General features: G+C 38.2%; 3 protein-coding genes across 6 annotated transcripts; 1 reads left to right on the top strand and 2 right to left on the bottom strand.

The window, feature by feature from the left end:
• Nucleotides 1-13239: 13239 nt before the first annotated feature.
• Nucleotides 13240-27348, top strand: LOC127450864 (potassium voltage-gated channel subfamily A member 7-like). Its single transcript, XM_051715288.1, has 3 exons — nt 13240-13378; nt 13952-14669; nt 26403-27348. The coding sequence occupies exons 1-3, from the start codon at nt 13359-13361 to the stop codon at nt 27327-27329; spliced, it is 1665 nt and encodes a 554-aa protein (XP_051571248.1). The 5' UTR covers nt 13240-13358; the 3' UTR covers nt 27330-27348.
• A 1986-nt stretch (nt 27349-29334) lies between these two features.
• fgf21 (fibroblast growth factor 21) lies at nt 29335-34211 on the bottom strand. Of its 2 annotated transcripts, none has more exons than XM_051715289.1 (4): nt 33669-34211; nt 31641-31718; nt 31155-31258; nt 29335-29656 (listed from the first exon to the last, which is right to left on the bottom strand). In XM_051715289.1, the coding sequence occupies exons 1-4, from the start codon at nt 33823-33825 to the stop codon at nt 29336-29338; spliced, it is 660 nt and encodes a 219-aa protein (XP_051571249.1). In that variant the 5' UTR covers nt 33826-34211; the 3' UTR covers nt 29335. The 2 variants fall into 2 exon arrangements, with proteins under 2 accessions (XP_051571249.1, XP_051571250.1); XM_051715290.1 differs by having other exon boundaries at nt 29335-29653.
• A 1197-nt stretch (nt 34212-35408) lies between these two features.
• Nucleotides 35409-66602, bottom strand: LOC127450866 (excitatory amino acid transporter 2-like). Of its 3 annotated transcripts, none has more exons than XM_051715291.1 (12): nt 66524-66602; nt 59355-59526; nt 56030-56173; nt 55422-55574; nt 55007-55260; nt 50999-51104; nt 50758-50884; nt 48679-48912; nt 47682-47876; nt 41927-42061; nt 40882-41314; nt 35409-37726 (listed from the first exon to the last, which is right to left on the bottom strand). In XM_051715291.1, the coding sequence occupies exons 1-12, from the start codon at nt 66563-66565 to the stop codon at nt 37517-37519; spliced, it is 2205 nt and encodes a 734-aa protein (XP_051571251.1). In that variant the 5' UTR covers nt 66566-66602; the 3' UTR covers nt 35409-37516. The 3 variants fall into 3 exon arrangements, with proteins under 3 accessions (XP_051571251.1, XP_051571252.1, XP_051571253.1); XM_051715292.1 differs by lacking the exon at nt 66524-66602 and adding an exon at nt 65310-65356; XM_051715293.1 differs by lacking the exon at nt 59355-59526 and having other exon boundaries at nt 66524-66581.
• Nucleotides 66603-72089: the final 5487 nt, after the last annotated feature.

Raw genomic sequence — 72089 nt, 5'->3', positions numbered from 1 at the left:
TCTAGTAGGGTCAGAGACGAATAATAAAATATCATCTCCGTAAAGCAAAAGCTTATGCGCCACACCTCCCGTCATCATCCCTGGAAAATCCTCCTCCTTATCGTGGCTGCTAATGGTTCCAGGGCAAGACAGAACAATAATGGGGAAAGAGGGTAACCCTGTCGGGTGCCCCTATCCAGAGTAAAATAATCTGAAATTATTCCATTTGTTTGTACCGCCGCTACTGGGTGTCTATAAAGTAACTTTATCGATCTAATAAAAGTATTCCCGAACCCATACATTTCCAAAATCTTATAAAGATAATCTCAGGGGGCCTGGGTAGCTCAGTGAGTAAAGATGCTGACTACCACCTCTGTAGTCGTGAGTTCGAAGCAAGGGCGTGCTGAGTGACTCCAGCCAGGTCTCCTAAGCAACCAGTCCGGTTGCTAGGGAGGGTAGAGTCACATGGGGTAATTTCCTCATGGTCGCTATAATGTGGTTCACTCTCGGTGGGGTGTGTGGTGAGTTGTGCCTGAATGCCACGGAGAATAGCGTGAAGCCTCTACATGTGCTATATCTCCGCAGTACACAACAAGCCACTTGATAAGATGCATGGGTTGATGATCTCTGACGCGGAGGCAACTGAGATTCGTCCTCCGCCACCCGGATTGAGGCGAGTCACTATGCCACCACGAGGACCTAGAGCACATAGGGAATTGGGCATTCTGAATTGGGGAGAAAAAGGGAGAAAATAAATAAATAATAAAAAAAAGATAATCCCATTCCATCATATCAAACGCCTTTTCGGCGTCAAGTGAGATGGCAGCGACCGGAGTCTGATCATTCGCCACTGATCACATAATTAATGAAACGCCTAATGTTATCAGAAGAGCTACAGCCCCGAATAAACCCCACCTGATGTTTAAGAGATGTCATAACTTTACTTAATCGGTTAGCCAACATTTTTGACAGTATTTTAATATCTAGCTGGATCAGGGAAATTGGACAGTAACTCTTACACTCGCTTGGATCTTTGTCCTTTTTAAGAATCAGACTGATCCAGGCTTGTGTCATGCTTGGCAGAAGCTTTCCATTCTTTAATGATTCTGTATAAACTTCTAGCAAAAGTGAAGCAAGTTCTGTAGCATAAGATCTAAAAAAAAGCAGTCTGGCCCCAGAGACTTGCCTGTAGGCAAGGCCTTAATTACCTTGCCAAGCTCCTCCAAGGTTATCTCAGAATCAAGAGAATATTTTTGCTCAGTCGTCAGTTTAGGAAGTTCTAGTGTTTCCACAAAGTTTCTAATATCCTCATCAGTAGACGAAGACGTGGAACTATAGAGATCAAGATAGAATTCTTTAAAAGCATTATTAATATATATGGCTGAGGTAAATATTTCACCACTAGCAGATTTCACTGAGGAATGGTAGAAAAAGACTCTCTCTGTTTTATATATCTAGCCAGAAGTTTTCCTGCCTTGTCCCCTGACTCAAAGTATGACTGTCAAAATAGTATTATATCTGTATTTCAATTGGGTCAACTCCCTGAGGCCATTAGACGACATTCGGTGCTTCAGCTCTGCCTCGGCACTTTTAATATTCCCTTCCAATTCCACTAGTTCTTGTGCTTTGGATTTTTAGATGAATGGTACGTAACAATGGCTCACCATTGGGAAGTGGTTGTGCAAAATGTGTGGCTTTGAAGTGGGAAAGCCCTTTGTTGAAAAAGTGTGAGCGTCTCGTGGGAGCGCTGTACTCTTTTTGCAATCTTTGTACGTTCATACATGATATAATGCGCTGAGCGGTTGTGCATAATGTGTGGGCTTTGAAGTGGGAAAGCCCTTATAGAAAAAGTGTGAGCATCTCGTGCACGTGCAACTAGTGCTGTACTCTTTTTTGCAAACTTTATTGTATGTGATTAATGTGAGACACAAAAAACAACATTTTGAACAACAATATTCCTTTACCGACAAACAGCAGTGGGGAAGAGGGGAACAGCATTGTGTGTCAGGAACGCTTTTGCTGAGCGGGGGGTTTTTCCCATCAGCGTGGGGCTAGGCGGCTACCTTCGATTGGGCCACGGCTTGCGTGGCTTTACCAGTGACACAGCAGAAACATTTGGCGGCGCGGAGGCAGCTGGTGTAGGGTTTTTAGCTGGGCGCTGGCCCGAGACATAGCAGGAGTGAGCCGGTTGTGATGAAGTACTGCTCCGTTCTGTGTAAAATGTCTTATAACCTGAGTGTTGGTAGAAGGCTGGCGCTGACCATGGTGCTAGAGCAGCCAGACAGTTGCGAGTTACTGCGATGTGCATGAAAATTAAATTACTTCAGTGGTAAGCTGGAAATCAAGCGAGCTCACAGGGTTCCTCCTCAGCGATCCGCGGAGGGAGGCAGGCCCTGATCAATTCTGGCCAATTTTCTGAGATCATCCGATAAAGATCTTGTTACGTGAGGCAAGGAGTAAAGGAAAGCTTTCTTGGAAAAACCACAGCATTTTCTTGTTCCCAGACTTTGCGAAATCGACAAGAGAGAAACATGATCGATTCAAGGAATGCAGGAAACTTTTACATCAACAGAAGGTCGCTTTTGCACTGATATTCCCGGCCAAATTGAGAATAGATACTAAGGATGGCCGTAAAACATTCACATGCCCACAGCAATGATGTCCTTCATAAAGTCAATGGAGTGAGTAAGTCATCTGTCATTTGTTTGCACTCATGTTGCAGCCGAGTGGACTGGCTCACTGAACATTCGTTTGACTGTTTGACGAATCTGCACACTTCTTTTTTGTGCTGGTTCTGCCTAGCGGCTGGACTTTATTTTGTAGAGTAACACACCTTCAGGACAGATTTATGGATAAATCTACATGCTCTTTGTGTTTATTCGACCTATTGGCTGGAGTTTGTTTTATAGATTATCTTTTGCCGTGTAATTCTCTCTCACAAAATTTGTATAGAAATACCGGACTTCCGACAGCAAAGTTGTTGCGGGGGTTCTCGTAGGTGTGTATGGACTGTTTGAGTTCAGAGGGATGGACGCTAGTTGCCGCTGTCGTGTGCGGGGTTAATGCGCACATTTTTCTTTTTTCTGTTTGTTTGGTTCTGGGGGAAGTTCAGGTTCTGATGGTTGCACTAATGTTGGAATGTGGTCTTTATAATCTTGTTTTTGACACACTATCTATTTTTTCTTATATGTCAAAATGTCAAATGTTAATATGAGTGGATTGTCTCTCTCCACATGGAATGTGAATGGGTTGGGGCACCCCATAAAAAGAGTTATTTCTCTTCTTAAGCATAAGAAATATGATATAGTGTTTCTTCAAGAAATGCACCTTTCTCCATTTGAAGAACATTTTGGAAAGATATGGGGTGGGCATTTTTTTTATAGTGCTGGCTCAAGTAAGAGCAAGGGAGTCATTACACTGATAAGTAAACATCTACAATTCAAATGTCTCAAACAGAGTAAAGATAAATTAGGAAGAGTCATTATTGTTTTAGCTGAAATTCAGGGACAAAGTTTATTTTGGCTAATATTTATGCACCTAACATTGATGATCAGGGCTTTTTTATAGATCTTGAAGGGATGTTGCAAGCCGCTGGCACCCCTCATGATATAATATAGGGAGGAGACTTTAATCTTTTGATGGACTCAGTCCTTGATCTAAGTGAAGCAAAAGTATGCAAGCCCCCTAGAGCAACATTGATGCTTCACAGGATGTGTAAAAATCGTAAATGTTACGACCTCTTAATTTAGTCTAGGGTTAGAAGAGGTAACATTGAGATTGCAATAAATTGGAGTGATGGTGGTGGTAAAAGACAACGCTAAATGAAGTAATGCCAAAAAGTAAAGTGATTTATTATACATAAGTGAAAATAAGTGTAACAAGATATAATGATAATAATAATAAAGATGAATAATATGCAATAATATATACAAATATGTACAATTGGAATCAATATATTCTAAGTAATTAACCCAAGAGAAAAGGGACCCAAGTAACACCAAAGGAAAGAAAAGAACAAAACAAAACTCAGATCTAACTGATGATTAAACCTCTAACCTAACTAACATGAAATTAAACAGAGAAGAAATCAAGTCTTCAGCGACAAACGCCGTAACTTATCTACTCTAACTAACGAACACAAAACTTTCAGAGGATGGCGTTCACTTTCTTACCTGGGGTGTCTATACATCGAGTTACCTAAATGTTGTACTATGTATGTCACGTGACATCTTACCTGTCAACCATTCTCTTGGGGAGAGAACAACACGCCATTGAAATCAGAAAGCTAAAAAAAAAAAAGGAAAAGTAGTAATACGATATCCCAAACGAAATGGCAAACCAAAAAGTGATAGGGATTAAGATTGTCACAGAACAAACAATACTAGCGTTAAGCACGACACAAAAGAGCAACGAGACAGAGGAGCCAAGCTGACTCTCGTTCATTTTGGAGGCCTTTTAAATGCTGACGGGAAACTTGATTGGCAGCGGAGGAGTTGACGTCATACCACTTGATGAAGATTGACATCTTCCCGAACCAATAGGAGTTTAGAGAGGTTGAACCTAAGAAAATGACAGGTAGCGAGAGAGAGAGAGAAAAATACATAGGCACACCCACAGGAACGTAACACTCCCACCATTAAGAACAAACCTGTTTGTGAAAAACAAAAACATACATACATTTTTTTTTAAACTCTCGAAAGAGCGTCAGCCAATACATTATCAACACCCTTTCTGTGTTTGATTTCCAAATTATTGTTTTGGACTTCTAAAGCCCATCGCATCAAACGCTGGTTTTGGTTATTAATTCGAGATAGAAATACCAAAGGATTGTGATCTTTAAACAGGATGATGGGGAGATTACTAAAACCAAGATAAACTTCAAAGTGTTGTAGGACAAGTAACAGAGCAAGTGCTTCTTTTTCAATGGTAGAATAATTAAGCTGATGCTTATTGAATTTACTAGAATAATAAATAACAGGATGATCTATACCATTTTTATCCTCCTGAAGAAGAACCGCCCCAGCACCAATGGCGCTTGCATCTATCTCAAGCTTAAAAGTTTGTGTACAGTCGGGTGCACTGAGAACAGGTGCATTACACAAAAGTGTCTTCACATAGTCAAAAGCATACTGACACTCCACAGACCATTCAAAAAAAATGTGAAGGGCTAAGCAAAACAGTGAGAGGATTAACAACCGTCGAGAAATTTTTACAAAAACTTTGATAATAACCAGCCATCCCCAAGAATCTTTGCAACTCTCGTCGGGTGGTAGGAACTGAAAATTCTGCAATTGCTGTAACTTTAGCCTCCACCGGTCACACTTGGCCTTGTCCAACCTCTGTGTAAAGAAGTCCCTTATTTCATCTGTTGTTGATTGCTCAATTGGAAACATTTTAGTCTCAGATCACGCCCTGGTGTGTTTAGAGGTGTTGCCACATATGGAGAAAAATAAATCATATAGTTGGCACTTTAATGTAACCCTTTTGCAAAATCCTGAATTCCAACAAATGCTAAAGGCTGAAATCAATGTCTATATGTAGACCAACTGGTCCTCAGTATCCTCTGTGTGCGTGGCTTGGGAGGCACTTAAGGTGGTTCTTAGGGGCCGGATCATACAGTATGCCTCATTCATGCATTATATCAGATTATGAACATACCAAATTGCCCTCAGTCCCGTTACGCGGACACGTGGCGAGCTCTTACTGGCATTCCGACTGGGTGCTAAAAACGATCAGACATGGTTATATGATCCAATTTGCACGTCAGCCGCCCCGTTTCAACTGTGTTCTGTCTTCCACGGTGTAACACTTCTCAATGGAAGGAGGAGGCAAGAAGCAAGGTTTCCTGGTTCAGGTAGGCATTTTATTCTCTTCTGTGCAGCAGATACACTCTTTCAGGGTTTTCACTCAGTTCAATAATTCACTCTCAAAAATAAACAAACTTCTTCACAAACACTCAATAGCTTCAACGTGTAATGGAAACAGTCTGACAATGCTGCACACTTGTTTCTCTCTCTCCCCGACTGCTGGCGGTGTGGCTCTTTTAAGCCGCTCTCCCCGTGCTCACTGAAATTAGAGACAGGTGTTAGACATAATTTAGCTCAGGTGTAAGCGCCCTTACCACTTTCTCTCTCTCCGGAGAGATGCTTGACCACTCCCCCGCTGCCACACACGGTTCTGTCCAAAGACGCGCCGGTGTTACAAGCCGAAATACACAGTCTTCTCGCCAAGAATGCAATAGAGGTTGTTTCATATGAATTAATAAGCCTGCTGTCCCACTTCATGAATGCGTAGCAAGTCCTCACGGGCATGTCAGAGCTGGCGTTTACAATGATCGAGCACAATCTGTGGTCCGACGGCACATACAGCGGGCACAAAGACTTGCTGCATTGCCATTTGGAAAATCTGGTCTAATGTCAACTGGGCAAAAGCACACTTTTCCCCAGCCAGTAAATCTCCTTTTTAGGAGTTCATGCATGCGCACCTCATGAATGAGCATGTACAAACCATTCTTCAGTGTCTGTTTCAGTTAAAACTGAAAAAACATTACCACTGAAGTAATTTCATTTTCATGCGCATCGCAGTGACTCGCAACTGTCTGGCTGCTCTTGCGCCATGGACAGAACCAGCCTTCTACCAACAGGGAGTTATGCTGAGTCAGGTTTTCAGAAGGAAAGTTCAGAAGGGAATGGTGTGTGATGGATGCCCGACTTTCGACACCTGGACAGGTGCGAAATGGCCGTGACATGTCAACTGCCTAGAGCTACTGGCTGTCTTTCTAGCATTGAGAGCTTTTCATTCCGATATTGTTAATCACCTCATTCTGATTTGTTCGGCCAACACAACAGTAGTGGCGTATATACATGTATGTCGCCATGACGAGCTGGCCCAAGTATGGCCGGCGAAACGCAAATATGCATTTCCCCCGGTGCGCCTCCTTCATTCTGTCATCAGCAAAGCCCGAGTGGATATGGAAATAGTTCTGTTAATTGCACCTGTGATGAAGAGGAGGACGTAGCTGGGCCGTGAGGGTGCACTGATCAGCGGGAGAGTGAGATAAAGGGGAGCCGGAGATGCCAGTTCAAGAGAGAGAGAGAGAGAAAGAGACGCACACGGCCGTTTTATGTTTTAACATTTGTTTTATGTTGTTTAAAGTTCATTTATGTTATTAAAAGTTACGTTTACTGTCCTTGCCAATCCTTTACCCATTACATTGGTGCCAAAACCTGGGAAGAAGGAAGGATGCGCTGTTGTAGAGTCCTCGCCGCTGCCGTCTTCCAGGGGAGGATCCGCGGCATCCGCCGGGGGGGTGGGGTGGGGGGGGGGTCGGAGGAGTCGCTGCCGGGAGCCGGAGGAACCGCTGCCATCCGCCAGGAAGGGGAGGAGCCGTTCCGTCCACCAGGGGTCAGAGGACTTGCTGCCATCTGCCTGGGGAGGAGTGGCTGTCATCCGCCAGAGGGTGGAGGAGTGGATGAGGACCAGGCGACTGCGTATCCGCGGACCAGCGAGCAAGTTTTTCATGTTTTTGGAACGTATTTACTAATTGGTACTTTTCACACTGTGAAGACCCAGCGAACTGCCCCATACCTGAAATTCGTACATTTCTTAAGAGCGATCGGACGCAGGGCTCACTCCGTCTATGCTCAAAATTTACGTGGCAATTATATCTGCATATCACACACTGAAACCGGCACCTCAATAGGAAAACATGATTTAATCATAATTCCTAGGGGGCAGGGCAGTTAAATCCCCCTCGCCTGGCTACAGCCCCGACTTGGGACCTAACTTGGTTCTAAAAGTGCTTGCGGGGCCTCCCTTCAAGCCTCTGGACTATATTGAATTGCGTGTGCTTTCTCTTAAGACTGCATTACTGCTGGCTTTGGCCTCAGGGTGCGTATTGCCCAATTGGTGTTAAAGTACATCCAACTAGAGGCGTGGCCTCTTCATGGGCATGGACGAACAGTGTATCTTTACAAGACATATGTTTTGCAGCAGGATGGTCTTCTCAAAGCACATTCGCAAGGTTTTACAACTTCTCTCAAAACAAGTCCTCTCTGTCTAGAGCGTTTGCTATTTTATTGGCCAAATATATACTTATGCCCCTCTTTTTAAGTACGGACTCCCTGTCACTTTACACAACCACCTGCATTCAGACCGTTGTGTTCCCAAAGTTACAGGCACTTCATTATGAATAGACTTCCTTTCCAACTGGGTTTGTGAAGGGGTTAATCCATACTAAATGACCATAGTTCATATATATATATATATATATATATATATATATATATATATATATATATATATATATATTTATTCTATGTGTTCCCCTCCTGGCTGACCATGAGGGTCATTCACTTGCGGCATACTCATGTCGGTTGCCGTCCCGCAGGACTGTGGCGTCATGTTTCCTCTCTGGAAGGTTATGTCATGTAGTGTGGCGTGATGGGACTCTGTTCCCCATATGCATCAGCTTAGTGATGCAATGTCAAGTGTGCTGAGTCGTAAGGGTACGTCTCGTTTACATACGTAATGTCGCTTCCCTGAGACGAGGGGAATGAGACATTGTGTAAGCTGGCCGCACTACAAGACTCAGAGCTCTTTGAGGTGCGAATGATGCGCTCTTTGTCTCTCAGTCAGAACATTCTGAGGAATGGTGTTTGCACACCTGCTATTATAGTGGACAGCTTCTCGCCTAAAAGGGCGGGGCTCAAACACCATAGCCAATATTAGAATTGGCATTATTGTAGAAAGGTTTCAACTAGGTCATGTAGAAGGACACTCCCAATATGCATCAGCTTAGTGACGCAATGTCTTGTTCCCCTCGTCTCAGGAAACCGAGGTTATGTACGTAACTGAGATGTTTTCAATAACATTTTATTGTCAGAATTACTTATTTGTTTTTGAATAATTCAATGTGTTTTCTTGTTTGTTTTATCATCTTCATTGTATTAAGTCTGTGTTATTAATTCTAGGCTTATTTGCCATGCTTTATTAAAGAATGAAGAATGAGTTAAAGAATTGAAAATAATGTTGTTGTTTTTTTATTAACATTTTTATTGTGTTGGCAGAGCCACAAATTGTCAGAATCTGTGGCAATGTATTGCTCACACCAAGGCTGAAATGGTACAAATATTTCTATGTTGTGTGTGTGTGTTTAATTATTCATCTTATGTGGTTCAAAAAGTTAATTAGTAGACAAGTTAATGCAGATGAAGTGTCATGAATTCTAGGCTAGGACTGCATTTTGTGAAGTCATATTTTTTTTGCAAGGCTTTATTAAAGAATGATGAACGAGTTAAATAATTGAATATATTTTAAAACCTTTTTACTGTGTTTTTCCATACATCAGTGTAAGTTTCTCGGTGTTAAGCCCTCTTTTCTGTTGTTTTTGTCTGTGTGTGTGTGTGTGTGTCTATTCAATAGAAAAAAAAAATCACACTTGGCGTAGTCTAAACAGAACTGTGAATGAGATGACCAATGAAAATGTTCCTGAGGGTTTAGTCACGACTGCAGGGCGTGGTTTGCGCTTAAGTGGTTTAGGGCAAAAAATCACGCCTTTCACTTCAAAATTCTTCTTCTTTTGTTTTTGGCTATTCACATTCTTCGTGCATATCGCCACCTACTGGTCGAGGCTGGTCAAAGGTGGAGATTTATAGTAAAACAAATATTTCAATATTGATCTGTTTTTCACCCCCACCTATCATATCACTTCAGAAGACGTGGATTAAACCACTGGAGGTCATATGGATTTATTTTATGCTGTCTTTATATGCCTTTTGGAGCTTTAAAGTTTTGGTCACCATTCACTTGCACTGAATGGACCAACAGAGCTGAAATATTTTTCTAAAAACCTTTGTTTGTGTCCAGCAGAAAAAAGAAACTAATACACATCATATGTTTCTTATTTTAATAAGAACAGCTCCCACTTTTTAGTTCTTGAAGAACATGTGGTTCATGAATCACAATTAATTATTTGATCTATTGGCATTCCTAGTTTCTGTTAATAAGGTTTGAAAACGAGCAGCTTTGTCATCATTACAGTAGAAGTTCCACATGAAATATCTTCATGAGCCTACATGGGGGGACTTTGAATAATGTTTTGGCCAATGGGCTGCCTTAGAGTCAAAAAGGTTGAGAAGCACTGACCTAAATGATGACAGAATTTTCACTTTTGGGTAAACATATCCCTTTAACGTTGAAATAACCTTGACAAATTATTTTAAAAGCCCTTGGTTAAAAACAATGACTTGAATCACCAAATAGGAAATGTAGTTTTGGCAACATAAAGAGAAAATGTTAAGTAAACAAAAAAGCCGACTTATGCCACCCAGCGTTGTTAACCAAACAGTCTATTTGTCCAAACCTCTCAATCATTACATTTATTAATCGCTTAAAAGGGAAGAGAGAAAGGAGAGACTTCCTGGCTGATGTCTTGAGATGCTGCTTCAATATATCCACATAATTTTCCTTCCTCATGATGCCATCTATTTTGTGAAGTGCACCAGTCCCTCCTGCAGCAAAGCACCACAACATGATGCTGCCACCTCCATGCTTCACGGTTGGGATGGTTTTCTTCGGCTTGCAAGAAGGTTTCATTAGACCAGAGGACATTTCTCCAAAAAGTAAGATCTTTGTCCCCATGTGCACTTGCAAACTGTAGTCTGGCTATTTTATGGCAGTTTTGGAGCATTGGATTCTTCCTTGCTGAGCAGCCTTTCAGGTTATGTCGATATAGGACTCCTTTTACTGTGGATATAGATACTTTTCTACCTGTTTCCTATACTTTTTTCCACATGGTTCTTTGCTGTTGTTCTGGGATTGATTTGCACTTCTCGCACCAAATTACGTTCATCTTTAGGAGACAGAATGTGTCTCCTTCCTAAGTAGTATGATGTATGTGTGGTTCCTAGCTACTTTAATGGGGAAAGACTGAAATCTCCACAACTGCTGGTCAAGATTATGATCAAAGAACATATTTCAAATCAGCAGTAAAATCTGATAACACTGGTATACTAAATTGTGCTTCTTTACCTCAGATTACCCCCCCCCCCCCCCAAAAAAAAAACAAAAAAACACTGACACCGGCTTGTCGGGCTGATGCGGATGCACATTCTTGAGTTGACTGACAGGCGATGTCTGTATCTAAAAGGTGATTGGGTCTTTTACTTGTAAGACAGGACTTCTTTTCTACATCTCTTGACCGTTGGGCATTCCAATTTTCCCCATTAATTTTAATAGAAGAGGCCCGTCTCTGATAAATAGTCTCTGCTTACTTTTAGAACAAGACTGATAAGACAATACTGAATGTTTTTCTGCAGTACATGTATGTAGTTTATGTACTATGTACAGTGTACAGTACATGTATCAAGCAACTGTCAGATTCCTTGAGGGATGTATGCTGAATATGAAAGATGTGATGGCATAAAATAAAATACAACATTAAGTAGTAATTTTTTTCCCATTAAAATTTTTTACTTCTAAAGAAATGAATTGTAATTTTGAAACATATGTGTAATATCGTGAGCACTCACATGGGATGAGGACTCCAGTCATTTCAGTAACCTTATAAATGCTGATTTAGTCTACATTATACTTTTATTTTGTGATTATTTGAATGTTTGTCACAAAAAAATAAAGATATTGTGATGCTGAAAAGACTACTTGAGCAGCTGATTCATTATGGCAACCACTTCAGTCCCTCTCTGCTGGTAAACAGCAGCGTGAATGCAGATCGCACTGGTTTGATCGTACGCGTCTGAGCCAGCCTAGTGTAATCAAACCGGTTTGATTTTCGTGTGAAAGAGTTAATATGAAAAATGTCATTCATAAGTGGTTGCTATGTTTCAGTTCTAATTATTAAAGTTTTATCTTAAAAAATGCTTGATTGAAAGATGTTTCTTATAAGTTCAGTTGATATGCTTTCTTTCAAATACCATATATTCTAATAATTCTTTAAAAGTGTCATATTGTAAAGATGGCAGATGATTTAGAATGTGTCTCCCCCACTTTTCAGATCATTCCTATGCCCCTGGGTAAAAATGTTAGTACAAGACAACATATTAAAAAAATTTGCACCTTTAAAGGATAATGAAGAATAATTGTTAGATTTCTTTATACTGTTTTATGACATAACATTTATTTTTATGGTAGCACTTTACAAGAAGGTTCCATTCGTTAACAATAGTTAATGCATTAGATATCATGAACAAACAAATAATTTTTACAGCATTTATTAATCTTTGTTAATGTTAGTTAATAAATATACAATTGTTCATTGTTAGTTCATAGTGCATTAACTAATGTTAACAAATGCAACTTTTGAATTTCAAAAATGTATTAGTATTGCAAAGTGTTACCGTTTTTACATTCACTTAAAATAAGTAATAATTCACCATGTTCCCACCCTCATGCCATCCCAGGTGTGTATGACTTTATTTTTTCTGCTGAACTCAAACAAAATTTTTTAGAAGAATATCTCTGGAATAGGTCCTCACAATGTAAGTGAATGGGTACCAACATTTTGAAGCTCCAAAAAGCACATTAAGGCAGCATGAAAGAAATCCATATGACTGCAGTGGTTTGCAGACTGCATTTTTGTTTTTTGGGTGAACAAGTTCTTCAAGGGAAGAATCAAATATGTTAAATAAAAATATGCCTACATATAAAGTGTTTTGCAGTGTGACATAATATTCTTTATCTAAAACTATTCTTTTTTTAAAATTATTATTCTTGATTTATTTTAATGACCTTATATTAATTGAGAGACAACATATGAATAATATTAAACTTTAAGTAATTTGTCACTCTGCAGGACTTGCAAAAAGCTAAAAGTTGATTAAAATGGTGACTAGTCACAGCCCTTAAATTATACACTTTCTCTTGTAGTAATACATGTATTACTGCATATACATGTACAAAGGAATGTGGAAAGTGTACATATACCTAAAGTACCAATAGGTGAATATTTCTTCTTGTGGACTGAATTCTTTGGACTTTCCTGAATTTAAAATACCTGACACAAATCTTGAGGTATGACAAAACTGTGTAAGCGTTAAAGTGGTGCTGGTGTGAAGATGTTTGGGGCAGTGAGCTGGTGAGGGAATGAAGGGGTCTGGATTGAATTTCAACATGACAGCATTCCCCAGAACCACAGCGAGCATGAGAGGAGAGAGTGCAGTGACCTACAAACAGGTTTAAGTATCATTTCTGCACTGACGGAGTGTATGATTCTGGGTACAGGAGAAAGCACCCCCTGTTGGACACATACCCTTTTCATAGGGTAGACAGACTGGCAGAAGGGGGGACAGCAGATACACAACGCATGGTGTTGTGGAGGTAGTGAAGGAACACATACAGCGTGGGACAATTATTCTGAACCTATGATTGCAAGTGGCAGAGGGTAAGTAGATGGACTCAAAACATACTCCTGTTCTCATAACATTTTATTTCAGAGTGAGTGTGGACATGTTGTTGGGGAGATTTGTTATAAACAATGTTCTGGATAGAGCTCAACCACTGTGTCCACTACAATGCACTTACAGAGAACTATGACACTGAAGAACATTTTCCAGAACCTTAATTAAGGCTTGTTTCATACTTTAGATTAACCTCAACGTTAATCATGTAGTCTCATTCTTGAGGTGAGAATCTAAGCAATAATTGATCTGTCCTCTGGACTCAACTTATGGTGAGGAGAGAGTACAGTACAGTACATGAAATGTTTGTATACATTTTCATGGGATGGCTTGAGAGGTTCCTGCAGAAGAATTAATGTATGGACAGTGTCTTCAGTTATGTAATTGGAACTGCATAGGTAATAGTGTGGTAGAGCAGCTTATTTATCTATTCACCTTCTAAATCACCACTTGTGTGGATAATTTTCATCAGTAGGTATACTTTTTGTCCTCTTCCCCTTTTTGTTTCTTTTATCGCTGAGTTTATACTAAACTTAAATTATTGTGTTTCTCCCCAGTATACCAGATGGTAAAAGAGTAAGTGAGAGGTCCCATCTGCAGTCCAGAAAACCAAAGAAAGAAGACGAGATGGACAACCTCGGCAAAGTGGACGAGATCAGCGAGAGTGATAAGAAGCTGAAGGACCAGCGCAACAAAGCTGAAAAGGGTGACAAAGAGAAGGGTGAAACGAAGAGGGAGAATCAAAAATCTGGTTCATTGTTGAGAGGAGGTTGGGCACTGTCCGAACGTTTGGCCATCAATGTGTCAGGTATGCGCTATGAGACACAGATTCGCACCCTGGCCCAGTTCCCTGATTCTCTGCTTGGAGACCCACAGCGTCGCCTACGTTACTTTGACCCCCTCCGCAACGAGATCTTCCTTGACCGCAATCGGTTCTGCTTCGATGCCATCCTGTACTTCTACCAGTCTGGAGGTCGGTTACGGCGGCCGGCCAACGTGCCTCTGGACGTCTTCATGGATGAATTGCATTTCTATGAGCTGGGAGAAGATATCATGGCTCGCTTCAAGGAGGATGAGGGCTTCCCTAAGGAGGAACCTCGGCCCCTGCCTGACAATGAGATCCAACGCAAGCTGTGGATTCTCTTTGAACACCCGGAATCCTCTGGAGGTGCCCGTATCATTGCCATCATCAGTGTGATGGTGATTGTGGTCTCCATCCTCATCTTCTGTTTGGAGACACTGCCTGACTTCAGAGCAGAGAAGGAGCTGAGAGAGGTGAGAGAAGGAGAACAAGAAGAGTAGATTGATCAGATGCGTGACTGACAGTAAATAGCTATAAAAATATTATAAAAGTTTATAAAATACAACTTGTCTAGAAGAGGATGGGGGAAAGAAAGATGAAGGCTTAGTGTTGAAGTGTAGATGTGAGAGCAGAGTGAATAGAATGGTGAACAAGCTAGGATGACAGCTGGTGAAAATGGTCTCACTCTGGCACATGTGGAACACTAGCTATTTTATATTACTATTCACAACACACTCACTGTTGTCTAAATAACATACTATTGTATTGATCTGCAAACTGCCTATCAAATCAGCATACTGTATATTGTGCTGAATATTGCATGACTTTTTAAACACTATTATAGTACACACACGTACACACACATTGTGCAACGACAAACAGACATTTAGTGAAGTACATCACACATCATTTACTCACCATCATGTTGTTCCAAACCTTTATGACTTCTTAGAATGTTATGCTGCCTTGACGTGCTATGGGAATGATCCTACTTCCCACTTTTTAAGTCGTAATTACGAGGACATCAGGTTCAAGTGTTTTGTTATTGGAAACATGGAGGATGCCAGGTTCATTCTTGCATATGTTTTGGGGAACTCTTATTTTGACACCATAATTCATGTTAATCAGCTTGATGACGACAATGGATTTTGGTCAAATGCGTGCTATTTTCTCTGTGTACATTTTTTACAATATTCATCAAACTGTTATTGATATACAGGTGCATCTCAATAAATTAGAATGTCGTGGAAAAGTTCATTTATTTCAGTAATTCAACTCAAATTGTGAAACTCGTGTATTAAATAAATTCAATGCACACAGACTGAAGTAGTTTAAGTCTTTGGTTCTTTTAATTGTGATGATTTTGGCTCACATTTAACAAAAACACACCAATTCACTATCTCAAAAAATTAGAATATGGTGACATGCCAATCAGCTAATCAGCTCAAAACACCTGCAAAGGTTTCCTGAGCCTTCAAAATGGTCTCTCAGTTTGGTTCACTAGGCTACACAATCATGGGGAAGACTGCTGATCTGACAGTTGTCCAGAAGACAATCATTGACACAATTCACAAGGAGGGTAAGCCACAAACATTCATTGCCAAAGAAGCTGGCTGTTCACAGAGTGCTGTATCCAAGCATGTTAACAGAAAGTTGAGTGGAAGGAAAAAGTGTGGAAGAAAAAGATGCACAACCAACCGAGAGAACCGCAGCCTTATGATTGTCAAGTAAAATCGATTCAAGAATTTGGGTGAACTTCACAAGGAATGGACTGAGGCTGGGGTCAAGGCATCAAGAGCCACCACACACAGACATGTCAAGGAATTTGGCTACAGTTGTCGTATTCCTCTTGTTAAGCCACTCCTGAACCAAAGACAATGTCAGAGGCTTCTTACCTGGGCTAAGGAGAAGAAGAACTGGACTGTTGCCCAGTGTTCCAAAGTCCTCTTTTCAGATGAGAGCAAGTTTTGTATTTCATTTGGAAACCAAGGTCCTAGAGTCTGGAGGAAGGGTGGAGAAGCTCATAGCCCAAGTTGCTTGAAGTCCAGTGTTAAGTTTCCACAGTCTGTGATGATTTGGGGTGCAGTGTCATCTGCTGGTGTTGGTCCATTGTGTTTTTTGAAAACCAAAGTCACTGCACCCGTTTACCAAGAAATTTTGGAGCACTTCATGCTTCCTTCTGCTGACCAGCTTTTTAAAGATGCTGATTTCATTTTCCAGCAGGATTTGGCACCTGCCCACACTGCCAAAAGCACCAAAAGTTGGTTAAATGACCATGGTCTTGGTGTGCTTGACTGGCCAGCAAACTCACCAGACCAGAACCCCATAGAGAATCTATGGGGTATTGTCAAGAGGAAAATGAGAAACAAGAGACTAAAAAATGCAGATGAGCTGAAGGCCACTGTCAAAGAAACCTGGGCTTCCATACCACCTCAGCAGTGCCACAAACTGATCACCTCCATGCCACGCCGAATTGAGGCAGTAATTAAAGCAAAATGAGCCCCTACCAAGTATTGAGTACATATACAGTAAATTAACATACTTTCCGGAAGGCCAACAATTCACTAAAAATGTTTTTTTATTGGTCTTATGTTGTATTCTAATTTTTTGAGATAGTGAATTGGTGTGTTTTTGTTAAATGTGAGCCAAAATCATCACAATTAAAAGAACCAAAGACTTAAACTACTTCAGTCTGTGTGCATTGAATTTATTTAATACACGAGTTTCACAATTTGAGTTGAATTACTGAAATAAATGAACTTTTCCACGACATTCTAATTTATTGAGATGCACCTGTATTATCATAATTATGATAGTATGTGAAGGCAGTATGGGTGTAACGATACACTTAGCTCAAGAGACGAGACGATACACAATACTGGGTTCATGAGAACGAGACGAGATGACATTTTAACACTATATACACTACCGGTCAAAAGTTTTGAAACACTTACTCATTCTTTATAATAATTTTTTTCTTCACATTTTAGAATAATAGTAAAGTCAACAAAACTACGGAATAACATAAATGGAACTATGGGAATTATGTTGTGACTAAACAAAATCCAAAATAAATCAAAACTGTGTTATATTTTAGCATCTTCAAAGTAGTCACCCTTTGCCTAGAATTTGCAGAAATGTAGTCTTGACATTTTCTCAACTAACTTCTTGAGGTATCACCCTGGGATGCTTTTTAAACAGTATTGAAGGAGTTCTCATCTATGTTGGGCACTTATTGGCTGCTTTTCTTTATTATTTGGTCCAAGTCATCAATTTCAAAAACTTATAATACATTTTAGTTTTGTAATTAAATAAATTAATATGGTGGCACAATTATATTTTTGTCTACAAAACTAATTTCAAACATTTAATCATACGCCTTCAGATCAAAAGATTTTTAAGATCATGAGAAACATTTCAGGCAAGTGTTTCAAAACTGCTGACCGGTAGTGGATATGACTGGAAAAATAGTCTTTTATTCGACTGAAAGTCACAAAATGCAAAACAATGCAGGTGCATTTTGAAAAGTTTTAACTAATCATCTTGTAATGAATGTCACTTCAGTTCTACTTTCTGAGTATGAATTATCATATGCAGTAAAAGACAGAACAATATGCAAGCACTGTAAAAGGTTTTGCCACAAACTCAACTGACTGGCTTCTCTCCTGTATGATTTCACGAGTCTCTTCAGACCTGGTTTAGAGCTGCGGTGGTTCTGTAGGTGTCTTTGCATTGTGCTTATATTAGCATAGTGTACGGCACTATTTTCTTACAGTGCTTACACATTACTACGTTTCATTTTTTAAATGTTTTTTTTTATTGGGAATTCAAAAAAGGTTAACAATTGTATAAATGTAAGTGCATATACATAAAAGGCATTGACAATAGATAAAAAATAAGAAAAAGAAAGACAAAAAAACAAAAAAAATGAAACGAAACAGCCTTGATGACGTATGCGGCCGATAAATGCGACCTCCGGAGGACGCAGTCTTCCAAACGAGACACAGCCTTTGTTCGTGTCTTGTCTGTCACTCTGTTGCTGTTTATTGATTCCACCGGGTACCTAAAATGCTGCTACACAAACGATTTAAAAGTGGCGGGGACATCTTCTATGCTAATTTCACCCTCACACACGGTCATGCTGATATCGTGAGACAGCTTTTCACCTCAACGAGAAATATCGTCACATTAATATCGCGATATCTCGTCACACCCCTAGAAGGCAGCATTAGCCTCAGTCACCATTTACTTTCACTGCATCTTTTTCCAGTTCTGTGATATAAAATCGCAACTGCATGATATAAACTCACAATTCTGTGATATAAAGTCGCAATCCCGCCACGGAATAAAAAAATAAAGGTAATTCTGACATTACTGAGTTTACAGTCAGAATTGTGGTATAAAGTCGAAATCACAATTTCGAGTCACAATTGACATATTTAAACAACGATTTAAAGTTGCAATTCCGAGATATCAAGTCGCAGTTCCACCACGGAATATAAAAATAAAATAGGTAATTCTGACATTATGGGCTCCGTTTCTGTGATGTGCTAGGCACAGCACAATGCACAACAACCATGCACAATACAGTTTATAATTTTCGTGAGAACACTAATTCTAAGGACAATTATTGAGCCAGAGCAAAATGCAGGTGGGTGGGAGTGTTTGCGCTGTCTGTGGGTGTATACGCTCAAACTGTGGGTGTATTGTATGTTAATGAAGTGGCACTATGCACAATTTGCTATTTTCCTTAGAAATAGGCAGTGGCGATTTCTCAGGGCCAGCAAAGCCTTCTCTGCTGGCCTAACATGCCAAATAAATAAATATTTTTCATCCTTTCATTCTCAATCACCTTTTTGCCTATGTATTTTTAATCGCTTTCCACTCTACATTAATCTACAAACAAATAGAGAAAAACGAAAAGTCTGTCCAGTCAGAATTTATTCCTTGATGCTTACAAGAGAAGTGTGACAACTGTTTCACAAATCAAATGCCCGAAGCAGCGCGTGAGTCTGAGCTCCACCCCCTCAGGCCTTCAGAATTTCTACAGAATCCCTCAACAGTGCAAATGAATGAGCAACTAAAGTCAGATTGTCAGATTCATCAGCCAATCAGATTGATTTATTTGTTCTTGGTGGGTGTGATCTTTAGGATATGTCCCGGTCGAGGCCTTCTAGCTGGCCTTGAGTGACGCAATCACGCTTTAAGTGATGTACGTAAAAAAGAGCGAAAGATTGAGCTGTCTGACGAGTCAGCTGTCACTGCTGTCATCACCATTGAGAAAGAGATCCTTATGAATTTAAAAACACGAGATGTTCTGCATGACCGTGTGATTGCTTAATTTATTAAACAGGAAAGGAGGACTGATTTTCACTTCAGGTAAATTGGTAAGTGCTTTTCGCATTGTTATAGCAACATCAGGAGTTTTCTAAGTGTAAATTAGGCTGCTGGCGCATTCAGTGTTGGATCAAGTTTTGAAAAGTAGTGCTGAGTTCCATTCAACTCGGAAAGTCGGATTTTACAACTTCCTACAAGGAAAAGTGCAATGAAATGCATCTTTAAGTCAGAATTACAATTTATAGGCTTGTGCAGAAATTCTCAACTCCGATTTTGCAGAGATGCAGGGGCATGATGTCATACAAACATGTCGACACTCAGGGAGATATGCAAAGTAAGTGATAAACATTCACTTTATTAAGTAATATCGATAAATGAGTTTGTTTCCACATTACATGATATTAAAGCTTGTTTAACAAATGCCTGCAGAAACAGGTGTAAAAACATTATAATCTCTTTTGAAAATCATACACCTGAAGCACAAATGCTAGCGCTGCAGCACTGTTTATCAGTTGGGTTGCTAGGAGACATCTCTAATGAGAGTCAAACCCCTGCTAAGCTAACGGGAGCGTTGCAGTTCCGAATATCGGGGAATGGAATGCATTTATGGTCGGAGATATCAAGTAGGAATATCCCACATCCAACTTGAATGGAACGCAGCATAACCATGTACCCTGACGAAATTAAATTTATTGCAAGAAACATTTAAATCGCAAATATTATTAGATAGATTTTTCCAGGTATTATAGACCTCCTTGGTAGATTCATATGAAAAATTATGATTTTTGAATGTCTGTTCGGGAGACGTTCATTTCACAAAACAGTCATGCTGCAGTTAAAATTAGGCTTGCTTGAGCATTAAGTGTCATTTCAAGTTTTGGCTTTCGTGCGTGGATGTGTTTCTAAAATGTCCATTGGTATTATTAGTTAGCTGCGACATAATGTATGATGCCCAAAGGCATAGGGTGTCTTATTCATTGTGAAACTGTGTTTTCTTAATGGCATGAATCACACTGAAGGCCTAGACTTTAAATGCACAGCCCGCCACTGGAAATAGGTAATTAATACATGGTTAAGACATTTCAGGAGCACCTCTATTCTCAGCAAAAAGTCTAAACTCAGTTTCTGTATTTACAGTTTGGAGATTTCACCAGCAGGTGGTAATAAAATTCACGTCCAAACTCTGAAAATATAGAGGAACATCAAATTATGTTTTATGGAATAAAAAATGTAAGAGATTTGTTAAACCTTCAAGAGGTCATGGTTTATTTTTCAATTTTTATTATTATTATTATTATTATTATTATTGTGTTTATATTAACAATTGTTTTTATGATCTAATTTGTATTTGTATTTTTCCACCTGTTGTCGTAGAGTGATTTTTAAGTCACTGCAAAAGGGGCCGGTGGAAGAGGTTGCAGAGGGTAAAATGTTTGGATTTGGGGAGGTGGTTATATGCTTTTTTTTTTTTTGACCACTTCATTATTTTAATAATATTTACATTTAGTTTGAAATATAATTTGAATTTAGAAATACTTTTTTCTGTGGGTGTGTTACAATAAATTAATTACATTTTTAAAGTAAATTCGACTGGTTGAAGTGAAGTGAGTGCAAAAACAAACAAACAAAAAAAGGATCCCTCGACCCACAGTCTAACCTGGAAGGCCAACACAATCACTGGTAATATTAGCCATGATTTTTGTGTCAGTAGGTCAATTTGATTTATAATATTTGCATTCTCTATAATTTAACGGAGCCTACATTCACGCCCTGACGAGGAACACATTTTCCATGGAGTATAAAGGAGCATGTCACTGGAAATATGCCAAACATTCAACAAGGGCGCAGTTAATGGACAAAAGAACCTTGAAGAAGTCCATATTTCCATATTTCTATTCTTCTAATTCATTGCATAGAGTCCATTTACACTACCAACTTCTTATGAATGTGCTGTCTTTGTTCATATCACTGGTGCTTGACAGCTGCATTTAGCGCTCTTAAAATAGGGCTCTAAATCTCACAATTGCGACTTTATATATTATAATTGCGACTTCTTCTCGCAATTGCAAAAAATAAAGTCACATTTGTGAGATATAAAGTCAGAATTACCTTTTTTAATTTTTTTACTCCTTGGCAGAATCCAGCTTCACAAGGCAGCAGGATACTGACACAAGGCAAAGTAAAGACAAAATTGCTCAGAAAAAGTTAGAGTAAGCTTAGAGTCTAGGATGTCACAAAAAAGAGTAAGAGAGAAAGCACTGTTAAATGGTCAGGGAGAAGGAGAGAGTGTATGGGTGGGGGGGGGGGGGGGGGGTGCAACAGAAAAACAGACAAGTGAGACGTCTGTGGAGGGATACACCTAACTTACACAGCTAGAAAAAGGGAAGGAAATGAGAAATGACAAGTGACAGCAGCATAAAGAACGTCTGTGCCTGATCAAGTGAGAGCAAAAAGAGGGACACAGGGTGGGTCGGGGGCATGGAGGGAACATCAGAAAAGAGTATCAAATTAGTTTCCCAGCAGCCATCCAATTCCATCGGCACAAGCCTGTAACCCCAACACACTGCCAAAGCAGCCCAGTTATTCTGCATGGATCAGAGCTGGTGAGGCAGAGAGAGAGAGAGAGAGAGAGAGAGAGAGAGAGAGAGAGAGAGAGAGAGAGAGAGAGAGAGAGAGAGAGAGAGAGAGAGAGAGAGAGAGAGAGAGAGAGAGAGAGAGAGAGAGAGAGAGAGAGAGAGAGATAGGGATGGCCAAGGGGTACACTCTCAAGTTTCACCTTAGAGATCTAAAGTGTTATTTTTAGAGTAAGGACAGCTCCTCAGAGTACATTAACACAGAAACGGGAGCTTGTACCAATAAACAGAACAACTCCATTGCTTTAATAGGCATGGAAACACACATTTCCACACGTTTTTTGCTGTCTTAGGGGCTGTTCACACCGAAATCGTCCTTATGCTTAAAAAAGCTAGAAGCAGCGCAATGAATCAGTTAGAATTCAGGTATCTTGAGAAGCGTTTAAAAAAAAGTATCTTCACTTGACCAGCTGTCTTATTGTGCAAGACGTTGAGAAATCATGTTTATGTAAAAAAAAAAAACCCCTGTGTGGACTGACGCAAAAACACTGTCAAAACAAAATGTGCAGCACTATGATGGGGAACACTTAACAGCCAGCTAGCCAGACAGACATAAAAGATCACCCACACATCCATACACACTAATTTCTCATATGTCAATGCAGATCTCCTGTCTTACTCTTCTTAAGTCTGTTTTCCAAGCAAACACAAATGCAGTGTTATGCTAATTTTAGTTTGTGTTATTAGGCTGGAAAATTTTAAATTAAGCTTGCACAATTTCAAGGACACATATTTCAATGTAAAAATGTCCCTACTCTTTTTACTTTTATGCTCACTCATGTGTTATATCATTGTGCTGTACACTTGTTGGAGATAATTTATTGAGAAGTGACAATGATTGAGTTGTAAAGGCCATGCTCTGTAACTCTGACATCAGAATGGCCACTTTGACTTAGAAGAGGCCAAGTGGGTGTGAAATGAGCAATGAAATTGTTTCAGTCGGACACTCGCATGTTGGGCCACAACAGAGACATAGATCAACAAACAAATATATGTAATTTGATGCATACGCATACTCACTAATACACAATAAAAATATTAAGGCTGTAATATTAGGCTGTAAACATAAACAAAATATGTCAAATATAGCAAAAACTTGACCTAACTCATGTAAGGTCATAAATTGCAGAAGAGGAAACCGATCAACACGGGTAGATTTTTGCCCATTACGTCAATTTCACATTGAATGTAAACACCTTTACAGGTGTTCTTTCCAGCTTATCCAATGTGCGCATGTGTTGTGCGAATTCCTCTTCACGGTTTTCCTTTAAAAGCATAGAATAACATGATTATTTCAAATGTCATGTAAACGTGGATTTCTTGCTTTGTCTGATTTTTTAAATAAGCAAATTTTTGAAGGTCACATGACACCATGTGAGGATCAGAAGTGTGAATGGCAAGCTCTGCGCACTTTGCTAGTTTGAATACCTTTTATGACACAAACTGGTGAGATTCGATACACTCTGTTCCATAACTGTTCTAGGAGGACAATATGTCAAAGATTTCAAAATCCTCGGGCTCTGGAGATATTAAAAGACACGTGCTCAAGCTGACGCTCCTGAGCAGGCCCAGAGCCTGGGAGTCAATTTAGTCGGGAAGTGCGGGAAATGCGGCAAGAGATGTTGAACATGTCGGCAATGCTGACGAAGGTCATTGTTGACTTGGAAGACCTTGCTGTGTCGATCGATCACTGCCATGGAGGCGAAATTTACTGATGTGGTCACAAGAGTGTGGGATGTCGAGAAACAGATCGATTTTCTGGAGTCATCAGAGAGGGAATTATCTGCTAATCTGCTAGTGACCAAGGTGAATTTGGAGGGTGTCTGGGAGAAGTTGGAGGGCATGGAAAACCGTAGCTGGCAGAATAATGTCTGTATCGTGGGAGTCCCGGAGGGAGTGGAGGGACAGGATATGGTGGAATTCCTGGATGGGCTCTTTCTGAGTCTGCTCGACATAGCAGGCCATAAGCTGGAAATCGAGCAAGCTCACAGAGTTCCGACTCGGCGATCCGCTGAGGGAGACAGGCCCCGATCAATTTTGGCCAAATTTCTGAGATCATCCGATAAAGATCTTGTGTTATGTGAGGCGAGGAGTAAAGGAAGGCTTTCTTGGAAGAACCACAGCATTTTCTTTTTCCCAGACTTTGCAAACTCGACAAGAGAGAAAGTGATCGGTTCAAGGAATGCAAGAAACATTTACATCAACGGAAGGTCGCTTTTGCAATGATATTCCTGGCCAAATTGAGAATAGATGCTAAGGATGGCCGTAAAACATTCACATGCCGACAGCAAGCGATGTCCTTCATAAACTCAGAGTAAGCTGGAGTAAGTAAGTCATCTTGTGGTACTCATGTTGCAGCCGAATGGACCAGCACACTGAACATTTGCTTGACTGTTTGAAGATTCTGCGCGCTCTTTTTGTGCTGGTTCTGCCTAGCGGCTGGAGTTTATTTTGTAGAATAATACACCTTTAGGACAGTTTTATGGATGAAGCTACATGCTCTTTGTGTTTATTCTGCCTATTTGCTGGAGTTTGTTTTATAGATTATCTTTTGCTGTGTAATTCTTTTTATAGAAACACCAGGCTTGAGCAATCCGATGGCAAGGCTGTTGCGGGGGCTCTTGTAGGCGTGCATGGACTGTTTGAGTTTGGAGGGATGGACGCCAGTTGGCACTGTCGTGTGCGGGATTAATGCGCACATTTTTCTTTTTTCTGTTTGTTTGGTTCTGGGGAATGTTCGAGGTTTGACTGTGGCACTGATGTTTGAATGTGGTCTTTATAATCCTGTTTTTGACACACAGTCTATTTTTTCTTACATGTCAAAATGTCAAATGTTAACATGAGTGGATTGTCTCTCTCCATGTGGAATGTAATCGGTTGGGGCAACCCATAAAAAGAAGGAAGGTTATTTCTCTTCTTAAACATAAGAAATATGATGTAGTATTTCTTCAAGAAACGCACCTTTCCCCGCAGGAAGCTGAAAAAGTTGGAAAGATATGGGGTGGGCAATTTTTTTTATAGTGCTGGCTCGATTAAGAGCAGGGGAATCATTACACTGATAGGTAAACATCTACAATTCAAATGTGTCAAATAGAGTAAAGATAAATTAGGAGGAACCATTATTGATTTAGCTGAAATTCAGGGACAAAGTCTTATTTTGGTGAATATTTATGCACCTAACATTGATGATCAGGGCTTTTTTATAGATCTTGAAGGGATGTTGCATGCCGCTGGCTCCCCTCATGATATAATATTGGGAGGAGACTTTAATCTTTTGATAGGATGGATTAAAAATAAGCAAATTTTTGGGAGTGGTCAGTATATTGGTGTGCATGTAAACTTGTTCAATGACTTCTAAATGCAGGTCAGTGGCATAATATGGGGTATTTTGCCCCAAAGACATTAATGTTATGTATGTTACAGTTAACAATTTTTTTTGCTTGTTGTTGATTTTTTTTTTTTTATTAAAAAAATTAAATAAAAGTTATACAAACATACCAAATATGATGTCAGTACAGCTTAACAGATACTGAACCTGCACTGTAAGAAATGTTCATAATTTTAACAGAATTTGTTTTTTAAATAAAAATTCTGCAGTAAAAAAAAAATTTAATTGGTCAACTGGATAACCTTACCTTGTACAGTGAAAAAAAATATATTCTATTACAAATGTATTACAAAACAATATATCTAATTTATGGTAAAATATTGTAAAAAAAGACAAAAGTATGATTTATCTTACAGTTTCTTGTTTCTTCTTTTTTTTTATATCAGGGTGTTTTATTTTGTTTAGTTAATGTTTATTGCATTATTTTACTGTCACGTGTGCTTGTTTGAGTGACACTGTTCACTGTCATTTTTATTGGTTATCATGTGGCCTTTTGCCATACCACCTGTGTTACTATGGTGATTAAAAGTACATTTAAATGTGCAAAGCAGATTTTTGTATTTACAGTAGGTTGGTATAATAACATTATATAATTTCATGATATACGCGGTAGTGAACTGTAAAACATACAGGCACCATGAAAAATATTTTCAGGCAACCAGATTTATTTAATTTTTTTTACCGTTTTTCATCTTGAATTTAACAGGATGTTTTTTAACAGTGTTATTATTCTATTATTAAATATATCATATACTGTGTGCAATGCCCTTTTCCCCAGTCTCATCCATTGTTCTCTTCTCTTCATTCTTCCCTTGACCCCCTCTCTTCCCCATCTATTTCTTTTCCAGCAACATGCATACCAGCCTCATCTCAATGTCGTAAACATCACCTTGCACGTCCCACCCCTGTCCTCTCCCTTCCAAGATCCGTTCTTCCTGGTGGAGACCTTGTGCATCTGCTGGTTTTCATTTGAACTAGTGATGCGTTTCGCCTGCTGTCCCAGTAAGATGATATTCTTCAAGGATGTAATGAACATCATAGACTTCTTTGCCATCATTCCCTACTTTATCACACTCGGCACTGAGCTGGCCAAGTCTAAGGGAGCCACGCCGTCCATGTCCCTGGCCATCATCAGGGTTATCCGTCTGGTTCGAGTGTTCAGGATCTTCAAGCTGTCTCGTCACTCCAAAGGCCTTCAGATCTTGGGCCAGACACTGAAAGCCAGCTTGAGAGAACTGGCCCTTCTCATCTTCTTTCTTTTCATTGGAGTCATTCTGTTCTCCAGTGCCGTGTACTTCGCTGAGGTGGACCACCCGGGCACGGCCTTCACTAGTATCCCAGAATCCTTCTGGTGGGCTGTGGTCTCCATGACGACAGTGGGGTACGGCGACATGTATCCAATGACGGTGGTTGGAAAACTGGTGGGCTCCATGTGTGCTATCGCTGGTGTGCTCACCATCTCACTCCCTGTTCCTGTCATTGTTTCTAACTTCAGCTACTTCTACCATCGAGAGATGGAGTGTGAGGATAACCAAGAGTACACTCACGTCAACACTGATCTGTGGGAGGAGGAAGAGGGCGAGGGAGAAGGTGAAGAGGGTGAGGAAGGGCCAGGGGAATATGGAAACTACGTTCCTCTTGAGGGAGGCACGGCCTACAGGGGGATCTGTGCTCCTCTTAATGGGACTCTTCTTGCTGGGCTTTGTGCTGGGCAACCTGGAGAGCAAAGCGGAGGGAACCTTTACCTACGGGAGCCACTGGTCACCCAAGTCTGAGACACTGGAGATCAGAGAGAGAAAAAGACAGAGAGGTGGCCCAATGTTCGCTGGACACTGCCTCGCTGTGAATCTGAATATACGGGAAATGGAAAATAAGAATTCAGGAAAGGATGCATGAAAGAGAAACTGATACAGAGGCTTGCATGCAACTTAAAAGGCACATTTACAAAGCCAGAGGAGGATATTTTACAGAAGGAAGAGTATACGGTACTGTAAAAACAAAAATCATTGACCAGCATTAAAACAGATTTGACATCCATAAACCATTTTCTTAATGTTGTGCTTACAAAACTTTTTTTTGTATATGTTGAAGGGATAGTTCACCCAAAAATGAAAATTCACTTATTATTCATTCACCCTCATGACATCCCAGATGAGTATGACTTTGTTTCTTCTGCAGAGCACAAATTATGATTTTTAGAAAAATATCTCAGCTCTGTTAGTCCATTCAATGCAAGTGAATGGTGATCAGACCTTTGTAGCTCCAAAAATCACACAAAGGAAACATTAAAATAATCCAGACGATTACAGTGTTTTAATCCATATCTTCAGAAGCAATATAATAAGTGTGGGAGAGAATCAGATCAATATTTAAGTTCTTTTTTACTCTAAATCTCCACTTTCACTTTCAGATGTGAAAGTGAAACTAAACAGGCGCCACATGTGACTTTCAGATGTAAAAGTGAAAGTGGAGATTTAGAGTAAAAAACAAAATACTTACATTTTGGTCTGTTTCTCACCCACACCTATTGGCCCCCATTCACTTCCATTGTAAGTACCACACTGTAATCCAGATTTTTGCTTTTTAAAGAAAAGGAGAGACAAGTCTAAATAATTTTTTGTGATAATCAACATTATGCCACAAATGTTGTCAAATGAGCTTAACTTCTATTGAACCCGGAATATTCCTTTAATAAATGCAGTAAAAATAAATTGTTCATGGTTAGTTTATGATACCTAATGTATTGTAATGCAATCTCAGCTAACAGTTTTTAATACCAGAACATTCTGGGATTGTTAGTTTATGGTTATAAAAAATAAAACCTAAAAAAGAACATTCCTAGAACATAGGAATTGGTTCCCAAAAAATAACCAAACAGAAACTATATGCTAACGTTATAGAAACGTTCTGTGTTTGCAAGGTAGCACCTTATTGTAAAATGTTACCACTTTTATTTTGATATCACCACATTAAATCATTGAATGTATTTATTTATGAAACTATTTTTCTTTGTGCAGAGAGTGGCATTTGTTGTCTTAAATGCTAGAATGTGTTTGAAAAAATAGCTGAGCTGAAAGCTGACCTGTGTTGTGAAATAAGCGTTTGCACCTACGCTTAAAATTCTTACTGGAGTTCTTGGTATAGTATATAAAGGACTTAGTCATAGTAAGAAAACTGTGTGGTGTCATTTAAATGTCACATATTTTGTCACCCAGTCGCCACCATGAATGTGCCGGGGATTTGTGTGTCAGACGGACAGATGAAGTCTTAAGCATCATTAATCTGGAATTGTTTACTATTGAGTTTTGATTACATGCTGCTGCATTGTAATTGTTGTTCTCAGTGACACTGTTCAAATACTGTGAATGAGAGATTCCTGTGTGTTTGTCTGTGTGTGTGTGCATGCTTTCAAGTGTAATAGGTTACATTGGATGTGAAGTTTTTCTATGAAATGTAACTGTGAAGCTTATTTGTGTACTTTTATTTATTAAACATTTTCAACACTCAAAAATCATCCTGAAGTGACTCAGTAAACAATGAAAAAAAGAACAAAATAAACTTCTAACAAAAGTATGAAGGTGGAATCTTTGCCAGCAGATATCCGTCATGTCATTTTTTCAAGAAATAATTACATTAAATAATTTTTAGACAGTAGTAAATAAATAAATATGCTCAAATAAATACAGTCTGAGGGAACAAATAACTCAGTAACAATAGTATGTCAACCTTGCTGTCCAGTGATGTTGTAAAGTATGTCTCCATTACTAATGTTCTCCAGTCCTCATTTCTTAGTATGTAGACTAGGGCTGAAAACAGTTTGTATGTGTGACTGATGTCCCATTCCAAGTGGGTCGTCAGAGTCCAAGTTTATGTCCTGAATATGCTGTTTCACCTCGTGCATCTGGCTGTCCTCTTCTCTCGCCGACACTGTAAACTGAGTGTTCAGAATGGGGAGGAACCGAGAAAATGGGGTGCTATGTCTCTTCCCTGACTGCTTTGAGAGGAGTGACACAGGTAATCCATTGTGTGGAGAAAGGAAAAGAGAATATCCATCTGCCAGGAGCAGTTCTTGAAAGGTGCAGTCCTCTTCAATGTAATACTGCTAGAAGAGAAAAGAAAACTCAGTACCAAATGTGTCTCCAGTGCAAATTATATTAGGCTCATTCACAATGTGTACAAGTGGATAATATCTGCTTATTAGTGTTAATATAACGGCAAATTCACGGATCATTGTTTGTATCTTGAAACCAGGTTTTATGTGGTTTTTAAGTGCATGGTGTTGCAAAACATGTCCGAGCAATTCCACATTTTATAAACAAAAATGTAATGTAAAATTATCAAAACACACATTGAGATGTATTTCACTACTTCATTTACGAGTAGAAAAAAAAAAAAAAAAAAAAGAATAATAGACTACGTAACACTTTACAATAAGAGTTTTATTCATTAACATTTGTTAATGCATTAGGTAACATAAACTAACCATGAACAATGTTTTTAGTAAATGTTAATTTATCAAAATACTTGTGCATTGTGTGTTCGTGTTAGTTCTTATTGCATTAACTTATGTGAACATACACAACTTTTAATGAAAAAAAAATGAACAAACCAAGATCATAAATGCTGTAAAAGTATTGTTCATTGTTAGTTTATGTTAATTATTGCATACACTAATGTTAACTAACACAACCTTATTGTAAAGTGTTAAAGAAAAAAAATATTTAAAACTTTTTTAATATTAACAAATCATGAAAACTGTTTGCTGGCAGCAATTTAATTTAGTAAATTTTATAAAGAATTTAATTACAAGTTAACTACTATAATTTAAATTTCACCAATATTATAATTACAGTTCCTTTTTTTTTTTTTTTTTTTTTTTTTTTCAAGGTTAGAGCATGTCAGTAAGAGGAAGGGGTATTTGTTGTTTGTTTGAAGAGGTTATACAAATTGCCTGGAACCTTGAAAGCTTGTGATGTGTGTCCAAAATTCTCTATCTTTCTTTATTATACTGGTAAATCGCTATTTAATGTTTCCATTGCCTTCTGACAATTTAGCTAAAATGGCCACTAAATGTGGCCTGTAAAGGAATAGTTTAACCAAAATAAAAAATTATTTCATCCATTACTTACCCTCATGCCATTCCAGATGTGTATGACTTATGTGCTTTTTGGAGCTTCAAAGTTTTGGTCACCATTCACTTGCATTGTATGGACCTACAGAGCTGAAATATTCTTCTAAAAACCTAATTTGTGTTCTGCATAAGAAAGTAAGTCATACACATCTGGAATGGCATGAGGGTGAGTAAATGATGAGAGAATTTTCATTTTTGAGGGGAACTATCCCTTTAAGAACAAAAAACAAGCAAAAATCTGTGGTCTGTGGGGCAACGATTTAAAAAATCATCACAATCTGAAATTATGTAACAATAATAATGAATAATTCTAGTAAAATGCTGCCAAATGTCGTACCATTACTGCATTACATTACCAAAAAAAAGTTTAAGACACTGGTTTGTAACAGTTAGAATCACTCATGTAGCAATTGAAACGCTACTAGATGTTACATATTGTTGATGATGTAATGAGGGAGAGTGTTCAGACCTGTCCTCTCAGGTTGCCTGCATTGTTAACACAGAGGAAGAGCGATGTAACCACACCTCTGATTACTGTCTCGCCTGCTTTCACTGAGCGCAGCTCCAGCACACCTGCAGCACAGCAAACAATGCCACACCTCACTCACTCTTCCATAGAAGCATATATGACATTTAATATTAACCACCTTTGGACCCCAATCGTTAACAACCTCACCAAAATCACTACAAATAACAAAAGCAACCTAACATAAACAGTCATTAACATTTATTAGACATCACTGTTATATTGATATCAGAGGCATGCTTATCAGCATGTTATGAACTTCTTATCTTGTCTGTTAGATAAACATGTATTTTTCCTTAAAAGACCCTGCTAATAGCAGGTCATTCCGAGAAGCTATTATGATAGTCACTTAGTGACTACTGTAGTACTCTTATAGTCAAATACAGGTGTGCTCTCTAACTGTGTTTGTAGCAGTGGGCAGTTGCTTACAATTGGAGTTTTGTTCTGTGGAACCCTTGACTGAGCCATCAGCATTCATTTCAAGAAACAGCCCTTGTCTTCTGTTCTCTACAACAAACAAACACACACAGAGAGAGAGAGAGAGACTCGTAAGCACACTTATTGCAGTTACTTCCACACTATTTCCAGTGTATTTCATCTTAAGAAAGATAAACAGTATACTTGGAATGGAAAGTAGATAAAATTCAACACAGCCCAAGTTTTATTAGAGGCAACACTGATCACGCTAACAGTAACTTAGGATCAACTTTCGTTTTAATTTGGGTAACTGTCACTTGTGCTACTTTTACCCCTCAAAACTCTTTACTTTCAGCACTGCCTCACCAGTTTTTCCAATCTTTTTAGCTTCACTGTAAAATCTCAAAATAAAACAATCAAATGGTCAAATGTTTCTCAAAATGATCAAATGGTCCTAAATAAACAGTGCCTGAAATGTCACGATTTGGAATCATAACTCAGATATCCAAGTTCCTTAAGTTCATCTTAAGAAAGATAAACAGTATACTTTATTGTTGTAACATTACCAAGCAACACTAAACCCTAATAGGTTGAACTTGCTTGAATGAATAAAGAGACTTGCCCTCCAGTAAATTAAGTAATGGTGTCTTTAAAAACATGTGTAATAAAGTTTACCTAATGTGGTCTTCTAAATGAGTGAGCCCTCTAATTAAGTAAAGTTAACTAGTTGCAAGTAGACTTAACTCAGATTTGCAATTAAAATAGCATTGCTTTCGTGCTATAATAATAATAATTTCATTTGATTTAGTTCAAAATTATAGCATATATAGCATATGGTGGTATAAAAATAAATCATCTTAGTGCACACAAAACTGCACTTGGAATGGAAAGAAGTAGATAAAATTCAACACTGCCCAAGTTTTACTAGAAGCAACACTGATCACACTAACAGCAACTTCACGGAAACTTGAACTACAACAAAACAACAACGAAAGTCAAAAGAGCTAAAACCTATGTTAATTCTGAAAACAATTATTGCATGCATCCAAACAGGGTCAGAAATTAAGGCGGGCAAAAAAATACCCCACAAATTAAAATTGTACCCGTTATGAAGTTTCCTATTTGTAAATCTGATACAGTTCTTAATGTTCTTAATATTCTATTCTTGACTGATTGATTTTGATTTAGGTTTATTTTATGGGTATTAGGTAATACATTCTAATGTCATTATTCAGATTTGTTCATTTGTTAATTAATTGATTAAATCAAGGATGGCACAGTTTATTTTTTATGGTTATTAATACTGGCCTTTAGAGGAAAGGTTAATTTCTGACACTGGTTCCCATGGATGGATATTCCTCCATGCAGCCTCAATTTTGTCCTTAAACATTTCGAGACACTTAAAATCTTCATCTTATGTATTTTGAATCCAAAGAAGTTTAAGGAACTTGGATATTTGAGTTATGATTCCAAATCGTGAAATTTCAGGCACTGTTTATTTAAGACCATTTGATCATTTCGAGAAACATTTGACCATTTGATTGTTTTACTTTGAGATTTTACAGTGAAGCTGAAAAGACTGGAAAAACTGGTGAGGTAGTGCTGGAAGTAAAGAGCGTTGATGGGTAAAAGTAGTACAAGTGACAGTTACCCACATTAAAACAAAAGTTGATCCTAAAATCGAAACTCTGACATTGAAGTTATAAAAAGTACAAGAAACCAGTTTGTAACAACACACTGTTAAAGGTGTTCTGAGGTGACTTGAAAATGTGTGTCATATGGTACCATCTAGATGAACTAGTTTTATTCTATTAAAAATGTTATTTAATCTGACAAAAGTCACCTGACATATTAGGTTGCACCAATTATTTCTTTTTTATGGACTAGATCAAGTAAAAATAGATCCTTAAAACAACAACAGCATGCTACCACTTTTTTCAGTGCTGGAAAGGGCACTGTAATATCAATAAGCAGTGTTAACACAGCAATAAGCACATTGCAATGGTTTAAGGTTGAATGAAATTAAAAAGAGGTCATTACCTGTGTAGAGCAGTCGTTCCCTGACCTGAGTGCTGAAAGGTACAAGTACACTCTGTGCAGGAACATACATACACCAATGGAGTGAGGGAAACAGGACAAGAAGAATATAAAAAGAGGCAAAAAGCATGATGGACTGAGCTGACCAGGCAGGCATCATTACAGATGGTATCCAAATGTATATATAAAAAAAATCCTAAAAAAAAAACAAGGAGAAAAAATCCTTGCTCTGGTGCAAATAACTGCACTACACTGTAATAAAAAACCTTAAACCTGGCATAGATCTTGAATACAATGCACAGTATCCAAAAATCCTGAAAAATAAGAACAATCTTTACTCCGATGCTAATATCTGCACTACACTGTGCTAATAAACCTTAAACCTGGCATGAATATTGAATACTATTTAAAATTGAGAGCTGCAGACTATGCAAGGACCTGAGCATGAAGTAATGTTTCTACGATCTCACATATGATTGTCTCCACAAGAGACATGTAGCTGTTAACCCTTATATACATGGTAGCTATGACAGAGGGAGAGTGAGAATCAATGAGTCACTCAAGTACGAAAAGGAAAAATGATAACAAACTTGTTTTCAGGAAATGAACAAGGATAAACTGATGGTAAAACTCATACGCTGTTCAGTTATGCCAGTCATGCCATTGATCTCATAGAACAAGAGGCCCGCAACATTGGGATCAAGAGGAGAAATGCGTATTTCGTACTGTTTTACAGATTACACAGTATGATGCATTGATCACTGTTTATTCAATATTAAGTGTGTTAGTTAAATCCCCAACATTCAGAGGAAATGAGAGTGGAGTTGGCAGTTTAAACATGGCCATAAAAAGGCCATAAAATGAGCTCATGGGATTTGCGTGCTTGTCTGTGCGTTCTCACAAGCTGTTGAACGGTGTTTGTGTATGCTGCACTAACACCACCTCACCTATAGAGGACAGTGTGAGATCAAGTTAAAACAGTATGTTTTTTTTAAACAAGTTAAGGTGTGTGACCTCTCTAACAAGACAACATATAAAGTTAGTGCAAACACACACTTGCTCACACACAAGCACTTAATCTGACTTTTATGCTTAGAATGAGCTGATGAGTTTGTTTGTTCTGTCAATAATTGTTACAGCCTTGTAAATTATTAATGACTGTAAACATTGAGGCATAATAGGCCTTCACAGCTGGGTTCAAGTCAGAATCCAAGCCCTTGAAGACACTCATTATTCCTGCAATTGCCATTCGTCCCTTTTGTCATTCCGCTAATACGGTACTTAATACATCTTTACCCTTAAGCTTTCCCTTCTATATCTCTCTGACGTCAAGGGAATCCACAATAACGTCAGTGTCCCTTGTAATCATCTCCCTTCTGCCTCACTGTTTTCCTGGGAAGAAAGAGGAGGATTGATGTCTTTCTGGCCATCTGCTGCTCTCTCTTCTTTGAGCGGATTAAGTGTCTTTGTCTCATTATTGTGCAAAAGAAAATTTTGACTCCATTGTGCCTCTGTCACAATATTGGCATCCAGTGATTTCATTTGTCCACCACCATCTTAAAAATATCTTACTCTAAAGTCGAAGTACACCGAGCTAAAACAAGACAGGATTTTAACATGCCTTACTTTGACATCGACTCGCAAATTGACAGAGATCCAGAGAGACACAGATAGTTCTATCTTACACAAGAGATGTTAAAACACAAACCACTCAAATAATTACAGAAATTTATATGATTTTATTACATACACCACATACATTAGCTGATGTGGTCTTTTGAATTCAGAAGGACAAAGAGAGACTATAAATTGGAAGTAAAAGGTTTTCAGAGATACAGTTTGTAGGAAAACTAATTAAAATCCATCATACCAGCAATAAAGTGAAAAATACATAGGTCAGACAAAAGACATCGCAAACATCAATCTAAAAATGAACTATTTTTGAGTGCAACATTGCAGACACTTGACAATAAATATAATCTGAGCAAATTACAACTATATTAACATCAACATAATTCTTAAACTGTCAAGAACCTAAATCCAAAGGAAATTTTTAGTGCTCAGTGATTGCTCTTTTATGGCTCCAGAAACTTAGAATAGAATACAAATCTCAATTATATTTAAATATCAGCTTGGTCTGATAAGTTTCTCATAAAATATATTTGGAGAAATACAAATAGAAACTAATGAGACAATTGTTCATGTACAATATAGATAATATATAGCTATAAAATGAATATTGATAGCATAGCTCAGATAATTTAGTCTTGGACTAATTTGATGAGAAATGTTTGAGTTCAAATTGAAAACTCATAATAAGAAGCTTGACTGTAGTCTTTGGCATCTTCTCAATACTGATCAATCAGTCAGTTGTTCAGGTCTCTTCTGCAACCCCAAAGGAGACACAAATGAGATTACTAGGGTCTTTATCAGAGGAGAAACATTAACACTTTACAATAAGGTTCCATTCGTTAACATAAGTTAATGCATTAGGTATCATGAACAAACCATAAACAATATATATTTAACAGCATTTATTAAAATGCATAAAAACACAACGGTTCATTGTTAGTTCATTTTACTTTATAGTGCAATAACTAATATTAACATAACTTTTGATTTTTTAAAAATGTATTACTATACATTGAACATTAACCAATATTAATAAATGATGTAAAAGTATTGTTCATTGTTAGTTCATGTTCATTAATGTTGTTAATTAATGTTAACAAATGGAACCTTATAGTAATGTGTTGCCGAAGAAATATATGAAAAGCAGGAGACTTAAGTAAACGTTTCTTTTTTTTTTTTTTTCTCCCAAAGGAAGCTTTAGAATAGACTTGATCTCAGTAAAACTGTAAAACTATAGCCCTATATATATGGTTGCTGCTAGCTTTTACTGTGGTAGTGCCATTAGAGTGGACAATTTGTGAGAGGACAGACGGTATAAAAATAATTTACTATGTACTGTTTGTGTAACTGCACTTGGCATGGTAACGTTAAAATGTATGAGCCTGCCTAAACGTCATACCCACTTATCTAAACAGTCTATTGGTAAATCTGTACTTAAAAGTTCAGTTTCATATATATACGATTTTTAAGACATGCAAACAGGAAAGAACATGAAGGATATGAGGAGTAACTTCCTCCTCATATTACTCACAATTGCTTGTGTCATCCTTGTCAACAGAAAAACCCAACATGGAAAACCCAACATGGAAAACCCAACTAAAAAAATTATACAACATGAGATATAAAACAACTTCAAATTGTTTACAGAAATCAACTACCTTGGCTCACTTGAACTGCCTCTTGTAATTTATTTGTTTATGTCATACTGTCAGTGAACATTTACATCATCTAAGGCAGCTAAAATGAGTCAAGGTTATCGTTTTCATTGAGCGATTAAGCAAGTTTAGGTTTTACAGTCTTGAGTCTGATGAAATCCAGTGCAACAACCAGTAGCCCAGTAACCTACATAAATGACTGTATATGAGAGAAAAGTCATAAATGAAATACAATTAAGGTAGAGGAAGTGAAATAAACAATCAAAGTCACTCATCCGTTTTACTACTCAAATCCTGTAAAAGCAAATCATGCTACTATAAATGAAAGCAAATCAGCTAGCAGGAAAAAGATTACAGTTGTTGCTAAGGAATTAGAGGGATAACACTGCTGCCTCTATTCATTTGCGTCAATTACAGTTTTTCAAAGCAAAACAAAAGCACAGCACAGCTCATATTTTCAATGTCCTTTCCTTGCCAAAAAACTAAAACTTTCATCCATAAAGGTGGGTGCTGAAATTCGGAAGGAGTATTCTGAAAATATGGTAAAGCCTCATCAGTTCTTGTTCAGGGGAGATCACAAGGTGGGATGGCGTGGCGTCTGTCATACGCTGTGTCATCGCTTTCCTCTCCATCGCTCCTCTCATCCACCATTCTTTCTCTCTCTTCATCATCCTCTGTCTCGCTGCCTTTATCCCGTTCTCGTTCACGCAGTCTCTCCCTTTCTCTGCCCCTTTCCCGGTCTCTCTCTCGGAATCTTCTAGGGAGTGTGGTAATCTGCAGGATTATGAGTGTCAGGGAGTTTTGACAATCAATGGCTAGAAAACCATGTCCAAATAAAAAACATCAAAATATTTGAAATATTGAAATTATTCAATCAGACTTAAAGACCCTATGAAATCTAAATTAGAGGCTTGCTTTGAGGCCAACTTTATGCTAGTGTACTCCTAAACACTGACAAAATTCACCTTTAACAGATATATGCACTTCAAGTTAAGTCTTTCTTTTTCAGGAACATGGACCAAAAATACTGATGACTCTTGTTGCACTATACAGATTTTGTCCAATCAAATTATCTCAAGAAGAGAATATCCCTCCCTCTAATACCACCGACTAGAACAATAGCCAATTAGATATCTTAATTAGGGATGAACCGATTGATCGACCACCAATCTAGATCAGCCACCGATCTTGTCTTAAATCTGTGATCGGCGATCATGCCTAGATTCAGGGCCAATCTTTTTTTAATTGCAGCATACACAAAATCACAGATCCACTGCCGAAAAAGCTCTTGCTAAGCCCTCGACGCATGACATTGCAGCCACTGGGGGTAAACTATTGGCATTCTAAGCATTCGCAAATTACGCTTTCAGACATGCCGTTTTTCAGATGAATATGCCAGGTTGTTTAAAAAAAATTTATGAATCACATGTGTATGTATATTAAGAGATTCGCTCTACAGTTAGAGTCGGAAAGGACAAAGATACTGCAAACGATTGTGAGAACGTCTTAAGCAACAAATAAACATGCAAACACAAATCCGAGTATACTTGATGTAACGTGAGTTGTCACAGATGGTGTGTGGAGCAACAGAGGCAATTGTTTCAGCGATTATTTGCTCTCTCAGTTTCTCTCCCTCTGTGTCTATCAAACATGTGTGCTCACAATCTCTCATCAGTCACTCATCCCAGCGCTATTTTGTGAGAACCCCGATTTAAATCAGAGATATATGTTTGTCACAATACCACTTATAACAGCAATAGTTTAACCTCCAATAACGGCACCGCATCTTCATGCAGTAGCTTAATAATTAGTGATTTGCATTACAACCAAATGCCAAAGACAGTAAACAAATCCAGCCTGATCTCACAGTGAAATCGGAAAGAGAAGTTGACTTTTTTTTTTAGGAAAAATCAGTATATGCTTACCGAAATTTAAAACACTGCCCCCAGTGGCCAAAGCGGTAAGTGTTGTAGGGCGTATAGGCACATGTGAGAGCTCCATTTATGTCCAGGAGATGTCGCCAAAAGCTAGTTGTGATGCAAGTTCCTTTCAGTTATACAGGATGTAATACAGCGAAGAGGAATGCATATTTTATGGATTCTACCCCCCAACCCAAACCCAAACCTAAACCTAACCATTAGTGGAGTACAATTGAAATGTTTTGGGGAAAAGTGCAACCTCCGAATCACGCTTGTCACTGATTAAGCGAACGAGATTACTTCCTGGTTTCAATGTGGATACAAACCGGGTCTATCACGCTGCCGGTCAAACCACATTGGAAGTTAAACACACTGATACCGATGCAAAAATGTCTGGTGGGAAATGTTGCTTGTCAGTGAGTCAGCATACTGTCGCCTCTCCTAGGGTACCGGAACTTTAGGAAACAGCAAGCCAACTTTCTGTGAGATCATGCTGAAAAATCATATACAGTAATGATTTATCATTGGAGTGGTTTTGGAGCTTGTGGAGAAATATGGATATCTCTCTTATTTTTGAATGTATCTCTGCTGTGCATGATGCTCTCATGGTATTTACTGGTTGCCAGTATGATCTTTGAAAGTGAAAACATAATTATTCATAACTGTTTTCAATTGAATTCAATTCAGCATATAACTTTTATCTTTCATAGAAATATCAGTGATCTGATTGGTACCAGTCAATCACAGTGTTAAAATATTGGTGATCTGTATAAGCCTCAAATTCCCTGATTGGTGCACCACTGATTTTAAACCAACATGATCACACAGAAAATCAACATATAGCTTCCAAAAGTTCTTGTACCCTGGAATTGCATAATTTCAAATATGATCGTCTTTCCCTCTAATTATACTGTTAGTGCATTGTACAAGGAATCTCTGAGACTCGAGCTCTGGTCACATGGGAACCAGGAAGTAATCACATAAACAATGTTAAGTGTGATTCAAAATTTTCATTCTAAAATTACATTTTTACTCCACTGTCATTAGATTTAGGGTTAGGGGGAAATGTTAATAAATATGCATTTCTGTTGACTGTATTACATCATTTACAAATAAAACATAACTTGCTTTTGGCACCACTCTGTGGAAATTTCTCCTGGAAACATGTGCTCATACATTCAACAACACTACCACCCCTGGAGTCGCGAGTTCGAATCCAGGTTGTGCTGAGTGACTCCAGCCAGGCCTCCTAAGCAACCAAATTGGCCCAGTTGCTAGGGAGGGTAGAGTCACATGGGGTAACCTCCTCGTGGTCGCTATAATGTGTGGTTCTCGCTCTGGTGGGGCGCATGGTGAGTTGTGCATGGATGCCATGGAGAATAGCATGGGCCTCCACATGCGCTACGTCTCCACGGTAATGCACTCAACAAACCACATGATAAGATGCGTGGATTGATGTCTCAGACACAGAGGAACTGAGATTTGTCCTCCGCCACCTGGTGTCATTGAGGTGTCATTACGCCACCATGAGGACTTAGAGCGCACTGGGAATTGGACATTCCAAATTGGGGAGAAAAGGGGAGAAAAAAAAAAACCAAACACTTCCAGCTTTGGTCACTGGGGGCAGTGATTCAAATTTTGGTAAGAGCAGACCAATTTCAGCAGCAAAACTTTCCACCTACTGTCGCCAAATTCACAGTGTGATCAGTCTATTTAAACAAAAAAGGATGAGCCCTTCAATATGCCCCTCCCAAACTTCCTTCTTCAATAGGAAAAACAGAAACACAGGGGAAAAAACTGCGCTCATCAAGCAATTTCATGGGATCTTTAAGACAACCCAAAAAGACCAATAGACAGTTCAAACAAGTATGTGGGCATATTTATTTGAGGATCTCATAGAAAATGAAACATGTTAGAAAAATGTAATCATTAATTGGAATTTTAAAATCGAAATAATAACTCATAATTAAAAAGAATCCTTCTAATAACATTATTTACATGAACACTCACCTGGTTGTCGTGAGTTGGCAGGGCACAGTATCCAGGCTCTGTCCTGCATAAAAGACGAGGGGAGTGTGTTCGGAAAGGCCTTGGGGAGTGAGAACACACAGAGCGAGGGGAGGGGGAATGGATCGAGTGAGGTGACGGAGAGCGGACAGAACGGGGCGAATGCGGAATGGAGTGCGACTGAGATTGCGAGGGGGTCAGAGATGGAGCGTGATGGTTGAGTTTGGGAGGACGTGGGGAGCGAGGGGGCAGTTCGGGCGGTTGAAGTGGATCTATTATGTCAATATCAGTGAGAAGAGGAGGAGGGGGGATGAACTCCTCATCTGATAGGGGGATTTCCCCATCAATCACAGCAAGCTCTGCCCGTGATAAGTGGTCCACAATACCCGCCCCGAAGGAGTCGCCTACCACATTGATGGAGGTGCGCATTCTGTCACTGAAGATACACAAAGCACAGCTCTAAGTGCTGAGAAGGAACAGCCCAGAAAAGCAGATTATGTGGACAGTTAAGGAGATATCTCAACAGTTCAGACTGCTGCAGACTCATATCAAGATACATGTAAGCAATACCACATAAGCAAAAGTGTGGTTTTACTGACTATCAGCTGTGATTCGGCAGGTGATCACTTTTGCTCATGTGGTATTCCTTTTATACACAAAACTATAAACAAGAAGTCAGTAACAAAGCCAAAGCAGGATCAGTCATTGCATGTTGTTGAGTAAACAACTGACAGCATGCTCTTGGAATGCTGCTTTCATGCTATATATATTTTGTGTTCTTTGCAGCTGTCTTTAACTTGCTCACTGGGTGCCTAAAGACAATTATATTTAAAGCATGATTTTCACGTTATTCATTTAAACCGCACAATAAGGAAAAACAAAGCTTAATTTTCTGTTACTGCATAATTTTCTGAAAAAGCACTTCGAAACGATGTGTGTTGTGGAAAGCACTATACAAATAAAATGGATTTGATTTGTTTGTCCAATCAGATTAGAGAACCAGGATAGTTAAACAGGCATGCACAACACAAACAGAATGAGAACTCACAGAATCCAATCAACAGCGACAAGCAGGCTGATGTCTTGAGTTGGAAGGCCCACAGCGGTCAGGATTAGCAACATGGTGACCAGACCTGCACTGGGTATACTGGCTGCTCCCACACTGGCCAAGGTTGCTGTCATACTGCAGAGAAAGTGAGGAAACAGGTTATAACCCAACTATAGAAAGACACAAAGAAGAAGACTGAGACAGTATGGGCTGCCAGTGACACAGACATGATCAAGTGTACACTGTAAAAATTGAAAACATCTAGTTGTTACCTAATGTAACGTTGTTGCTGGCAATGATAATGATGATGACATGTGATGAACTCAAGTGCAGTTTTATTAACAATCGTGAAATCCAAAACCCGTAACTCACAATGTGAACAAAATACAAAAACATGAACTTGAAGTAACTTGACTTGACTTGACTAAACTTGACATGACATGAACAATCCTACAATTCACAATACCTGACAATGGACAATGGCAAGCATGAGGCTTAAATACATGGACAAGGGAGAAACATGATAATGATAACCAATGACAAGACAGAACTGATAACATGGTAACAAGACAATAAACCAATGAAAGCAAGACACATGAATATGGAGGGAAACATGAAATCACATGACCAGGGAACCACATGACATGAAACAGGAACAGGAACTAAACTTTCAAAATAAAAAACATGAAAAACATAAACAAACACATACAACCCTGACATATCCCCCCCCCCTCTAGAGGTGGCTCCCGATGCCCCAAAACAAAAACACAGAGTTCAAGAGGGAGCTGGGCGACTTGACGTGGTTACATAGCATGACATGGAAACATGGTAAAACAAGGTGTGGGGCGTGGCCTGGTGAGAGAGGGCGTGGAGCCATGAAAGGCTCGAGGGGCGGAGCCATGGAAGGCGGAGCCGTGAGAGGCTTGAGGGGCAAAACCATGGAGAACTGGATACCCGGAGAGTAGCCAAAGACTTGAAGGGCCAGGGTGGAGCGGGAGGCAGGGAGGACCAAGGCGGAGCCGGTGGGGCTGAGGACCAAGGCAGAGCTGAGGACCAAGGCAGAACCGTAGGGATGGAGGTCCCGGGTGGAGGTGAAGGATTGGAGAGACAAGGTGTAGCCAGAGGACTGGAGAGCCAAGGTGGAGCCAGGTGACCGACAGACCAAGGAGGAGCTGGAGGGACAAGGGACCCTGGTAAAGCCGACAGTCTGAAGGACCGCAGTGGAGCCGAGGGAACGTACAGCTGAGGTGATGTCAAGGGATCGACAGACCAAGGCGGAGTCCAGGGCTCGGAGGGTCTAGGCGGAGTCGGAGGTTCGAAAGTTCTCCGTGTCTGGAATATCTCAGAGGGCAATGATCGAGCCGGTGGCTTGGGGGGAACCGGCTGATCAGGAGAACTCAGGGTGGGCACAAGGGCGGGAACCAATTCCAACTCGAATAGCCCAGTGAGATATGGCTCTGGAACGGACGAGATTTGCAACGCTGGCTCTGGGACGGACGAGGCTTGCAATGCTGGTTCGTTGGCCATGGCAGATGAGGGCGTTGGCTCGTTGACTGTGGCAGGCTTGGGCATTGGCTCACTGACCAGAGGTGAGCCTGAGACATTGTATAGAGCGAACTGAAGCTTGGCTGTGACATGGCATGGAGCACACTGAGGCATGGCTGTGACATGGCATGGAGCAGACTGAGGCGTGGCTCTGACATGGCATGAAGTAGACTGAGGATCCAGGGCAAAAGATGGCGCTAGCTCAGGGACCATGATGAGGGACTCTGGTCCCGGCAGCCATGACGTGGGACTCTGGCTTGGCGGCCATGACGTGGGACTCTGGCTCGGCGGCTATGACGTGGGACTCTGGCTCGGCGGCCATGACGTGGGACTCTGGCTCAGCGGACATGACGTGGAACTCTGGCTCGGCGGCCATGACGTGGAACTCTGGCTTGGCGTCCACCTCCCCCACAGTGAACGATGAACCACATATTAGTAGGACAAGGTCCATATACTGAGCCAGGCTGTGGGTACTCTGACTGCCTGGCATCAGGGAAGAGATTGATTCATTCAGTCCAAAGCGAAAACAGTCCTTGAGGGCAATCTCATTAAAATTGACCCTGCTGGCCAGAGCACAAAAGTCCGAAACATATTCTTCAATGTAAAAATATTCCTGCCGTAGATGAAGAAGTTGAACTGCTGGGTTCCTCTTGGTCGGTCAGGTATTCTGTAACGTTGTTGCTGGCAATGACAATGACAATGACGTGTGATGAACCCAAGTGCAGTTTTATTAACAATCGTGAAATCCAAAACCCGTAACTCCAAACATGAACAAAATACAAAAACATGAACTTGATGTAACTTGACTTGACTAGACTAAACTTGACATGACATGAACAATCCTACAGTGTTACATTCACAATACCTGACAATGGACAATGGCAAACATGACGGAGACAAGGGAGAAACATGACAATGATAACCAATGACAAGACAGAACTGATTACAAGGTAACAAGAAAATAAATCAATGAAAGCAAGACACATGAATAAGGAGGGAAACATGAAATCACATGATCAGGGAACCACATGACATGAAACAGGAACAGGAACTAAACTTTCAAAATAAAAGACATGAAAAACATAAACAAACACACACAACTCTGACACCTAAGAAGCTATTTCTTCTAACATATAAACGTATTTTTATTGGTGTAACCCAATGTAGTCAGATTGAATCAGCCATATTAAATTATATTTTTGATCAGTTAATTTCAATGTTACCACATGTAAGCACAGTTTTACGGTGCCCAGGAAGGCACAGGTTCAGTTCACTTAGTCTTGTTGTGGCCACTTCATATTAACTTGGGGGAATGTGATAATATGTTGTGACCACTAGATATTATGTTGAGGGAACGACATCCTGTTCTCGTGGCCATGACCTTGTTTGTTGTGGGAATGACATCCTTTTCTCGTGGCCACAACTTTTTTTATGTTGATATAAAGGGCTAAAAATTACCGCATCATGGACAAAAAGCAAAAATGGAGATGATTTATGAAATTACATTTTATTTTGAATTAGGAATGACATAAAACAAAGACAAAGTGCGATAGCGGGCATTACAGGTGCATTCAGTAATTTTTCCCCATTAAAAAAGTTTTACTTCTAAAGAAATGAATTGTCATTTTGAAACACATGTATAAAAATCATGATCACTCACATGAGATGAGGACTCTAGTCATATCAGTAACCTTATAAAAGATGTTTTATTCTACATGGGGCAGGGGCGCCCTCATGGGGGCTGCCATTTTAGAATCACATGACCAGCTGAATACTACTCGCTTAATCTCAGTAACCGTCTTGTTATTGGACACTTTCACTCTTAAATTAAATGAATCCATGGATACTGCTGGATGCACACAAAATGTTTGGAAAATGGTATAAAGAGAAAAGCATGTCATTCCCACCACATACAAAGGCGGCATTCCACTTCAAATATTTATGCCCTTCCCTCTCTAACTTCCTTCCATCTCACGGACTCGGATTTTTGTCATAGTTTATATTGCACGATACATTAGAGCTGTGTGGGGGTGGGGAAAATTAAGTGCAATCTGTACTGTGCTGTGATGTCACTGTCACAATTGAGTTACATTTGTTGGAATTAGAGCTGCCTGAAATGCACATCTGAGTAGGCTCGAGGGTTTGAGGGTCTGCCAGCAGAAACTTCCCTCGCTCACTTAACGAAATGGAATGGACCTCCAAAATGGCGGCGGGGATTCCCCTGAGGGGAAGTGCGTAGGGAAGTTAATGAGTGGATGTTTAAAGTGAAGTGGAATGTAGCCACGAGAACAAGATTTCGTTCCCTCAACATAATATCAAGTGGCCACAACATATTATTATCACATTACCATATGTGAGTTAATAGTTAATATTAATACGAGTTAATATGACATGGCCACAACAAAACTAAGTGAACCGAACCTGTGACTTTTTGGGCACCGTACATTTTAGGTTACCTGAAAAAATATTTTTTACATTGCGGTAAACAAGGGTGAAATGGAAAAAGAATAAAAAGAAGGAAAATTTGGACAACAAATAGAAAAAACAAGGAAAGCTACGACAAAAGAAAAAACAAATGGGAAAACTTCCCACTGTCTCCCAATGGTTGGACTGACACTCCCGCCGCAAATTAACACCACTGGTTGAGCCTATGTTCCTGGCTGCTACTCATTTCTAAAATTGTGCATCTTCATTTCTTAGCTCTACCTGCTCCACCCAAGGAAAGGATGCAAGAAAAGTAAACGAGGATGGAGGAATCAAACCAAGATGTATTTGTAAAATGGAATCTTATTGCTCACTCAAGCATCACTTCAGAACGCCGTCTTTGTGTAGCTGCAGTACGTTGGAGTGCTTGCTGTTGTTGAAACTTGATTATTAAATACACGTATATATTTATAATAAATCCGGTCACACTTTATATTAGGTGTCTTTAAAGCTGATGTGTGTAACTTTTTTCTGTTATAATGCTTTTAACTATTAGTAAGCCTGTCATAGGCTCCCAGTTGGGAGAAGGACTATCACATTGTTTGACCAACGGCAAACAGGGGGCGTATTCAGAAAGCAGTTTTCAAAACAAAGTTTACTTTTGCAATTCCGTTTGGTGGCGCTAGTGTCTCAGGAATTACATACTTCAGCTTTAACTTCTATATATAAACATTAATGTACATACAACACAATGTATTTACTGTGTAACTACATGATGTTCTGCAAAATTCTCACAAGATTCACATTTGCTGCTACTGAGGTTGAGGTATGGATAGGTTTAGGAGTAAGGGTAGGGTTAGGTTTAGGGGTTAGATTAACAGTGTAACTACAGATGTAATTAAATGCAAGTACTTTTTTTTTTTTTTGGAATGCCCAATTCCCAATGCGCTCTAAGTCCTCGCATAGTGATTCGCCTCAGTCCGGGTGGCAGAGGACGAACCCCAGTTGCCTCCGGGTCTGAGACAGTCAAGCATCTTATCACGTGGCTTGTTGAGCGCGTTGCCACGGAGACATAGCGCGTGTGGAGGCTTCACGCCATCCACCGCGGCAACCACGCTCAATTCACCATGCGCCCCACCGAGAACAAACCACATTATAGCGACCACGAGGAGGTTACCCCATGTGACTCTACCCTCCCTAGCAACCGGGCTAATTTGGTTGCTTAGGAGACCTGGCTGGAGTCACTCAGCACGCCCTGGGATTTGAACTAGCGAACTAGCGAACTCCAGGGGTGGTAGCCAGCGTATTTTACCACTGAGCTACCCAGGCCCCTAAATGCAAGTACTTTAAATGTAAGTACAATGCAACAACAACACAAATGTACATAATAATAAGTCATTGTATCAGATGCTTAAGTACATAGTAGTTAAAGACACCTAATATAGGTGGGACCATAAATCCTAATAATTTAAGATGCACTGTTGAAAAATGTGACAAATATGGTTTATTTGAGCCGCAAAGGTAAAACATGAATTAAAACTTTTGCACCAGATGTGAAAGGGAGGAGAATTTATGAGTGTGCCATGTGCTTCGACTCTGCATAGGATATTCCTGTGCATCCTCACTCAAGCCTCCTCAGGAAGCTTTCTATTTAAGAAATGAGATGCACCCCCATAACGTGCTGGTCAGGATGTTCTACCAAAAGAACAATGATTAATAGTGCCACAGAGCCACAGTGTAAACACTTTTCAGGGGAATTTTACGTTTCAGTTCCACAGCTCCTTACCTTACAGTGACAATCTGTCCTCCATCCAGGTAAATGTCGTTCATCTGGGCAATGAAAATGGCTGCTACAGCCTCATAGAGTGCAGTGCCATCCATGTTTACAGTGGCTCCAATGGGCAGCACAAAGCGCGTCACACGCTTATCAATCTTTAGGTTCTCCTCCAGACAACGAAACGTCACAGGTAATGTCCCAGCACTGAGAAAAACAAACAGACAGAGAAATCATGAGGGAGAAAATAAAAAATAGTATAGAGAGTAAATTCGGCAATGAAAAATGCCTATAATTGAGTATAACTTTTAAAATAGGGCGCTCAAAATAAACCCACAAAAACAGTGATTACAGACAAAGCTGATAGGATTGTGTTTACTCTGTGCCAAACTGACAGTTGGTTTAACATTTCAGAAAATTGTTTGGCCCATTAAATGTAATCCCACAAAACCAGACACGTGGCAAAACAGACTGACTAAATAAACTGAGGAAACAGACAAAAAATGAAGATGAAAGCATAAATACACATAAAGGAAAGAACAAGAGGCACTAAAAGAGCCTAAAACTCTCAGAAATTAGTGGAAAAAGCACTTGCCAAAATGCTGCCAAAGACTGTATTCTGTATTCAGCAAAGAGCCAGATTTATTCACAAACAACCCAGATAAATGTTTTTGATAATTTCCCAACCATTTAGAAAGATGAATCCTTCTGGAGATTCTCAGAATCGTACATTTTTGCCAAATTAAGTTGATGATTTGTGTGTAATGTCTGAAATATAAAATTTTAATAATCAGTCTACATTAATGTACAAAATGTAGTTTTCAACATGACAAAGTGGTTGAGATGTGGAGAAATAGAGATTACAGAGTAGATTTATCATCCTACTCAAGCCAACAGCAACATTTCCTTTAAACCAAATGTGACCTTTACCTCTTAAATCTGAGATACCAAAAGTTTTGAAACACACAGAGGATGCTGAGTGCATAGCATGTATAAAGAAGTTATTTACCTGCTGGCTGTTCCCAGAGCTGTGATCCAAGCCTGGAATATACCAGAGTAAAATGCAAAGGGGTTTTTCCGGGTCACTGCAAAGAATATGAAGGGTAGAATAATCCCACCATGAATGACGAGTCCGACTATGACTGTGACCATGTACATGCCCAGCTGCCTCGCCACCACTTCCAGGTCTCCAATGGCTGCAATTTTTCCACATATGAGAGATGCAATGCCAACTGGAGAGTACCTGAAGAGAGATCAGAAGGGTTACTTAGGAGCTACTTATGTTTTTTATTTTATTTTATTTTTTTTTTAGCTGCTCTCTTTATGACTGATGTCATAACTGTAATATTTCTGGGCCATAAGAGCGCTATCAGGATGTTATGTCACTGTCTGAGAACAAAATTCTATGTCTAGGTATGTGGCTCTGTGGTGCTTTCAAACATCAATCTGTTTTTTAGAGCATCCTGACCAGCCTGACATAGCTGTATAACTACACTGGCTCAACCAACGGTATGAGTTTGGGGCGGGACCAGGGCCGTTCCTAGCTATAAGCGTTTTTTCAAAATCCCTAAACCAAGGCCAACATTTCTGACTGTAACTTGTCCTAGTGCTTTTAAGCTACATCCACCAAACACTGGACAGACCTTCAGGCTTTTCTAACTCAAGTTGCTATGACTTTTCTAACTTAACTGAATTATGGTTTTCACAGAGCGGACTTACATTGATGAAATGTTCAAATGGGCCAAGACTATTCAAAATCCAATCGACAAAAAATTCCAAAATTCAAACGTAAACAAACCCACACAAGGCCTTAAAGGGATAGTTCACCCAAAAATGAAAATTCTCTCATCATTCACTCACCCTCAAGCCATAACAGATTTGTATGACTTTCTTTCTTCAGCAGAACACAAACCAAGATTTTTAGAAAAATATCTCAGCTCTGTAGGTCCATACAATGCAAGTGAATGGTGATCAGACATTTGTTGCTCCAAAAAGCACATAAAGGGCACATAAAAGTAATCCAGACGACTCTGATGGTTAAATCCATATCTTCAGAAGTGATGTAATAGGTGTGGGTAAGAAACAGATCAATATTTAAGTCCTTTTTTAATCTAAACCTCCACTTTAACTTTCACTTTCAGATGTGAAAGTGAGGTATGTGAGCTGAGATATTCTTCTACAAATCTTTGTTTGTTTTCAGCAGAAGAAAGTAAGTCTTACACATCTGGGATGTCATGATGGTGAGTAAATGATAAAATACATTTTTATTTCTGGGTGAACTATCCCTTTAACTCTCTCTCTCTCTCTCTCTCTCTCTCTCTCTCTCTCTCTCTCTCTCTCTCTCGCTCGCTCACTCTCTTTTGTCCTTTCTTTCTTTCTTTCTTTCTTTATGTCTGTCTGTCTATCCTTCAAACTTTAAACTTATTTTTTTTTTAAACTAGCTTTCAGACAAGGATTTGTCAAGCCAACATATAAGTTTATTTTTTGAATTCCATTTGGTGACACCAGTGATGCAGAAAAAAACACATTTAACCTTTATATTTCATACTATAGCTTCATCCTTTGGAGGTTTGTGCGATATGTTTTGTTTGTTTTGAAATTCTTTCTGACATCTTAGCTCATATGAAATTATTTAATTAATCTAAAATGCTGTGTATAAATATTTCACTGTGAGTAATGGGGAATGACAGATGATGTTTATTGTATCGTTTGAACAGTTTACATAATGTGAAGGCACAGAACACAGTCAGTTACAGACGGGATGCATCAGGGCAGAGCGGAGTCTTCTTACTTGGTCATATGCTTTTGTTTTAAGGCATTTATTTGGCATTTGTTTTCTCTATTAATGTGCCATTCTCCTCGAACATGGCATGTCTAATTCAAGGCTGAATTTGTTCAGTTTTTCTGGTTGATATCTTCCTGTTGGTTTGTGTGGCACTACTGTGTGTGTACCTCCACATGTATAAATGACTATTATTTATGAGTGGATCACACCCAGATGAATCACATAAATGCCTAAAACAGTTTTTTTTAAATTGTATTACAATTTTGTATACACTCCTCATACGTATGAAGGCAGAATACTGACCACATGATCATGGACACCATCTTCATGATGATCTCATTGAGGATATTAAAGAAATCAGACATGAGCTTCCCCCTCTCCCCCATTTTCCCCATGCAGATTCCAAATGTGATGAAGAACCCAATCAAACCTAAGAAAACAGAAAAGTGATGGTATATTGTAATGGTATATTCTTTACAAATAATTTTGTTTTAAAATATACTGTTTGTTTCAAATTTAGATAGAAAATGTAATATCCTCTAACCAAGAACATTCATGCCCCACTTCATTTCCAGTTTCTTTCTATTTTCAAGAATCGGTTCTGTTTGGTTCTGGACTGGGACTGCTACTTTTTTCAGCACCGTTTGAACCTGAAATAAAAGGCAGGAAGGAAGATGGTAATTATGTAAAAACTTTAAATATAACAGCAACTCTTCTAGAAGGAGAACAAAAATAACAGAGATCCTAGGTCTGACCTTTACACTGTCAAAAACATTTCTATATATTGTACAGTAAATGAGAGAAAGAGATTATTTTGAAATGGTGAGCAAGAGGGACACGATTCAGCTGCATTGGATCACAGATAATCTGCTTGTTTAAAAAGAACATGACTTTGATTTACATGCAGCCTGCACATGGTTATTAACATAACATTTTCTGATCCATTTCCATAATAGAGTAAATGTAATAAAGAGGTATACCGATGTGGCTTTTCAATGTAGTGCAAAGCTAAAATAAAGCATATGGGAAAGAGTTCATGATCCAGTTGGATCCACTGTGAAATGGTGCATGTAAAGCTTTGCAAACACATGATTTGGAAGGAATGCATCACTCCTCAGATGAGAGTTTTGGTAATCTGGAATCAGTCTTCTCCTGAATCAACAGTAATGTTTGGCATCTGCTCTGTGAAGGTCTGTGTCTTTGTGATCATAATACCAACAAAGTCAACAGAATGTGCCATTTCAAAGCATATTAAAAGTTAAAACTATTCCTTGTGTCAACAGCACAGTGCAGTAAGGTACTGTATGTGCATCATCCCATATGGTTCTAACAATAAAGACATAAGTATTCACATGCTTTGCATCTTGTATAACATCCAGATAAACAGTATCTATTTTCCTCACAATAACATAAAACAATTTGTAAAGATACATTTCTGAATTATCACATTGAGCTACAATTTGCACTAGTTGAAAAAGAATGATGGGTAGTGGACATCACACATATTTTATACTCAGCAGCAATCAGGACATAGACAAACATATTTGATGAATTATGATACAAGTAAAGGAATGCTTTTATGACAAGCTTTCAGTTTAATTTTAAATTAGTGCTTGTTTGAGATGACGTAATTTAGTGATACATCTTTATGCATACATATGGTGCATTCACATCATGTCAGAATTACCATAATTACGAGATTCTTGTAAAAAGCGTTCACGTCTTCATAAAACTTGTAATTACAAGTTGTAAACACGAAATTCTCTGATTTTGGAAGTACCGACTTGACAGACAAACAGGAGTAACTTTTTAAAAGGAATATTCCAGATTCAATAGAAGTTAAGCTCAATCAACAGCATTCATGGCATAATGTTGATTACCACAGAAATTAATTTAGACTTGTCTCTCCTTTTCTTTAAAAAAGCAAAAATCTGGATTACAGTGTGGCACTTACAATGGAAGTGAATGGGGGCCAAAAGGTGTGGGTGAGAAACAGATCAAAATGTAAGTATTTTTTACTATAAATCTCCACTTTCACTTTCACATCTGAAAGTTAAAGTGGAGATTTAGAGTAAGAAATTACTTAAATATTGATCTGATTCTCTCACACACCTATTATATTGCTTCTGAAGATATGGATTAAAACACTGTAATCCTCTGGATTACTTTTATGTTTCCTTTGTGTGATTTTGGAGCTACAAAGGTCTGATCACCATTCACTTGCATTGAATGGACCAACAGAGCTGAGATATTTTTCTAAAAATCATAATTTGTGCTCTGCAGAAGAAACAAAGTCATACTCATCTGGGATGTCATGAGGGTGAATGAATAATAAGTGAATTTTAATTTTTTTATATACAAAAAAAAAGTTTTGTAAGCACAACATTAAGAAAATGGTTTATGGATGTTAAATCTGTTTTAATGCTGGTCAATGATTTTTGTTTTTACTGTACCGTATACTCTTCCTTCTGTAAAATATCCTCCTCTGGCTTTGTAAATGTGCCTTTTGAGTTGCATGCAAGCCTCTGTATCGGTTTCTCTTTCATGCATCCTTTCCTGCATTCTTACTTTCCATTTCCCATATATTCAGATTCACAGCGAGGCAGTGTCCAGTGAACATGGGCCACCTCTCTCATCCCTCTTCTCATTTAAAAAAAGCAAAAATCAAAGGTTATTAGGTACCTACAATGGAAGTGAATGTGGCCAATTTTTGGAGGGTATAAAGGCAGAAATGTGAGGCTTATAACTTTATAAAAGCACTTACATGAATTCTTCTGTTAAAACTCATGTATTATTTGAGCTGTAAAATTGTTTAAATCATCATTTTTACAGTGATTTTAGGGTTTGTTGATATTACATAAACTGGCTATATCATTACACAGAAAAGGTTAGTAAGCGATTTTATCACACTAAAATCATGTTAACATGCACATTGTTTATGTCTTGTGGCTATACTTTTGAATCAGAGAGTATTTCTGTGTACGGATTGGCCCCATTCACTTCCATTGTTTGTAAGTGCCTCACTGTAACCCAGATTTTGCTTTTTTTTTTTTTTTTTAAGAAAAGGAGGGACGAGTCCTGGAGTTGAGCCACAAAAACAAAAATATGAGGAACAAAATCACAGACGTTTCATGGAAGACAGGACACTACTACAAGGTAATTATCAGTCTCTGTCAGTTTCAATTGTGGGGATTTCTTTTCATCCCAGTGACTCAAGTCTTCTGAATCTCTTCTGATTTGTTCACGGATTCTTTCAGTGACCCATTTTTTCTAGATTTCATGGCCAGTAGATGGCGACATATGGCCGTCTTTTATGTGTCATGAGTGAGAGACAAGGAATCATTGATTCAATTAATTCGTTAAATAACACTGAGTCGTTCATGACCAAAACATTTCTATTGGCCTATGCTTTATTCAAATGTATTTTTACAAATATACTAAGAGACTTTTACTAAGTATTTACCTATTTTAAGCTTTTCTCAATAAATGACAACAAAGTATTTTCCTACGTTTTGTGAACTGCTGAGCATGACTTTTATCAAGCTTGCCAAAAAGGCAACCATAACAGGCTAAAATAATGATTGACCTTATGTATCGTCCATACAGTATGTGCTTCAGAACATATGTTCCCTGGGAATCAATTCCATCCATTAAATCCAGCAACCATGTTATTGCTAGCATCATTCTCTGTCAGTTGATCTACAGGAACATATATATATATATATATATATATATATATATATATATATATATATATATATATATATAGTAGCAGTATTTGTCAGGTCAACTGCTTTCCTGTGATGTAATGGAATCATGTGCCTTAGTTGTAGATGACATCAAAATATTAAATCACTACATTAATTCACCTCTATTTGTTCTTGCAAAATATGTAAGAACAAAGAAAGTTCTCTGGGTAACATTCGGCATATCAAAAATAAATGTGTAAACTATCCTTAACTGTTGAGGCTGTTGCCATTTTGGTTCTTAACACATGAAGTCACAACGGGCAAGATGGAACTTTCATAAAATTCTGAGTTCTGAGTTCTGACTTGAACTTATAAGTCTACTGAGTCGTAATCTCATAATTACTATAATTCTGTCATGATGTGAATGCACCATTAATGTGGAACTCCATTCTAGAATCTTGGTCACAGAATCACTTCGCAGTCATATACATCGCTGCCAAATGTTTATACATTTCAGAAATTGAAATCTCCAGTGCTAGCACACTCAAAACTTGCTGTAGCCTTCCAAATTTGGACTTACTAAATAACATAAATGCAATAAAATGAAACTGAAATATTCAGCAGTGCAGAAAAAGTACTGAAGAGAGGACTCAGTTGCGAAAAATTCACTTTCTCCACTAGCGATACTATTTCACCACAGATACAAATTCTCATGCATGATGTCTCTGCTTGTGGGCGGGGCCCCGGATTATGGTTCTTATTGTGGCCCCATAGATTTGCAGTACACCACTGACCCAAAGTTCACACTGAATAAGAGCTCCTGAAAGATATGACACGGACACCATTTAGCAGCAGATGTTTACCTGTTGAAAACATGCCTGGACCAGGTTCTCTGGGAAAAGATTTCTGATCAGGTCTAGAAAGGCATCCAGACTGCTGACTTCCTGGTTCTTGGGGGCAGAGCTGACCTGACTGGACCTGAGTTTTGGATTTCCAGGATGAATTCCAAGAACAAGGATGACACCTAGAACAGCAGCGATTACTGTGGTGGACATGTAGTACACCATTGCTCTGCTGCCCATTCTTCCACTGGAGCGAGCATCCAGACCAGCCAGGCCTGCAAGCCAGAGAGAAAACAAAGAAATCCTGCACATCAGCAGACAGTTCCTTCTTTGTGTTGTTAACACTTTGCAACATGAGTGATTAGTGCTTAAAAATGTTTGCTAAAATGGCAGTAGAGCACATGGTTTAAAGCACACAAAGAAATTGAAAACTGACCTGTAATAAGGCTGGAGATAATAAGGGGCAGGATGAGCATCTTTAGCATTCTCATCAGTATGTCTCCAGGGAAGGAGACCAGCATGAGACTGTTTGAGCTCAGATCTGGAACATACCGTATCATCATTCCCAGAGCTGTGCCTGCTATTACACCTGTAAGAGCAAGAGTGTGTATGTTACACAAGTTTGTTTTCCTTTCTTGTAAAAAGATACAGATTGCATTTCACATTCCAGAGCACCACTGCATAACTGTCCTGCATCTGCAACATTTCAAACCACTGTTTTATAAACAGTGTCACTATAATGGGGCCAATAAATGAAGAATGGCTGGGAATTTGCTTGCTTGGTATATGTCTGCAGTTTGACAGAGGATCATTGGTTGCAGTGGAGAATCACAGCTATCAAACCATGAACAAGGTTTATCTGAAAAGAGAGTAAAGAGGGGAGTCTAAGGAAAGAGTGGGTGAGCGCACAGACATAGTAAACGGGATGGAGAGAGAGATTAAATCCATTAAATGGATGGATCACACACTCACACACACACACACACACACACACCTGAAGTTGTACACAACAACACATTTAGACACACACAAACAGGGGCACACCTAGCACAGTGAGGGTAAGGAGCAGGTTGCGTCCAAACCAGCCGCATTGTTGGTGTGTAGTGTCTTTTAATCCTGGTTCCACTCCCACATCCCCTTGCAATGCTCCACTTGTCTGGTTTCCAGTGTGCTTATTCGTCATTCTATCTGTGAGAGTAAAATGGAGAGAGAGAGAGAGAGAGAGAGAGAGAGAGAGAGATCACTTTAAGGAATAGTTCACCCAGAAAAGATAATGGCAAGATTTATAGTGAAATTGGGCTGTTTCTCACCCAAAACGGATTGTTTCGCTTTAAGAAGACATGGATGAAACCACTCGAGTTTTATGGATTAAATTTTTTCTGCCTTAATGTCTGTTTTGGAGCTTGAAAGTGTTAGACCCCATTGACTTGCATTGTATGGACAAAAACACCTCATATCTCCACTAAAATATCTTCGTTTTGTTCCGCAGAAGAAAGAAAGCAATATGAGATTCATACACCTCCTTTCTATGTATATTAGGCTCATAATAGATTGAGCTTTGATCACAAAACTCTGTGCTATTTACCTGACATAATTTACATTGCACTTCTACCACCCGAGGAAAGCAGGTGGTAACCTGAATTTTATTTGAAAGAGATGTTTGTGTACATATTTAATCGATTTTTGCATCAAAAGTTCATCAGATTATTATCAAATGTTGGAGAAAAGCATACACCAGGCTGATGGGCATACTGAAACAAGCAGTGTAATGTTTAGATAGCATCACAGAGCCACTGTATTAAAACTTTTGGGGGAATCAACCAATGAATGGCTTAATTATAGTTTACTTACAAGCAGCTCAGATTTATTGATTTACACTGAACAGACCCCATTCTCACCACTATTCAATATTAGTATCAGTGTCTTTCTCAATACCCCAAGCTCTCTTTCTATAATGCTAATTTGCAGTGCGACAACAAGCTTAGTTTGTGTACAAAGTTGTATTACAAACAGAAAAACATAGATAGAAGAGAACACATTGAGAGATAGAGTAACTGATAAGCCTGAGACTGATGAGAAGCAAGATTAATATTAATAATAAAGGATTATTCAGAAGTGTCCTGCCTAAGCATCACAGAGCTATGTTAGAGTTGGAGTTTAGTGCGATAACTCTACACATTACCATAACTGGTCATTATTATTTTCATCTGTCACTGTCTTTGCTCTGGATACTGGAGGCCAACATATCACACGGCCTCATGGAACTTGCAAACCTTAAAATGATTTTATTTATGACTGACTAAGACCGAGTCTTTGTAGTGACACTCTAAAATAGAAATGTATTTGTATTTGCTTGTTTTGATTATTGGAAGGGGTAGGGTTTTTTTTTTTAAGCTCCACCTCTTCAATGGAGTCAAATCAATAGATATTTAAATGGAGGCCTGGATCAGTCATCATCGCGTGTTTTGTGCTGAGATCACCCACCACAAAGACCCAACAGAACCACAAAGGCTGAGAGAAATCATTATAACCCCTTTCCAATCTTTTAATCTTCTAAACTGCTACTTTTTTACGTTTTCACTGACACGCACACACACAGACGCACCCTTGTACACACAGTGTCAAACCTCCATATGGGAATAATACACAACTCCTGCTCCTTAATGATAATATAAGAACTGACTGCCAAGTAGAACCAATGAGCATTTCATCAAGCCCACTCCATTACAAACATCTGCATGATGTGGAACACTGATTGAAGTTGGAGAAAAATCATTGTAGCAGAAGGATGAGTTATGAGATGTATAGAATAAACACATATGTACAGCTGAAAGCATATCCAAATTGCTAAAAGGGATTGTGACATTTGTGTTTACTAACAAACTGTTGCCAGTTGCAAGTGAAGAATAATGAAGAATAATGCTTGGCTTGAAATAAGACTAATAAACTACAGGATTCCCATGGTATTTTGGAATTGTAAAATTATGATTTGCAGGCCTGGAAAAGTCATGGAATGAAAATATAAACAAAATCTTAAAAGTAAGTTAACTTTATATAGAGAACATGTAAATGGGGCCAATTTCTGAAGGGTTTAAAAGCAGAAATGTGAAACTTATAATTTTATAAAATTACTTACATGAAATCTTCTGTTAAAACTAGTTTATTATTTGAGCTGTAAAGTTGTTTAAATCGTAATTTGTATGGTCATTTGGGGGTTTTAGCGTTTATGGCGTTACGTCGTCATGGCAATGAAGACAAACTTTACACATAAAGGTTAGGGAGTGATTTTATTACACTAAATCATGTTAATGCACACATTGTTTATGTCTTGTGCCTATACTTTTGAAACAGTGAGTATTTTAATGGTTCCATTTACTTCCATTGTTAGTGCATCACTGTACCCCAGATTTTCCCTTTTTTAAAGAAAAGGAGGAACGTGTTGAAATATTTTTTTGTGGTAAACAACGTTATGCCACAAATGCTGTCGATTGAGCTTAACTTGTATTGAACCTGGAATATTCCTTTAATGTAAACATAAGAAAAATAATTGCTGTTAAAGCATTGTTCATTGTTAATTCATGTTAATTATTGTATTAATTAATGTTAACAAATCCAAACTTATTGTTAGGTTTTACTATATGATCATTTAAATGGTAACACTTTCCAATAAGGTTGTATTTGATAACATTAGTAAATGTATACATATCATGAACTAACAATGAACAATGATTTTTTACAGCATTAATTAATCTTGGTTAAAACCTGTTGATACTCATTGACCCCACCCATGAGTTTGACTTAACTTTGCTTAAATTAGTTCACATTTACCATATAGTGTGCTGTTCAAAATTGTTCATAATGTTGACAAATTATACATCTTTATAATATGTCAACATTATTAACTCTTTTTTGACTAGACTATATAGCATATGTGAACTAATTTAAGCAAAGTGACATCAGTTCTGTATTTTGATAATGTTATCAAAATACAATTGATCATTGTTTGTTACTTCATATTGCATTAACTGATATAAACATATACACATTTTCATGTACAAATTTTAATAGTATATAGAAAATAGGAAACATGATAAACTAGATTTAGTAATCTTAGAAATGTATTAAGATTAATAAATGCTGTACAAGTATTGTTCATTGATAGTTCATGTTAACTAATATAGTTAACTAATGTTAACAAATACAACCCTTTTGCATAGTCTTACCATTTAAATCTATGAATTCCAAGGTTTGATACCTGATTTTAAAAAGACTTTATCCAGCTATCACGAATTACTAGAAAGGTAATGAAATTTCATTTGTCAGAAGGTGTGGAAACCCTTAAACTGGACAAGAAAAACAAAATACTCACCTAAGTTTGTTTTGGCGTGGTGTGATGTCTTGATTTTTTTTCCTGTTCTGTTTTTACCATTTTCCTGTGGTATGTCATTGTGACTCTTTGGCCCATCTGCCCTCCATCTCTCTTTCTTTCTCGGGATGTTCCCTGTCCTGCTCATCTGCTTGTTCTTCATCTCAGATTTAAACTAAAACAACAGTTGGCGCTCAGACATAAAGACGGATTGGCAATGTGTGTGCTGAAATGCTTTTTTTTTGGGGGGGGGGGGGGGAATTTCATTTCATTTGCCAAGTTTCAATTGCACATCCGTAATCCTCTGTGAACTCAGTCTCATGGGGGCGAGAGACGGTGAAAAAGAGAGGAAGAGAGAAAAAGCTTGTGACCCTGCATGATTCTGCATTGCTTTACAATAATTCACAGTTTCCCCTGAAGTCATAAGCTTAAACCTGTTTTCACAAATTTCTCCAAATTCAAACACAGGCAACAACATGCAAGAACTGCGCCTATAATACATGAATGGATACAAAATTCTTCTAATCCTTAATTTCATTGTTTTGTTTTTTTTTCCAGAGAGATGGTACCAAGTGTAATCGAATCATTCAGTGCAGGTGCACCGCAATAATTGGAGGTTTCAGCTTCCAAGAAAGGTCAGGATATTCATGATTGAATTAATAATCTGCCACATAGAGGAAAAACAACTCAAAGTGAGTCAACAATCAACTAGTAATTCACAATGGCATCGGATGAATTAAAGAGGAGAAATAAACTGACTGCCTAGTAGCCTTGCAAAGGGCAAAGATTTTCATGAGGACAGGCCATATAGGATAAACAGCATTGATGTAGTAACACAATGAAACAAATGATTCCACGAGATCTTAAAGCCATGATGTAATTCTTTAAGATCAGCCATTATGTCACAATGCATCCCTCCCCCTATAGACCTCGTGGCTCTGTCTTCTCCACCAATCCAGACTGATTTATGGATAAGAACTTAAACAGGATTGGCAAACTAAATATTACAGCTTTGGCTGTAAGCCTATGTCAAGTGGGCAACTTGATTGGATGCGTTGCACATAGTGGTGATCTGAGATTGGCCCAACAGAGGTGATGTGGATCACCCAAATGTGCCATTCCATGCTCAATCTGTCTGTTCACATGCCGAGATTATAATGATCCCAGATAAGCACAGACTCCTGATGAAGATGCCAGGAACTGTGTATACAGTAACCGTAGGGGAATTGATTGTCTGTCCTCACTCACTGTTGTTCTGGGGAGTATGAACGTTGCTCTAAGAGGAACACAGTGTTAGTTTACATTGAACGGTGATTGGCTACATTTCAGGAGATGATTAAACACAAAAAAGCCATTATCAATGTACTGCTATTAACACCACCACGCTGTTTTATACAGTGTGATCTCATGAGAATTTGTATGTATTCTTACCAAGGCCGTAACCATGTCTTGAACATTGGGGGGGACCAAACCATTTTGAAGGTGGGGGGGTCACGTGTGTTGAGGTCACAAATATAATGGTCCTCTTTGGTCCTTTAATAGAGTAAAGGCGCTGAATGCAATGATTTTCTGAATAAAGGCTTGAAATGCGATAAATGCCCAAAATTGTATAATATTTGGTTTTAATAGATACAAGTATTTTTAAAGTTCACACAGTACAAAACAAACACTGTGTCTGCATTGCTAGCAATTTGCCTGTTTCAGTCATCTTTTCTTTCTTTTTTGTACTGTCTCAAGGAAAAGATGAATATAATTTGAATTTCTTTTCATCATTGATATATCTGTAAAATGACATGACTGTGTCAGCTGGCTAGCAAAAAAAATACACTAAATTATTTACTGCCCTCAAGTTGTCCCTCATTGTGTTTTTTCCCCAGTAGAATCTTAACACAATCTTTTCTTCAAGAATCTGAATGCTGCTCTTTTCCATACAAAAAAAGATTAATATTGACCACTGCTGTCAAGGTCCAAAGAGAAAAAAAAATCATTATAAAAATACCATACATAGCTGTTGTATGGCCCCAGAAAGCTTGGAATATAATGGTAACACTTTACAATACTGGTGCATTAATAAGCATTAATTCATGCTTAACTAATGCACAGATAATATTGAGTTAATGTATGAGTAAGTGTTTCAAAACCTTTGACTGGTAGTGTATATATATATATGTGTGTGTGATATTTTGTATATCTCTTTTTTATCTCTGCATCCCTCTGTTTTATTTTGTTTTTTTCTTTAGTGAGGCAATGTTTTTGGAAACCGATGTTAAATAAACAGCTTTTATAAAGTCCAATGATGGTCATTAATGATAAATTAGTTCTCAAGCCATGACAATAATTAAGCATGTATTAATGCATATTAGTGCACCCGTATTGGGTGGAAGTTCAAATACATGGCTTCGGCTCATTGTGGTAATTAACACATTAATTAACACTATTAGTTCATATAATAAGTTGTTAGGAAATTAATCCACGATGACACATTTAATTAATAGCAATTAATATATTACTTAATATATTAATCAGACAGACCCTTTATTAGTTGCTGATGTGGCAATCATTAATGAATGGCTTAGTTAATCATAAGTCATACATTAACTCAATATTATCTGTGCATTTGTTAAGCATGAATTAATGCATATTAATGCACCCATATTGTAAAGTGTTACCAATATAATGCACAAGTCATATGGACTACTGTTATGATGTCTTTATACTGAACCTGTAATAGTGCTTTATAGTATTTGTCCTTTTTGAAGCTTTACAGCTCCTGCTCATTATCAACTGTTATTCTATGGAATAGAGCTGCTTAAGATATCAATGTTTATGTTCCAAGAAAAAAAAAACAGCATATGGGTTTTGAACAACATAAGAGTGAATAAATGAGTGAGTAAAAGTACATTTTCCATTTTTAGGTGAACTACTTTAACTGGTAGCTCATTTTTTGACCACAAACCTTTTAAAAGTAGACTCTTAGGAGATGCTGTACACAATTCAGAATTAATTAAAGACACAAAGAAATTATTTAGAAAGTCTTAAATTGATTTTAAATTATTACCTAATAATAGTTGCATTAAGAATATTTAACACTGTCCTTGCCAAAACCTAAAAGCACAATAGAAGTCACAAGTCACAGGTCTTACCATGTTCTAGTTCTAATTTGAGGGTGATAACTTTCTACTTTGTGTTTTTTTTATAGACAATTTTCTTAAACAATGTCAAGAGAATTTTCTAAAAAGCTACTTCAGAAACTTACCAGATAACCGCATTCATTAACTCCTTTTACAATATACACGCATTCGCTCTTTGTCTTATGCTTGATATGCTGAAAACTGCTCCGTTAATGTTTTCACATTCACATTTATGAATGACATACAAATCACTTACTATACGTGACATATTTTTAATTCAAAACAGCGAATTTCGCCAAACAGTGAATAGTTTGCACCCTTGGAATTTAATGTCGGTTGGTACAGTGGTTAAATATTGCATGTTTAGTTAGATGCTTACATCTCACAGGGCAATCTGGCCATATCTGATTATTGGGGCAGGTGGTGGGGGGGTTGTCACACTCAGTGTATATTGTGGTTACGGCCCTGATTCTTACATACTGTAAAGTGTGGCTCTAGCAAACATACACTTGCTTACCTTTGCACAGATACTGAAATGTAAAATTCACAAGTTTGCATGTTCATATAAACTTGAGGTAAAGGTAAACTGGTTTGGCTTGCTGTCCGCAATGGAGGACCCCAAGCTTGAGACTTGACTTGCACTCCAAGATTTCCTCCACTTTCACATAAGGAGATCATACATGTTAATGGCTTAATGGAATTGAATGTACATGAAGACAATGTAAAATGATGTGGAGATGGGGTGGAGGAGGGATGCTGGAAGAATTGTAGCTGGAGAGAGGTATATGAGCCTTAATATACTCTAGTGTTGATTGCGAGATTAGATGAACCTGCTCCTCCCGAAATTACGATTAGAACTCCAATATTTACATATTGACAGCATCTAAAACACAATCAGTTTACGTATTAACAACTTTAGAGACGTACAAATGTTAACGTATCCTTACTAAATCCTTGAATATTGAATTAATGAAATTAGTCGGTTACTTTTATTTAATTTATAATCAAGAGATTAATTACACGTTCAATGCCATTACGTTTATTTAATGCTAATTTATTTAATGCTAATCTAATTTGACATTACAATAGTCTTATTTTTTACTGTGTGATTTCTGGTGTTGTATTCAAAAATGATAATATCACTTTAAACTTTTTAAACTTCAAAATTCTGTAATTGTTTAATCATTCATAAAGCATTTAATTTTTATTTTGTTTGCTATGGGATACAAAAGGACTTTTCAGAATACGCTGCGGCCAAAAATAAAAAATTAAATTAAATTTAAAGACCACAAAAGCACAATAAAATTATTATAAAAGATATCCTATTTATTTGTGTGCTGTGTGTGTATCTTCAGATAGCTCTGTGAGAGGAATAGACTCAAATTCAAACCTGTTTTTCATCATATTCACCCTTATCCGATGTAGCAGCTGAAACAGCAGTAACTGTCAACTCCCGCATTGATTTCAAAATTAAAAAATGTCCTCCTCAAGAAGCGTTATGACACAGGTTTTATGGCAGTGATGTCGGAAGCTCATTGGCTCTCACATGTTTTGTGACCGATTGCAGTGTGCCATATTCTGTGATGTATTCGTTTGAATTAAATTTGACCAGAAAATTTTTTTAGCAATTAAAAACTTCAATTCCACTCTCAGCCATCAGGGAGCACATTGAATGCAGCACATCATCGTTTGGACTACTTTTGTACTGCCTTTTGCCATTTTTATGAATAAATTATTGTGATTAAATTTGTCTGCCTCGCACATTTTTTTAAAGTTAGGAAATGGTTAGGGTTAGGTTCAGGGGTAGGGGTGGGATTAGCGGCTCTTTAATTAATATAAATTTGTGTATTGTAACAATAAATATTGTCGTACTGTATTGTACATTAATCTGCGTGTTATGTTTTTTTATATTGTTGAAAAGTGTTGTTTAGCGGTAGGGTTAAGGGATCTAAAATATCAAATAAAAAAAATTTTTGTTATAAATATATTTGTAAAAATATATTTATTCTGGATTCATAAATATTTTATGTTTCTTAAGATGTACATGTGTAAATGTTTATGTTTTAGATCCAAACATACAAATACGTTTATTTTAATGTTATGTATGAATAGCTATGTATTATTATGAGATCAGGCTGGTTTTATCATCCACTAAACTAAAGCTGCAGGCACTGAAATACATGATATTACAATTAAGCACCATCCTTTCACAAAAAAAAATAAAAAAATAAAATTAAGCCTTAACTTGACAATTTTTCAACATCCCGAGGCAATATCTCTGTATGCCACAGCTTTAGATAAACTATTATTTCCTCCACTCATTGACAGCTTATTAACATTAGCTGAGATCCATCCAAACAAGCAAACAAGCAAATGCCCAAAGTTTAATTACAGTATATGGAGTTGTACAACTCCTGGATATTAGCCAGTCAAACAGAACAGGTTCAGTAAGTGATAATCTTTCTTTCAAACAGAACATAAAGCATAGGAATGGAATGGATGATACGATTCGCCAAAGGCAAAATAGCCTTATACTCCTTCAACAGGCAGTACTTTGCAGTCAAACACAAATCCCTGGGAGGAGAAATGCCTAAGGGAATCCCTTAAGGAAGCCAGCCAAGAATCACAATAATTAGGAGTAAGAGTTGAGAAGAGAGAACAAGAAAGTAGGAGACATCATTGGAGCCAAACCTCAACCAACCCAAATAAGAGAGCACAGAGAGGTCGCCAGGGATACTGAGGGGAGAAACCTACAATGTCACTATTAATTACATTCCATCTATACAGACTCAATAAATGCATCCCACAGCAATCGCAGTCCACTTACCTCTATGAACACACACACTTTTTCAACACTCATTTGCACATTATTTTCAAGCAACCTCATCTTGACTTTTTGCCAGAACATGAAAGTATGCTTCTGAAACAGGTTTATCGTGTCTTTGTTTTATATGAATAAGAGTACATTTTAAAGGGGTACAATACTGTACACCTCTAATGTAAACTATACTGTCTCTATCTATCTATCTGTCTGTCTGTCTGTCTGTCTGTCTATCTATCTATCTGTCTATCTATCTATCTATCTGTTTGAGAGAGCATGCACATTTGAACATGCAGGTAAAAGTCCATCGGAGCTTATTCCTATGCATGTGTAGACTTGCATGGGGTCATTTTGACGGTACTTAACCACACATGCACACACATTCTTGCACACACCCTCCCTCCCCCTTCCCCTCTATCTCTGACTATAATCTGAGAGTATTAATCTGTTGTTTGAACTCCTTAAATACAGACTGTCTATCACATCTGCTTGCCTCACCCTACTAAAGCATTGCTATTTATAACTACCCTGTTTTCCCTCTTTCTGTCTTTCTCTATGTCTCTCCTGCAAGTTCTTTCCGAACTGTGCCCATTAGGAACTCTCATTTTACCTTCCTAAATCTGTCAATCTGTCCTTAAACTCTCTCTCTCTGTCTGTCTGTGGAACTAACTCTTTCATTAGTTCATTCCTGAAGCTGCAGGTACTCACAGTCACAAATCTTCTTCCACCTGCATGTGGCCCAGTGTAGTCAACTATCCTCTTTGAGTCATGCCCCTAATGATTAATTCCTTCCTCATGATCAGGGCTCTTAAAACCATCTATCATCTCTCTGACACTTCACACTTCCCTTAAGAATACCTGCTGACTGATTAGAGCTATTTGTGAAGTGATATGTGCTGTTAACGATTTCAACAGCAACTGCATATACAAAAACAACACTGACTCGGTGATATGACAGATATAGAGCAAGATAGAGAATACAGCAGACTCCAGCAATCATGGATGACTAAATGCAAGATGACTTTATGTCTACTGTAAAGTTTTGTGTCATGTTATAATAAAACAACCTAAAATCAACTGTTTGAGGTTTAGAGTCAAGCAGTGTGCAGTAAAGTTATATGAAATATTGAGAAGGTAAAAGATGAGTTTAAACAGATGAGAAGAGACAAGAACAGAAAGAAAGAGTGTGGTCTTTCATATCCTGTTCATATTCTTCTTACCTGTGCTGTTGTGCCGTCTCCCATCCGACAAGATTGAGGCATTAGGAATGAGACATTTGGGTAGAATGTACTGAGGGTGAGAAAGAGAGAGATGGAGTGAGAGAGAGAGAGAAAGAGAGGAGGCAACTCACAGTCTTTGCGTCATCTGTGAAAATTCGCAGATTAATAAAAACGGTTTGATTCTCTGAGCCTGGTTTGCTTGCTCGCTCAGTCTGTCTGTTGGTCTCTCTCTCTCTTTCCTATTTTTCCTCAGTGTTCTCTCTAACCATTTATTTTGTTCATCCTATATTATCCTGGCTGTTACTTTAGTCTTTTGTAGGTTTTTACATCTCCATACATAATCAGCTGATATATGCTACAAATATGGCATATACATACACAACACACTAATTCAAATATGCAGGATCATATAGAAACAGAGTCATAATAAATGAAAGAGGGTCATTGAATAGAATCAGCATTCAGGTAGATATGTACTGTAAATGCAGAAGAGAAAGACAGAAACAGAGAATTGTGGCATTTGAATAATTCATGGTACATTCAGTAAAAACACATTTAAACTAATTTTTCACTTTCCTTTACCTCAGTGGTTCTCAATTGGTGGGTCTGTTCTGATATGGTTGTGAAAAGCAGGGAGAAAAGCATAACTAAATGTCAATGCAACTGGCCATATAATCATGCATTGTCCAGATAGCAAAATGAATAGGCTTAAAAACTTATAAAAATGAGGAGGAAACACTTCTCAAGTCTTTTGATATGCATCCAATGAAGCTTTATGGTATTTTGATGCGAAAATTCATCTGTCACTTGACAATCTGGCTGATACCAATAGGGTGCAATGGGGTAAAAGGCACATTTGAATTGATCTTCTCCCAAAACAATAAAGAAACGTTTTTCCATATGCACTGCAAAATTTTCCTGATCTATGAGAAACAGTAATTGCATGTAATGTCTAAAGTTGGATTTTGAGGTATTTTTATCTAATTTTTAATTATTTGTAATTATTTATGTAGCAAATGAAAATCCCTGAAATTATCACATTAATTATATATATATATATATATATATATATATATATATATATATATATATACATGTATATATATATATAGTTTTAGTTTTTCAGTAAAACATTTTTCAAAATCTATCCAATAAGTGAAAGGATAGCATTTGGGGTAAAAAGACCCCCCGTTGCAGCGGCTAAATGCCCCCCATTATACACACTGTTTTTCTTAAGTGGGATGTAAAGATTTGTTTTGAAAAATGTTCAAAGTGGGCTCACATTGACTGATCCAATCACAGTTGAGATTCATTTGTTTATAGGATATCTGAGATGTTGTGAAATGCCAAATGTGATTGAAATTAGCAGCATTATCTTAATTTGTTACTCAAAAAAGCATCTTGCTGTCTCAAAATTATTTGCATCAGTTTACAAATTTCGCACTGTAACTATTGCCCCAGCATCTACACGATATCATCATAAACCCCCTGTGGGGCCTTTTACCCCAAATGTTTGGGCTTTTTAGCACAGTGTAAAAACTGAATTTTAATCAAAACAACAATAACTTCTGTTATTATTTCTTTTCACACAAATTATGTTGCTCCATCAATATTACATTAAAAGAAACCTTTTTTTATTTTATTTTTTTCTTGATACATTTTGTGACTAGAAAAAAAGCCAATTTTCCTAATGGTGTGCCTTTAACCCCGTTGTACTGTACAATATTTGGACCAGTGTTCGTTCCATGTGCTGGGCTGGTAGATTTCACTTCTGCTTCACTTCACTTATGCAGCTGAGAACCTCTGCTTTCACCTGACAGATTCATCTCAAAGCAATGTTTCCAAGTTCTACCCACAGGATGGCGATGTGGCTCTGTTTTACCCTGTATATGAAGCGGAGAGAGGCGGGGCTTAGGACAGGTATTTGCATAAGCACATCAAATGCCCCACAAATTAGTCATATATCAGTGCGAGAGAGTGGCTGTCATTTCTTGTCATCTGAAAAATGGACTTATCGCTGCCCTTGACTGCCAGAAACATCATAAAAATATCTTATGATTGATTCATCATTCAAGTTCAATACGACTACGTTTGGTAATGCTCATGGTACGTATGTATGTAGCAGCTTAAATCTAGCAAACTTTTTTATATGATCATTTATTTCGATTTTGAGTGTAAGTTTATAACATTATGCTTTGTATTATATTACCCTGGAATTAGTTTTAAAAACTGAATTACCACAGCTTTGAGGGGGTTTCTATTGCAGCTGCTGAGAGAGTGACAGTAAATTTAGCATCTTCTCCCATTTTACTATCTTAATCCACCGATCTCATTTTTTTCCTCTTCTGGAAAGTAATTCAAATGTAAGAGTGGGTTTTTTCTTTTGGTCTTGGAGCAAATGGGTAAGTGAAAATAATATTTGCTGTGATCCCCCATTCATAAAACCCAGAGTGTGAAAAAGGTGTATTAAACACAGCATTTTAGACAAGTGCTCTGCTAAATGATTATTTAATGATGACGTTTATTGCCTTAAAGGCTTCATTCAGTAGCAGTTATTTTAAGGCTTCAACCACTCACCTTCATCTATTTTGATGTGTAAAGTAGATCATTTATGATCTATAATTTATTTATTTGCATGGATGTGCCAAACTGGGTCAAAATGGATCACATTGCATCAGGTTGATTACGATTTTCCCCATATGTCATTATATGCATGGAAACTATTATCATATTGAGTAATTGACATTAATTACTCATCATACAACAGTTACATGTAGTTTTGGTCCTCTAATCTGATTGGACAAGCAGCATTATTAGAGCACTGATATTGCTCGATATTAAAGGAACAGTTCTCACTAAAATTAAAAAACTGTTATCATTAACTCACCCTCATGCCGTTCCAAACCAGTATGACTTTCTTTCTTCTGCGGAACACAAAGGTAATTTAATGATTGTCCTGTTGGCTAAATTCAATGCAATGGCAATACATTGTCACCCCCTTATATTCAGTAGGAGTCACCTGGTCTGTGACTTGTGCATCATATACCAAGTCTTCTGGAGGCATACGATCACTTTGTATGATGAACAGATTAAAATTTGAGTCAAAGTCGTAGTCAAATAATTAATAATGTCCATAAACAGTAAAAAAATAAAAAATTAAAAAAAAGAATGTGGCTTCATTTGTAATGTCAAACCTCATTGGTTCTGGCATATGTGACTGAAAGTCATGTTGTAATCCCTTTAGGTCTCACAACATGATGTCATGACATTTGGTCACAGTTGTACAGATGTGATATTCAGTACAACTGTCCACTGTCCGCACGCAGCCCAGATTTTCTCGACACATGGACAGTCCCCATCTGTGTGCGTCATCGGTGCATGCACCTGCCGTTTACTGTCCTAAAAGAATATCGCAAAGTAGTCATAGTGCGCATGTGTTGAGCGCGGTCATATTCGTTTGAGATCAGAAGAGTATATTTTGAAAGGCAATGCGGTCGGCTGGTTGCGATCCAAACTGGAACAGACAAAAACGAAGTATACACGGGTCTTAAAACAGTATTGCTTAAATATGATACTAGTTTCTATGCAGATAATGTCAATATGAACAGAAGCATCCATGATCCTGTGGTAGACAAAGATTGTTAGATCTGTCTTGTCCTAGAGTAAAAGTGACCACAGCTGAATGCAGAAGACATGGAATACTAAAGATGTTAAATGACCTATCACTGCGTCAGCTGGTTTTGTATGTCCTTAGAGTGAGATAATGTAATAATACTATGGTGATAGTGTTTCTAGACACGGTTAGGGGGGCCTCACCCCTCTTTTAAAGATATACACATATTTGCTATACACACACACTTGCACACACACATGCTGACAAAATGACCACAGAACCATAAATACATTCACCTAAAGGCACACAATGCAGATAAATAGATGTGACAGTATGAGAGGAGAATCTCTACCCGTACATAGATACACGCACATAAATGTACAACATAAACATACAGAAAAACATACATACACAAATTTCAGTGGCTATCACACACCTGTCCCTCAGGACTGACAGATGGAAAGGGGCAGAGGAGAGCTACAGAACTGGGACGGCCTCTCTGCCCATTTCTCTCTCTCCGGCTGTCTTTTGTGTTGCGGATGGGCTGAAAGTCTATCTCCTGCTAATTGCCACAGTGGTACAAACACAAAGTTTGCAGCTGAAACAGTACCCAACAGGGTGTTGTATAGTGAGTAAAATTTACAATGTGTTATATTTCTCTTTCAGTGTACATCAGGGAGGGGGACGGGGGTGATGTCTACCAGACGGAATTTAAATGTTTAAAGACACACACACACATTTCTACCAGGGCCGGTACTAGGATGCGAGGAGAGATAACGTTGATTGTTTCGCCATCATACCTGGAGGCGGAGTGCCCCTTGATCTTTTCAGGGCATCAGAAGATTCTGGGGGGGCTTGAGGCAAATCAAGGGAGGGGGCAATATTGCCTTTAGAGCCAGCCATGATTTATTTATCATTAATTTATCATTTTTCATGGGAATTTACATCCAGCTTGCATTCTGAACACAACTGTATCGTGCTACAAAGGCAAATCACAGTAACAACGGCAACACTGAAACTGAGGAGAATGGCTTCAAAGCAGCTTGGTTTTAGTGTGGATTTTGTAGTTGGGTATTTCTCAGAATAGAGGCAAAATTGGTTTGCTGGAATTTTAAGTGTTGTCATCAAGACCGTAGATTTGGCTTGAACATTGGAGGGTTGCAGTATGAAGCATTTACATGTTTCCATTGGTCTTGGTATAAATATTGCTTGCTTGTTTTGATTATTGATCCGTAATCACTATCACAAGCTATGATGTGCTGTGATGACTGTGCTTATGATGACATCTTTGCCATTTTTGCAAAAAAAAAAAAAAAAAAAGCTACTGTAGCTACTGTACATGTAAAGTACAGTAAATTAAATTAAATAGAAAAGAAGTAAAAATTCATCAAAATTATTTAAGTTAACAAAAACTTGTTTGGTGTTGACACGTAATAAGTGTACATGCCTAATCACTAAGAATAAAGAGCTAATTTTCTTACCTTTCTGGACATCAAAACACCAGTCTTCCTTCTTGACAGACATGTGCTCCACTAGGATCTCAAGTTACCATGGCTACCAAGTAAACTTTATATTGAAAAAACTTTGTTTCAGAGCATGGTGTAGATATGTTGGTAATGACGGATACATTAAGGAACAGGTATAAATTAAAGGAAATAAAGAACAAAATCCAGATGTATACTTAATAATTTTCTAATAATATGCTAGCTTAATGTTTAATTAAAATGGCAAAAATCTGTAGGAAATCTTTAGTTTAAATATGGCATTATATTTGAAACTCAGGGTTGGAGACAACACCAAAATATGCATTTTCTACCATAAAACACAAATAAAATGCACTAAAATAATTATCTTGAGACACAATAAAAAAAGTCTAAATCTGTCTTTGTCTAAACTGACTATGGACATTTAAAATAGTTGTGTGAAATGTGTTTTTCCTAGAAATACATCCCA

The sequence above is a fragment of the Myxocyprinus asiaticus genome, chromosome 13, assembly GCF_019703515.2.
Source record: "Myxocyprinus asiaticus isolate MX2 ecotype Aquarium Trade chromosome 13, UBuf_Myxa_2, whole genome shotgun sequence".
NCBI lineage: Eukaryota > Metazoa > Chordata > Actinopteri > Cypriniformes > Catostomidae > Myxocyprinus > Myxocyprinus asiaticus.
The sequence above is the reverse complement of the archived record's forward strand: the minus strand, read 5'-3'. Positions and strand labels throughout refer to the sequence as shown.

What these genes read in the sequence shown, in the direction of transcription:
- LOC127450866 (XM_051715291.1), bottom strand. Translation starts at nt 66,565, where the DNA reads ATGCCTCAATCTTGTCGGATGGGAGACGGCACAACAGCACAG. An exon ending in CCTTACCCTCACTGTGCTAG is followed by an intron (nt 55,575 to 56,029) that starts GTGTGCCCCTGT and finishes TTGCTCTTACAG; the next exon opens with GTGTAATAGCAGGCACAGCT. An exon ending in GTCGCTGTTGATTGGATTCT is followed by an intron (nt 41,315 to 41,926) that starts GTGAGTTCTCAT and finishes GTGTATCTTCAG; the next exon opens with TGACAGAATGCGCACCTCCA.
- fgf21 (XM_051715289.1), bottom strand. Translation starts at nt 33,825, where the DNA reads ATGATGCCTGCCTGGTCAGCTCAGTCCATCATGCTTTTTGCCTCTTTT. An exon ending in GGAACGACTGCTCTACACAG is followed by an intron (nt 31,719 to 33,668) that starts GTAATGACCTCT and finishes TGTTTGTTGTAG; the next exon opens with AGAACAGAAGACAAGGGCTG. An exon ending in CAGGCAACCTGAGAGGACAG is followed by an intron (nt 29,657 to 31,154) that starts GTCTGAACACTC and finishes TTTCTCTTCTAG; the next exon opens with CAGTATTACATTGAAGAGGA.
- LOC127450864 (XM_051715288.1), top strand. Translation starts at nt 13,359, where the DNA reads ATGATTGCAAGTGGCAGAGG. An exon ending in ATGATTGCAAGTGGCAGAGG is followed by an intron (nt 13,379 to 13,951) that starts GTAAGTAGATGG and finishes GTTTCTCCCCAG; the next exon opens with TATACCAGATGGTAAAAGAG. An exon ending in CAGAGAAGGAGCTGAGAGAG is followed by an intron (nt 14,670 to 26,402) that starts GTGAGAGAAGGA and finishes TTTCTTTTCCAG; the next exon opens with CAACATGCATACCAGCCTCA.